The sequence below is a fragment of the Lissotriton helveticus genome, chromosome 6 (genome assembly GCF_964261635.1).
Source record: "Lissotriton helveticus chromosome 6, aLisHel1.1, whole genome shotgun sequence".
NCBI classification, from domain to species: Eukaryota; Metazoa; Chordata; class Amphibia; order Caudata; family Salamandridae; genus Lissotriton; species Lissotriton helveticus.
In genome coordinates, this window is record NC_136067.1 from 838,333,602 (window position 1) to 838,405,690 (window position 72,089).

Here is a 72,089-nt window from a genome sequence, read left to right on the forward strand (position 1 = left end):
AGTGAGGATGTACCAGAGGGTGGCATGGGTGTCCCAGAGGGTGGCAGTGGTGAAACAGAGGGTGCTGTGAACCTGTGATGATAAACCAGACGTAGAAACAACATAGTCGCGGCCGTTGCGTGCCGAAAAGTAAGTTCGCAATTGCGAAATTGTCCCAAAATCGGCGCGAACGCGCGCCAACACAAAAAACGGGAAAATCCGCAAATCCGCGAGAGTTCGCGTATCTTCGCGGATTGCGAATCCGTAAATCCGCAATTTCGCGTACGCGAGATCCGCTAGATCCGCCCATGCTTAAAGGTATGCCATATTTGGTTTTGCCTGTTTCTTTTAATGTATCTGTGTGGGCTTTTCAGACCATGTTTATCTATGTAAATGAGGTACGCCCTTACGTTCCCTTAAAGATAACTCCAGCAATAGTGCCTTGATAAGGGGAATAGTATCTATGATCCGAGATATTCATGCATATTATGCTATCCCTAAGGATGAGGTGCAGGTTTATGTTGGTTGGAACGTGACTGGATATAGTACCAGCTTGACAGAGAAGGAGAGACAAAAAAGGTCTCCCCCTATTTGGATTGTACCCCACCGAGGCCATTTTTGTCTGCAAGGTACTGGTTGCAATCCGAAAGCTCAGCTAGGTAAGAGTGTGTGTGCTCAAACCTATGTCTATTCATCCCGGGCTTCTCCACCGTTTGTGCCAGCTAAAGGTACATATTTTGTTTGTCATGACAGAGCCTACACATGGTTGCCACCTGATTTTTCAGGAACATGTTATGTGGCATTTTTGCTTCCCCCTACATACACTACTGCTTCAGACTATCATAGAACGAGATGTGGTAGAGGTGTCTTCAATCAGGAAGATACTGCAGCACATGAAGTAGGAGATTTCTTCAAGGGCTTCCTGCCCTTTTGGGGTCCTATGATCAATAGTAGGCATATTCGACAACTTGTCTGCGTTGTTGAAACTACTATTAATGAGGCAGCAGGTGCTCTTAGTAATGTTACAGCTGAGCTTCAAGCGGACCGCCTTATGACTTTGCAGAACCGTATGGTATTAGACATCATACTTGCAGATCGAGGAGGAGTATGTAAATTGATTGGATCCAGTTGCTGTGTTTACATACCAGATAATGCCCCTACAGTCTACCAAGCCATCTCTAGGTTGCATAAGATCTCTGAGTCTATCCATGTAGACGAAGGAGACTGGTCATTGACGGGATGGTTTTGGGGACTGCTGCCCAAATGGGGATGGAAGATTCTGACATTCCTTGGTATGGTTTTAGCCATCTTTTTCTCTTGTTGTCTTTGCATCCAGTGTGGTCCCGCCATTTGTAGTCTTTGTGCTACTATGTGTGATCGGAGACCTGTCCCGAGAGAAGTAGAGAATAATAAAATGATGCTACAGCAACACTTTGATGACCTAATGAATATCGATATAGACCTAGATTCAGATTAACATAAGTCTTAGGTTATTGCCTACGTAATGGCAAAAGGAGGGGCTGAGGTTCTGTAATTTTCGAGTCTGACTCCATTTTGTTCTGTGCCACCATTTTGTGTTGCCCTCACGTAGGCCTGTAAAGGTAACCTGGCGAACAAAGTGGCCTGGCCACCTTAGTTCATGTATACATCAACTAGGTTTCTTTTTTACTCTGAAATAAACTGTAAGAAACTGACCTCTTCACCTGAAACTGACCTCGCAAAGCCAATTTCCCTGATCGATCTTTGTCTGAGATTGCCAATCAATGTTCAGGACATCGTTACCTTTTTAGTTTCCTTGCACATGCCTTATCTTGTTCAGCATCTGTTACTGTTTCTTTTTTATGTTTCTTCATTACATGGGTTATGCTTTCAATTATAGATTTGTCCGGCTTGTGGAGATTGAATTTGGGACATTCCTAATAATTAACTTTTGGGTTAGGATACTGTAAATTGAGTTTTTGCTATGTGATACTTTGTTTGAAATTGTATCTTATTGGCTAGAATTTTGTGCAGTGGGTGTACATTTATAATGTGAATATTGGGTATAAAAGGAGACGTCTCGCTTTAGTAAAATGAGCAGTCTCCTGAGAATTAACACCGTGATGTATTTCTAGTATCACTGTTACTAATTGCAGCTAATAAACTTGGTCTCTGTCGCCATCCAGAAGTATTCTGTGTCTTTGAATACCAAGACAAGTGAACTCGAAGATCTTAGGCGTGCCCCTGACGCCGCTGGGTTAAACCCCGGTTCTTCACTGTGTTGCATGCAGAATTGTTTTTGTGCAGGAAGGAGAACCTTCCTGCACAAAAACAATCCTGAGAGGCATATTCCTCTTTCTATGTGTGCTGCAGACCAAGAAAGAGAAAGTAACGAGGAGAAATAAAGATATTTCTCCTTGTTACGCCTCCCCTGGGAAGGCGTATCTTTTTGGTGCATACCCAAGTCTACCACTTTTGTCAAATCTGGGAATGCATCAAAAACCATGGGAGTTGCGAGGAAACACCCACGCAATGCCCATGGAATACCTTTCCAGGGCAGAGTAACGCAACGCAGAGATTTGTGCTATGTTGCATTACTCTAGATTTATGAAGCCACTTAGGGCCTTGCATGCCTTTATAAGTCGCATTTTGGGTTTGCCTTGTGCTTGCACCATGATGCGAGCATCATGCAAACCCCTTCATAAATATGCCCTGTAGTATGATAGAGAAGCTGCAAGCATTAAGTTTCCAGTCCTAGTCTCAGAAAACTATATGTGTATGTTTTTATATATGTCGTATTTGTATAGCATGAACATTGCTGAAAGAGAGTGAAGCACTGTACAGGGTCAAAGCAGAGATACAGTGAATGAATGATTGGAGGGGTAGCTGAGTTCTGAGAATGGAAGTGGACTGTTGCTTTATCCTGATGTAGTGGTCTTTAAAGTGGTGTGTCTTCTACTCTTAAATTGGGGTGGTCCTGATGACAATGTTGTTTTCAGGTCCTCTTAGTCCCAAGTCTGGTGGCTGCAGATGTGCTGAGAGTCACCGGAGTTGGTGAGCTTGTCAGCCAGAAAGAGAAGGGTGCTTCAACCATGATGGTTTTGTATGTGATGCAGCTGGGTTTGAAGTTGGGGCGGGCCAGCAAGGGGAGCCAGTGATGTTACCTCATGGTGTAGATGATACTGTCATATTTCTTCATGTCCTTGATGAGGTGTGTTGGGGTGTGTAGAATGCCCTTAGGGAGAGTCAGTGTAGAGTCTGGCAGTCTTTTGAAGTGGGCAGGTAGAACCCATTTCCAAGTATACTGCAAGCCATGTTAGCATGCATGGCCTGCTAATAAGCTCAAAGCCTCTATTGCTCTCCTGTTCAATTGATCCTCGACCACAGATTCCCTACGCCCTCAAGTTGGTTGTTCTTCCTCCTACAAATGAACAGACTAAAATGTGTGCTGTCACCCTAGGCTCTGTCTAGGGTTCATCCCGTTATTGATGGCGCAGCAAATTACCATACTTGCCATACGATTTTGCACATTGACTATTGCAAAGAAATCTATGTGTGACTCCCTGACAACAAGTTGTGCAAATTCCTGAAAGTGCAGAACTCATTCCCAAAGTCTGAAGGGATAGTTTACCCTTAAACCGATTAACTCTGCAGACACCACTTTTTCCTGTGTCTACAATAGATATACAATACCACCTCCACATATGTAAGTCTGCAATGATACTACTTTTTATTTCCCATTGAAATTTTGAAAGGTACTACTGGTCACACAAGATTGTGGAAAGACAGTGCAGCAGATAATTATTTTTCTGATGTTCCCCATTGTTTTTGGCACCCAAACTTTGGAATGCCTTACCCCCGGATCTGCGCTCAATAGAGCGGGAACTTACCTTGCTCAAAGGCTTGAAGACCTGGCTCCTCGGTGATTGAACCCCGTCTCACTAGTTTACGGCGTCTGTAACAGCGCTGGAAGGACTCTGGGTAGCCATGCGCTATACAAAAACACTAGGCTAGGCTAGACGAGATGGTACTTAATAGTCTACCATATTTTGCTTGTTGCACTGATGATTGGATAACAAATGCTACTCAACTGCTGACAGACTGGCTGTCAATTCACTTGCTCTATGCTTGTCAATGATTGGTTGGGAAGATTGCGTCCCACTGATGTATATAAGGCATACAGGTCTCAGAATCAGGTCTATCCAGTATGGATTACTGGACTATCTGACTACAGGAAGACTGACGGAGGCGTGGCATAGTAGGGTTTAGATCTGTTGCCGAGGTAGTAAGTGTCCTACAGCGAAGAGGTCAGTTAGATGTGGGGCACATGGTGCTGATGTTTCCAAACATTCTTATTATATTGTCTAGAGATTGGTTTTGTGTCTACATGTGGTTTAGCACTGTACATTTGTGGCACAATATGTTGCATGACAGACATTGTAATGGAAATTGTCCTTCAGTGTTTCGTGGTTAAATTAAGTGCTATTTGTGTTGGTAATGAAAGGTGTGTTGTATTACATAAACATTAGGCATCACCACGTGCTGGTTACATATGGCTTAATGGATGGTCAAGTGTGCATGTCTTGCATTAGATGTGTCACCTGTACTCTGCGCCTGTAGGGATTGTTCTTTCTAACATCCTTGGGCACAGGGTGCTGATGTTTCCAGGCATTCTTCTTAAGTTATGTTAGGTGGCGAGGTCTATGGATTGGTGGTGTGTGTCTGCATGTGGCTTAGCCCTGTACAGTTGTGGCACAATGTGTTGCATGACGGACATTGTAATTTATTATGGTGCTTGGGGAGTGCACAGCAGTCAACAGTAGAATGTGTTCTTCAGTGTCTGATGGGTAAATCAAGTGCATCTAGCATGCGTGTTGGTAATGAAAGGTGTATTGTATTTCATGAACATTATGCATCACCACGTGCAGTTGACATATGGCATCATACATGATCAACTGTGCATATCTTGCTTTAGATGTGTCAACTTTACCCTGCACTTGTAGGGAGTGTTCTTTCTGACATTGTATAGTTTTTGGTAAAGTGGGAGCCTCAGAATAGTTTGTGGGTCTCTTCATTTATGACCACTAAGCAAACAAGTAACTGATTTGTACATGCCTCAGTCCCCCTATAATGTCATATGAGTGGACAGTCACATGACATACACTTCATTCTTTCTTGGCAGTTGGAATGAGTGCCTTGGGTCTTCATTCTTTATGCTATATCTTGTAGGTATTGAAGCCTTACATTTGATTGTACATCTTTCACTACTATCTCTCCAACCAATGGCTGCCATTATTAAGCTGTTTCCTCCTTTTCTCGCTGTTGCCACTTTGTCCTCATTAGCATCCTCTTTGAGTGGGCTTGAGATGGTCTCCTCAGTCACTGATGGGTTCAACAATGAAGGTAGAGACAATTAAGGTGGCACTGTGCAAAGCATAATGCTTACTTCTTTTTCTAACCTCAGGGATGTGCCTCTAACACCAATAACATTGCACATATAGCCATACAGTTCTGCATGTGAATGCAGGATCAGATGCCATTATTTACCTGTTGGCCTCACATTACTGTCTTGAAAGCATGATTGACTGCCAATGTTGGTGATATATTTTTCCATAGGCTCTCCCTTCAGCAGAGTAAATAACTTAGTTGGAAAATGTGACTTTTCTGAGTATCAATGATGGCTTTATTTCTTAGTACTTAAGGCTCTTTACGTCATCTGGCTTTCAACTCATTTGCCATTGTGGCTCAGGTGAAGCTGTCTGGCACCCTTCGAAGGGGTGGTGTCATCTTGACTGAGTGTATGTGTTTGCTTTGTACTGTTTTTATATTTTGTGATGCCTTGGTCCTCGGGGGGTACCGAGGGCCTAGTTCTCTCTGGCTTGCCCTTGGCTGCTCTCTCGTTTACTGGTGTTGCCTTTCCCTTCAGCTACTTTGAACCACTACTGGTCATCTATATGAACTTGTTGTAACTTGCAGGTAGCATTTGATAGCAGTGGCTGACTTCCTGCACAGGTGTTGACTGATTTGTACTGTCTAAACATAAAATGGGGCAACTCAGTAGCCCTAGCAACGTGGGTGAGTATATACTAACATACATAATGGTTCCCTCAAGGGACGTTAATAGCCTTTACTTCACAGGCTATTGTAATGAAGTGTTATGAAGCGAAACCAGAACTTGTAAAAGACCAGTTGTTTAATAGATACCCATATATATATAAAAATGCACAAGCCTGTACAAGAATTGGGTATATACATTACGTGCATACAAACAAGTTTTAAAAAACAACCAAAGTAACACTAGGTGTTCCTTGTGGATGGTGCGGTGTTGGTGAATTGTGAAAGATAGTGAACAGTAGTGCGCAGTGATAAATAAACCAAACAATTGTTGATGTAAGTTGCTAAAGTTTTAGTAATAGGGATCCTAAGTCCCAAATGACCGTATAGGTTCAGCTTTTAGCAAACATTCATTATATTCTACACATTTACATCAATGTTTCGACCCCTAAGTATCAAACTGTATCGGAATCTTCATCAGGAGCAAAGTAATAGACACCTACTATGCAAGGTTACTTTTATGTAGAACAAAATCCCCTGAGAGATCATTTTTTTAATGTTTTTATGATTTGTACGGTACACATAGATAAGAGGTTTATCAGTTGATTCAGTTCATACACTTTGGCAAGTATGCCTAGCGTTCTGTAGAATAATTCATGTTTGGAGATGGGTTCTTGGCATTGTTGGTTAGATGTGAGGGTGACAAGGACTACTGAGAGCAGGTGAAAGATATTGGATAGAAATGGGGTGTTCCTTGATGCTACTCTCCACGCTGCCCCATAGAGAGGTATTAATGTCTTTCGACCTCTTGTTGATTGGGCTGACGGTCTATTGAAACAACGGCCTCTGTTTCACAGTACAAGTCTATGTGTGCCATGCATAAGGGTGACAATAATTTGTCTTTTGAGTCCATTATTTCTTTTGTTATACTGATCCTTGTCTGTAGGTGAGCAGCAGTGCTTACTTTGTGAAAGAATAAGTGCCAGGGCTAAAGTTTTGCTTAGAAACCCGCAACCACCGATATCAAATGACAGGGTGCCGAATTCCAAGGCAGCGTAGTCCAGACTCCACCTCATACCTATTCATCCACCACCAGAAACTTTCTTCCGATTTATCCCACTATTCCAGCTTCTTTTTCATTCCTGACTTCTTTCTTTGTCTCAGTTTCTCTTTCTCTCTCCTTCTTTCTGTACTTTGTGTGTTCCTTTCTCTTGTTTTAAGTCAAATCCCAAAGAGCAAAAATATGTAACAGTCCATATATATAAGTGCCGGTGGGCCCCACCTGTAAAATCAAGCACTGGTGAGCAGTATGACTTATCTCTATAGAGTTACCTTATCTTTCTTATTACTTGGACACACAGATGTGCTTGCACCTGATGGCCAGGGGCTTATTGGCATATCAGAGGTGCAGTCTGCTGAACTTTGGGATATTTTACTTTCCACTGCATCCTAATACCCCTTGTTGCCATTCCAGGCAATCACTTGCTCCTTAAACTGGCATGGCTTGATAACCTGCCAATTTTTTTTATCAAAGTGAATGTGTTTATTTCTTTATTTGTGGTTTTGTATAGCATGGCGATGACCCAAGAGGGAAGTTGCATGGAAGGAAGGACTTTGTTAAGCTGTGGTCTTCATTAACAAAGGAATCCCTCAGTTGGATACCCTTTATAGAACTTGTCAGAATTATTGATTAAGTAATCAGTAAGATTGTAAATCATGTTGGGAATTGGGAGTTGATTGTGTGGAGGTCATAGACACTGAAAGGTTTGAGTGTCTTGTATTATGTTTATTCTTATTTGTCTGTTATAATTTTACCAGTTAGGGTGTGCTTTTTATTCTATATTTTCCATCTGTGTGCTTGCAGGGGTCGTTTCTTTGAGAGTCTTTTCCTCAACTAGCATAATTTCACTGAAGTGGCCTTAATGAATATTATCTATTTGTTCTTTTTTAAAAAGATGTATTTAATACACTATGAACTGTTTATGTGTGTAAACATTTTGTATTCCCTTTTCATGGGTACATTTTATCCAAATAAACAAATTAATGGTTGATTGAATCATCTCAATTGTATATTTAGTAAAATACAAGAATAGAAAATAGGATGGGAATGATTGCAATATTGCATTATTGAGACATCACTGGCAACACCTTAGACATGGTTGCCACACTTATTTTATTTGATCCTTTACAGAAATGAATCACCCATATTGCCTTTAGAAACAATCACAGTAAGCATTCTTCTATTCAGTGTTCTTTGTGTGTTTGCATCCCTCTTTCACTGTTTATGTTCTTATGTGTTGACATAGCATCTATTTGTGTGGTCTTTGTTCCTGGGAAACTATAATCTCTATTTAGGTCTCCTCAAAGTCTTAGCTAGAAAGCTCAAGTAAATGAATCAAAATATGCCATATTAATGGTAAAGAAAAAGAGAGAAATATGTTAACAATGAGCCCAGGGACACCTTAAGAATGTCTGGGGCCTTGGGCCCAACTTATTTTGGGGACCCCTGTTCAAAACAGCTTTGAATTTATGATTCTAGTTCAGCTCTTGCATTCTCTCTTTGGCTAGGTCTCTGACAGTGCACAGGCACACTTGTCCAAATTCTAAATGTGTTTACATCTAATATTCAGGTATAGTTATGTGTGTTTCAATATTGTGATGTTGTTCAAGAGAAAGAGATGCACTCCTCGTAATCCTTGTTTGCATTCCTTTCTTCCCCATTGTGCTTATGACGGCGTGCCAGACCTGCTTCGCGCTTCGTATCTTTACGCTGTGAACATTATGCCTCCGCAATTTGAATCAACATCCAGATTCCATCAGGCTGCACTGCCTTTGTAACACCTTTAGTTTGAATCCAATGAATCAATTTCTTATGCTTTTTCCTTCACTTTTATCTTAATTTAACCGTTCATTTTTATCCATGAACTCTTGCTTTGTATTCAATTCATTTTGTTTAAACGTAGGTATCTTACAGAAAGTTTCAATATTGTAACACAGCAGCAGCTCACCAATATTAGTGCAAACAATCTCTGTGGTCCCCTCCCATTTCTCATATGTGAGGTCCTGATTTTAATCTCAAAGAAACTTGTTTATGGATGCTGCATGAAATAAACACGAAATTTCTTTGAAAAATGTCTGTACTGGACTCTCACACATCACGTACATTAAAAATAAATTAAAGGAAAACGGTATTTAAAACAATCTGTTTAAGAAATATTTAAGGTCATTAGGACAAGACTCTGCAGAACAGAGATGACTCTGTCAGGGGGCTCCTTGAAAGGCTGGGGCCCTAGGGCAGAGCCCACTTTGCCCATGCATTAATATGTCTCTGAATGTTCCAAAAAGGAATCATTCACTAAATAACATAAAAGTTCATCTATGATATCTGGTGTTTTAAATATACATATATATTATTTAAGTAACTAACGGTTACAGGTACGTTATAGTTAGGCTCAGACTTTACATACATAAAACCATAAAAATTCCGCAGCTATAGCTAAAGTTACCTCAAGAAACTATATCTTGTGCCCTAAATTATTTATGTGTGTAACTAAAACGTCCTTGTAACTTTTGTTTTTTCCGTGAGTTTCTAAAGTGTTTTTAATTCTATTTCCTAACTATAACTTGGATGTAACCTTTGTTCTTTCTGTGAATGTCCATGTTTTTATTGCTGTTTCCTAACTATAACGTCCCAGTAACCTTTTTTTCAGTGAATTTCTACATTGTTTTTTAAATGTAAAGTAATATTAAATTACCATACATTAATTCAACACCGCCGTGCACAGCCAAAAGCTGTGCATGGTGGTATTAAGGCCAGGCCCTGTGACCAACCCCCTCAAGCAGCCAACGTAATGCTGCACACAGGCTTTAGCCATGCACATTGGGCCATTGGCCATAAGGCCTGGTCTGTGGCCAGGCCCAGCCCCTCAAAGTCAGCCAACCCATGCCCCCCTTCCCAGGATGCTATTGGCCCTGGGTATTCCATTCCCTGGGGACGACAACATATTTTATGGGGAGGGGGCACATGGACCTCCCACCACATTTTGTAAGGGTTAGGGGCATATGCATCTCTCCCTGGGCTAATTTTGGCCCAGGGACTCCATGCCCCAGGGCCCAGAGCATTGATTAGGGGAGGTGTACACCTGGTTCCCCTCCCTGACCAATTTTCATCCCGGGACCCTTCGACTGGGCCCCTGATATTCTGTGAAAAGGGAGAGTGGCATGCAGCCCCTCCAGGGACCCCATCACCCAGGGCCCAGTGCATTGATTAGGGGAGGGGTATCCGGTTCCCCTCCCTGGCCTATTTTCATCCTGGGACCCTTCACCTGGAACCCAGACATACTGATTTCAGACCGTTGGACCTCAGGTACGACCATCAAAGGGTGGGTGCCTTGGTGCCCACCCAAGGCACCCACCACACTATGGATCCCCACAGCCCCAACTGGCATCACACCCCCAGCAGCAGTCGACTTCTCTAGCCCACAGGGAGCAGCTATAAATGCTCATCCCTGTGGGCAGGAGCAATCTTTTCATCTGCTTCCCTGCCTGCTTCTGGGCGGCCAGGTAACAGATGAAAAGTCTGCTCCCAGTGGGCGGGAGCAGTTTCCATTCTCCCGCCCACTGGGAGCAAACTTGGTGCTTGCTCTCAATATTCAGGAGTTTTGAAATTACTCAACCAAGGGAGATTAAACACAGGTTTCCTTGACCCCGCCAGTGCCGGCAGGAAAACTGCTGTCCCCCAGGGCTGGCCTTCCCGGGACTTAGCCTGAGCCCGCCCTGGGGAATGGATTCCCAGGGCCATTTATGGCTCAGGGAGGGGGTGTTCATGGCCTCCCTCCCCTTTGTAGTTGAGGCCAGGTCTCTGGGGTTGGGATCCTTGGGGACCAAAACTTGCCTGAGGAGGGGAGCTGTGTGCCCCCCCCTTTTTTGAATATGGCGTGACCCTGGGGGTTGGGGTCCCTGGGGCTGAAATCGGCCCTGGGGAGGGAGCCTACATGGCCCCTTCTCAAACTCAGTAGGGCCCAGGGGGATGGGATCCCCAGGAAAGAAATCGGCCTGGGGAGAGAGACTATGCATCCCCTCCTACCCCCAATAGATCTATTGGTCCCTCCAGGACCTGGTCCAACCAGGAGCATAAAAAAACTAGAAAAGCACGGGAGGCCGCACTTGAGTTTTTTTCAAACTTTTGCCATGGATCCTCCACAAATTTGGGGCACCATTTTTAAAGAAATGTTTGGGACCCCACCACCAGGCCTAGGGGTTTAAGGTATTCCTAGCATGCCCGCTTGTGTTTTTGCTTGCCTTTTTTCTTGGGAATTGGGTGAGTCTGAATCCCAAGTTGGCTGTCACTACTTTCTGGTTGAAGTGGTGGCAGCCAAATACAAAATTGCTGTGGTCGATCCACATCTCTAAATATACATAAAAAATGTTTGAATGACTCCAAAACAACTGAACAGATTTACACCAAATTACAAAAATCACTCTTTCTGGACCAAGATCTAAGTTTCTGCCAAATTTGGTCTAATTCCGTTCAGCTGTTCGGGCTGTAGGGGAAATTGCATGAGGAAAACACTTTATGGGACACCCACTTTTTTCAGCCCCTGCTTGACAAAAGGCCCCCGAAACTTCCCAGACAACAGCTGAATTGACTGTTACACTATCTTGAAACTTTTGTGAAGATTCGTCAAAAGGCTTCAAAGTTATTAGCAAAACAAAAAAAGCTTTTCCTGTGGAAACTAGGTCCTAACTATAACTACCTACAGGCAGAAAGAGGCAGAATAAAGGTAAGAAACAAGCAGCCAGAGGCAAACTAAAGGTGACAAAAAAGCATAAGAAGCTAAATAATGGTGAGGAACCAGCATATAGAGGCAAAATAGAGGTCAAAAACCGCAGGAGGAGGCAAAATAAAGGTGACAAACGAACAGAAAGACACAAAATAAAGAGGGGAAACAAGCAGAAAGAGGCAACATAAAGGTCAGAAACTAGCAGAAAGAGGCAGAATAAAGGTCAGAAACTAGCAGAAAGAGGCTGAATAAAGTTCAGAAACTATCAGAAGGATGCAAAGTAGAAACGAGCAGCAAGAAGCAGAATGAAGGTCAGAAATTAGCAGAAGGAGGTAAAGTAAAAGGACAGAAATGGACATGAAGAAGGAAAATAAAGGTCAGAAACTAGCAGAAAGAGGCAAAATAGAGGCCAGCAACAAGCTGAAAGAGGCAAAATAGATGTCGGAAACGAGCAGAAATAGGCAATATAGAGGTCAGAAATGAGAAGAAAGAGGCAAAATAAAAGTCAGAACTGATCAGAAATAGGCAAAATAGAGGTCGGAAACGAGCAGAAAGAAGTCAAATAAAGGTCAGAAACGAGCTGCAAGAGGTAAAATAGAGGTCAGAGATGAGAGAAAAAGAGGCAAAATAGAGGGCCGCAACTAGCAGAAACAGGCAAAGTAAAAGCCAGCAACGTGCAGAAAATGGCAAAATAGAGGTAAAAAATTAGCAGAAAGAGGCAAAATAAAGGTCAGAAGTAAGGAGAAAAAAGTCAGAAATCGAGATGAAAATTAGCAGAATGCACTCAGTCACTCATGCACCTAGTCACAGAACCACTCAGACACTCCCACAGTCATTCACAGTCCCATTCAGACACTCATGCACCCATGCACAGATGAACTCAGACATATACACCCACTCACAGACCCAGTCAGATACTCATGCGCCCATGTAGAGATGAACTCACACATATACACCCACTCACAGACCCCCTGAGACACTCATGCACCCACTCACATACCCAGTGAGACATGTACTCACTCAAACACCCACTGAGCCACTCATGCACTCACTCACACTATCACTCTCAAAGATTACAGGTTACAGTTAGGAAATAAAATGTAAAAGCCTTAGAAATACACTGAAAAAAACAAAGATTACAAGGACTTTATAGTTAGGAACGTGAATTTAAAAAAATCTAAGAAATCATTGAAAAAATTAAAGGTTATATGGACGTTATAGTTAGGCTCAGAATTCACGCATACAAAACCAGTGAAATTCAGCACTTACAGTTACATGAGCTAACTATAACGTATGCCCCCGCAATGTACTGCTTATGATCTCACATATTACATCACTCATGACATGGTCATCACCGATGACACCTCAAATGACATCACTGATGACATCATCCACAGAGCCACTCACACACCTACTCACACCCCTATACAACCTCTCATAAACCCACTCACACACCTACACAACCACTCACATACCCATTCACAGACCCATACAAGTACTCACATAACCATTCACTCATCCATAGAGCCACTTACACACCCACTCACTCACTCATATAGCCACGAACACAACCGGTCACTCACCCACACAGCTACTCATAGAACCAGTCACTTATCCTTACAGCCACTCAGCACCCACTCACTCGCCCATACAGTCACTCACACACCCACTCATACAATACTACATTTGTTTTTTGTTTCATGTGGTATTAGAGAGATGGGGAGAGTCTAGGCATAGCTGGGCCTTTCTTCTCTCACTCCCCTGTCTTCGAAAATTCTGCGTCATTTTTGTAGTAATGCACTCTTGTGTAGATAGCCTCGCTCATGGGCCTGGTTCTTCTACCAGGTGTAGGGCATTGTGCTACACCCTTGCATAGCAAAACCATTGCATTTTTGCTTTGTTTGCCCTAAGTTGGCAGGGTATGTCCAGACGTGGGTCCCTTGCTCACTTTGCCACTGGATTCAAGCTAGCCTGGCTGATGATGACTGATTAGCCAGAAACCGGTCCCAGGATGCTTGTTTCCGGTCCAGGGAAGAAATGGCTTGGCAGTTCGGGCTGGACTGTTCCTCTGAGGCACAGGGTCAGACTGATTTGCATATGGCCATGTCTGATCTGGGGTGGCAGAGTGAGCTAAAGAATGATGATGGATTAAACCCAGATCAGTTGACTGGCGGTGAGTGCTTGCAATGTTCAACATTCCGTCAATCATCTCCTTTGGTTTTGCTTTGTTCGCCCTAAGTTGGCAGGGTATACCCAGACGTGGTTCCCTTGCTCACTTTGCCACTGGATTCAAGCTAGCCTGGCTGATGGCGGCTGATTAGCCAGAAACCGGTCCCAGGATGCTTGTTTGCGGTCCAAGGAAGACATGGCTTGGCAGTTCGGGCTGGACTGCTCCCATGAGGCACAGGGTCAGACTGATTTGCATATGGCCATGTCTGAACTGGGGTGGCGGAGTGAGCTAAAGAATGATAATGGATTAAACCTAGATCCGTTGACTGGGGGTGAGTGCTTGCAATGTTCAACACTCTGTCCATCATCCCCTTTGATTTGCTTTGTACACCCTTGCATGATGGCAGATTTCAGGACTACCTGATGTTGCTGTGTGAATAGCCAGCTTTTGAAGCTGACCTAAATTTGCATAATTTCTAACAATCAGTATGTTGCACATAATTTTTCACAGCCACAGTGCAGTCATCATCCTATTTTCAGAACTGACTTTCTACAATTCAATTCCTTGTAAATTTGCTTCTTGTTACAGAGGCACTAATTTAAATTGGAAGCCATCAAAGGTCTGCCAGGCAAGAACTGTCCAATTCTAACAGCATATATAATGTTTGCTCTCCAGTTATATCCTTCTTCAAAGCATGACCACTCCTCTGTCCTACACTTCTCTGAGGCCAGATTCTATTTTTACTCACAACAACCATTTATTAGTTCATTTTTTTTCATAAGGTATATACTAATTATATTTTGATTACATTTTATGTCTCAGTGTTGCAAAACAACTTGTGCACACAACATCAGTGTGAAATTACTGTAACACCCCTCTGAACCTCATGTGTAACACCCAAAGGTTCTTACACTGGCCTCACCATAAAAACTCACATTCGACTATGCAAGTGTAACTGATAGGGTAAGCTACTATTGACTATATTTGGGACCTCGACAGTGCTATGAAACACTATATAAAGGGTACAATAACATACAATACTCTACACAAAACTATTCTTAATTGGCTTTCCTTGTAGGGGGGGGGCTTCAAAACTGTATACACAGGACCAGAAGCTGAAAGCAGACCTAGCTAAATGATTCACTTTTCTGAAAAATGTAGAGGCCAGTAAAGCCATGGTTTTAGAGGCTGCCCTATCAAGAAACCTATGAAACATTTCAGTAGTATCGGTTTGAGACAGTATCAGGAGCATTATTTCTTTGTACCAGAACCTCATGTATGTGTTTATAATGCTTTATGCTGCTGCCTCATAGATGCTTACTGGATTGGATGTACTGAGAATGCCTCAGCCCATAAAATAGTAAAATAGTCCTCCATCCCCTGACCTACAGCTGCTTTTCTCTGTGTCCAATGGTCTATCAAGTCCTAGTTATGTAACTTCTACTCAGCACCCTGGAGATATAGGCCACAATACAATCAAGCAAGTGCAAAGGGGTGTCAACCAGTCAGCCACCTGGAATCAGAAAACAGTGCCATAGTGTCAGCTTCTGCAATAAAATAAACTTGGCTGATGAGCTCAAAGTAGAGTGAAACCGATCATGGGTTGCTTGTGTTCCGGTTCGGGGAAGACCTGGCTTGGCAGTTTGGGCTGGACTGTTCCCATTGAAGCAAGGTCAAGAGTGATTTGCAAATAGCTGAGTGTACAAACTGGGGTGGCATGTTGTTAGAAATTGGGTTCTGGTTGTCTAGGGTCTGCACCAAAGCCAGGCAGAACCCACTACTCTAGTCTGGGCAAGTAAGTTACACACCAAAGATAACCTGTGCTCGCCCTCTTGTAGCTAGGCACAGGGCAGTCAGACTTATCATCAGAGGCACTGTGTAAAGCATTTGCACAACACACCCACAAAGAAACACAAAGAATACACCACAAAAGAGACTCCTCGCCGTTATATGTTAAAATAGATTGTATTATACACAACACAAAACTAAAAACGACATAAATATGTTGTATCTTTACCTTTAATTGAGTACATTCCTTGTTTAGAATGTAACTAGGTCATGCTTTGGAATGCATTGTTATTTGAGAGTTGATCAGTTGTAACATGGTCTATGAGGAGAACGACTTGCCTCCCTGTTGGGCGTATTAAACTACTTACAACTCGATTTAAGGAGTGCTCATCTTTACATTACTGGCGACGATGAGATAGACCAGAACGACTTGCCTCCCTGTTGGGCGTATTAAATTACTTGCAACTCGATTTAAGGAGTGCTCATCTTTACATTAAAATCAAAAATAGCTTTGCCAAATAGGTAATTGTCAAGCATCACAATGAGTGCAATAAGTGAAAAGCCTATATGTGTCCTGCGTCATGAAAAACACCATTAATGTGCATACTATGCACTCACATTATATAGAACTCATTATCCTGAACAGTGCCAGGCAAAAATAACATACATCAATACAATAGCACATATAATGCAACAGGTAATGAAAAAAACACATCAATCACCATAAAAGTATAGGACACAGCTCTCCGGTGCTCCTATTACACATTATACGGTAATTACCACCAACCGTAGGTTATAGGAATTCCTGCACTCCTACTACATGAATTACAGTAATTCAGGCAGTTCTCTGCATGTGGCAAGTTTGTGAGCGGGGGCCTCTTTCGAGGACTCACCCTGTAATGCCACCAATCGAAGTAACAAGCGCCCCCAAGGTATGTGCTAACACAGGGGGGTACACTACCAAATTCCACGGGAGACCTCACTGGTTTCCCTACCAGCAGAATCAGCAAAGGCAGCTGCCTGTGAACTCGCGGTGCAACTGCTGAGAACAATCGAGTTAGCTCAGCTTCTTTTCATCCTCGCTGCCTGCGGAAGAATGTGACGCTGCCGTACCTTTCCCCCTGGGTGCTGTTGGCCCCATTGACACTGTGTGGGGGTGCTCTGACCTCTGGGGTCTCCATGGGGAAAGTGTGAACCCTCGGAAACGTAGCCCAAGCCTTTAGAATTTTTCCTCCTCTCTGATCTCGCCCAGTGCTGACGTCACGTCAACCCAGTGGGCCAGGTCCTCAAGACGCCCCTATGTCCTGCAGTTGCGGAGACGGCAATTGGGTGCTTGTGCTGGCCTTTACGCCTCGGAATGCTGAAGCCAGCCGGCACAGGAACACAACAAAAAGCGTGCTCCGTGTTGGACTCTCTGGGAATAAAAGCAATGCTGATCATTAGAGTGCAGCTGCATGAGGGAGATCTTTCATGTCCCTGAGATCTCCTAGCAACAAGGGGAAAGCCAACAAGCCCTTGGAGAACAGTGTTGGAAGTATGCACAGTCCACAAAGGTAGCAGGCAGCAGGCCAACACATGGAGCAGGTTTCAAAGTGGCAGTCTCTTCTGAAGCACAGCACACAGCAAGCAACAGGCCAGCACAGTAGAGCATTTAGCAAGTGATAGTCCCTCCTGCCAGCATAGCAGATCCGTCAGGCAATGCGCATAGTGTACAGCCAGCAATGTCTGGTTACAGGTCAACGCAGTGTCTAAAATTATGGGATCAGAGCCCCTGTAATTATACTAGAAAATGTCTTTGTTCAAGGGGGGGCTTCAAAGAAACCCTTTCAAGTGTACAACACCCCCTTTCAATCCAGCCCTGGCTCCCGACATCAGTAGAGGGTAAATCAGCCCTCTGTATGAGGACAGGACACAGTCTATACAAATGCACAGTGTGAACACCCTCCCTTTCCCAGCCCAGGAAGACCATCAATATGTGAATGTAATCCCTGTCGCAATCGACCCTTCCTGCATGGAGGCTGTCTTGAAAGTATGCACAAAGTGTTGCTGTCACCCAGGCCTAGACCTGTATTGAAGTCGGGCTGCAAAGCACAAAGAGTCATAAGCACAAAGAAATGTCCACTTTCTAAAAGTGAAAGTTCTAAAATAGTAATGGAAAATCCACCTACACCAGTAAGTAGGATTTATCACTATCATTCCAAACATAGCAACGCTACTCCTTTCAGATCAGGAATTACCACTTACATACATATAAGGGAATTCCCAATGCTAGCCTATGAGAGGAGCAGGCTTCACAGCAGTGAGAAACAAAATAGGTTGTTTGTCACTACCAGGACATGTCACACAATAAAGGCACATGTTCTACCTTTTACTCGCACAGCACCCTGCCCATAGGGCTACCTAGGGCTTACCTTAAGGGTGACCTATGTGTAATAAAAGGGGAGTTTAATACTTGGCAAGTAGTTTTAAATGGCAAGTCACAGTGGCAGTAAATTGCACACACAGGCCCTGCAGTGGCAGGCCTGAGACAAGTGTGAAAGGCTACTTCTGTTGGTGGCACAATCAGTGCTGCAGGCCCACATGTAGAATTTGACTTACAGGCCCTGGGTATATGGGATACCACTTTACAAGGGGCTTATAAGTAAATTACATATGCCAAACAGGTGTAAACCAAGCATACCATTTTTAAAGGAGAGCACATGCACTTAAGCACTGATCAGCAGTGGTAAAGTGTCCAGAGTCTTAACACCAATAAAAGTAAGGTCAGAAAAATAGGGAATAGAAGGCAAAATGTTTGGGGATAACCCTGGAAAAAGGGCAAGGTCCGACACACTGTGTTCAAAGTAACAGCGGATTGGGATGCGGCCCGAGTAGTTACTAGTGGCTGAGATTAATTCAAGCATCGCCTCAAGCACTTTTTTGTATACTTCAGAGTGTCTAAAATGAATACATCAAAATTCAAAGGGGCAAATACGTCTGTGATGGAGCCCAACTTTAACATTACTTGCCCCTGAATCTGCCACCTATCCAGATTACAGCTAATTTAAAAAATGTCAACCTTCTACCTAGGTAAATCTCTTGCTACTAACTCATAAGATACTCTGTCCTTTTCCTCTGAATAGGATTTGCTTTCCAATACAATGATCCATTCTCCATCCTTTCTTTGCCCATTACCCTCTTCACCTCCCCTTTCCTGCTGATTTTTCTATTTTTTCTTAGAAGTTGCATTTCAGCGACATTTAGTACTAGACAAATAACAAAATGCACACAAATTTCATAGCAGACAGGTTTGGAAGGCTTAAAAGTGCGAGAGATATTTTTGGTAACTAAATCATATTTGTTTAATGTCATAAATGGTTTACATTAAAAAGGAGCACACTGCACTTTATAGAACTATGTTTTCCTAAGATTGGCAGAACTAGGCCCAAACCAGGCTAGACTCCATCTTGAACTTCAAACGTGACTGTGTTTACATTTGTTCTCTCTCCACACACAGCAAAAAGTGCACTAATGAAATACATTTGTGGTGGCATGTTGATACTTGTGAGCTCTGGAGGAAGCCTTCCTACAAAATGTAACTGTTCAAGGTCCTTCCTGCCTGTAATGCTGTGGACCTATTCATTTCATATGTCTGTCATTGTTGTGTGTGTCATTAGATTTGTATTATCACGTCGATTACATTAGGTCAAACGGGGACTAATTGTTAATCATTTGGGTATGGTATTAGAATGGTGTTAGGTAATGTTGCATTTTATTCTGTATGATTATTCATTGAGCCCATGTAACATTTTGCTCACCTCATGAAGACTGTATGATTTTCACTGTGTATTTTCCCCTAAAAGAGGGCTCATTCTGGAGGTGAGACAGACTTAAGGAGCTTGACTGGTTGGACTAGATTTACTATGTGAGAATAAATCTTTTATTCATAAAGAGAGCAAACTATTTTCGGTCTGTCTCATGCTCAGGATTTATAATAATTTGTCAGAAGATGCTGTATTTAAATGAACTTTAAGCGAAATCTCTGTATTGATGGACTTACTATATTTTGCCTTCTGTAATTAACTTCATATTTTGTAACAAACCTTCATGTTTTCTAATTTATATCCGATTCAAGAAGGCTTGTTTAATTGACTGCAACCGGTTTATTTGGCATTGCTGATTCTGTTAGGAGCATAATACCTAATCTCCTCTTGAGGATAACACCACCCCCGAACCTGCAAAGGCATTTTATCTTACTATTTTATCACATTAACAAAATTAGTGTCAACAACAGTATCTGACAGATTTGAGGCCTTTTCGTTCTCTTTTCATTCTCTTTTGCAACTTCACGAATGTGGAAACATTTTGTTACCTTAGAAAGTCTTTGCCCCCGGACACACTTTGCTGCAAGAAAAGGTTTTGTGTGAGTCTTTCCCTGGAAAAACACTTTGTGAGTCAATTATTTTATATAATATATAATAGATTATGACATTTTATTTTCCTACACTACCCTACTTGTTGCAATGTTTTTTTAAAACTTCGCCAAGTTTTTTAAGAAGGCAAACTAATCAAGGTTAAAAATAAACCTCCACGAATTTGGCAAAACTTTGGTTGCACGACCATCATATTGCCGTGTGTGTGTGAATGTGTGTTCTACGAGCTACACTCTTCCAGCATATATTGTGGTTAGCACGGTTACTGCTTCTTCATTACACTTGGGTAGCCCTTCTTTGAACTGTCTTTAATTTTCATTTACAGAGTTTGGCTGGCGGCTTCTAGATCTGAACTCTGTGCTGCAACAACCCATCTAAACTGAACTGAATTTGCGAAAATTCCAAATGAATTAAAACCATAGCATTTACATCGACACCCTTCCACGTAAACATGCTAAATTACTCCAAAATACTGTTTTACAGGTTTGAAAAAAGATCCTCGGGATGGAGAACACAAACAGAGCAGGGTAAAGATGGCCAAGGAAAGATAAAGCGCCTAGCGTACTCAATCACCTGTAAACTGCTCTGCCTTTTTGTTCAGGTGTACATCCAAACAGACCCCTGCATCAGATAAGCTACATCCCATCAGCCTCAACAGAAGCAGCATTGTTCTTCCTGGGTGCTGTACCTCGATCCAATGGATAACAATCGCTGCATTTAAGCGCTAAGTGCCTGGATGTGAAAAGGAGGAGCAGCACAATGGGCGCATTCTAAGATTAATGTTTAGATTCGGTGCAGACCTGTAGGTGTGAGCGTCTTCCAAGGGTGCTTGTTTGAGTCTAGTTACAGGCTTTGATGTACACACTCTCCCACACCTACTACTGTACTTTCAGGTGCTGATATCTCTTCTGGCACTTCACTCGGCCACATGAAGAGAAAGTAGAAACACCCTGTTCATCAGAAAGCTGCCAAGGAGAACAGTCCATTATGACATAAAAAGAGAGAAAGAGAAACAATTTACATTAGACATAGAATAAACAGGGACACAGTAGGTTCCTTTGATTCCCCTGCACTTCACCCAAGCCCTTCGTGTGATGTGTCTTTTGTATCATTGTTTGCTTAAAAAGCACATCCAGGTGAGGCATCGAAAGTAAACACGCCCAAGGGTCCCTTGTGTCTACAGTTAACAAGGCCTGGTCTCTTTTTCAGGCTTCTGTCTAGTGCAAACCTACATGGGAAGCAATGAAGCATTGAACAGCAGCCGAGAGCCCAGGTATCGCATGGTATGTTAACAGTGAGGTATGTATTTAAGCCTTCTAGTGATGTAGCTGTATAGTTCTTACAGTTCACTTTATTATTACTTATAACTATGGCACTGTTTGGCAAAAAATGTCAAAATGTTTGGGTAATCAAACACATAGTTATTAGAACATTGGAATGCTGGGCGCGCCATTGAGAACAATGGAGTGATCCGGCCTTCTAATGGCTGGTAGAAGTCCGAAGCTCCAACATTCCAATGTTTGTTCACAGCTGATGCTGTGAACAAAAGGCCTCACGGAACCCGAGGGGATTTCAACTGCTTCAGGCTCTGTGAGGCCTTTGTTTTACAACTTAGAACATTCTGCCTTCTAGGGGTGGAATTTTCTAATAGCCTTATAGCCCTCCATAGCGTGCTCTACTGGCCATTAAGGGCTTGCTCACAAGTTAAAGGCACTCGGGGTCGAAGGCTGTATCAGAAAATTGGACAGTTGAGAGCTTGGTTGAAGACAATGAAGTAGTTCCGGGCTTGTAATAGCTGGTTCAAGCCTGGAGCTCCAACATTCCAATGTTTGTCTTCATGGTTACTCTCAGTGCTTGGAATGTTCTTATACGCTTATAGCCCTTCTGCCTTGGGCTATACCGATTGTTAAAGGCCTTCTCCTTCGTTATAAGCCCTCACCTGTGGCTCAGACTTATAACTCAGGTTCAGGGCCTTTAACAACTGATATAACACTCGGCAGCAGGCTATAGGGCTATATTAAAACACTGGCATTTTGAGAGCTCAGTTAAAGACAATGGAGTAGTTCCAGGCTTGTAATGGCTGGTATAAGCCTTCTGTCCAAACACTCCAATGTTTGCCTTCATGTTTCTCCCTTTTTAATTTAGCCATTCTACCCATAGTGGGTGGAGTATTCTAATAGTATTATAGCCCTCCTGCTTCAGGCTATACTGGTTAGTAAGGGCCCTCTCCCTTGTTATAGGCCAATAAATCTGGTTCAGGGCTTTTAACAAGTGGATCTCAGGAGTGGTCACATTGTTATCTCCCACCATGACTAGGATTGGGCAGATTTTATTTGATTCTTTACAGCCAGACCAACTGGGAGAAACAGAGTGATTACACACTAATGTGCATATAGGCCAAAGGGAGACAGACACGCGCCACACCTCAATCGTTATTGCAATGACGATTTCAAGATCTTCCAAAAGTATATAGGTAGAAAGTAACGTCCAACGCAGCATTTTTCCGGTCGAGGAAGGACCGCAACAACCAGCCTGCCCTTCTTGCTGGCGACGCTCACCATGTCAAGCCGCAGCGCCTGGAGGCGCTTGAAAACTGGGCGAAAGCTCCTGAAGCGCGGGTAACGTCCACTGCAGCATTTCCCGACCCAGGAAGGACCACAACACCCAGCCTGCCCTTCTTGCTGGCGCCACTCACTGCGTCACGCCGTAGTGCCTGAAGGCGCTTGAAAACTGGGCGTGAGCTCCCGCAGTGCGGGACACGTTTGGGTGTGCCCAGGCCGCGCCCGGGCAAAGCCCAGGTCAAGGGCAGGCCCGGCTGCGCCCGTCAGCGGCCGGCAACGGCAGGGCAGGGCTAGGTCTCTTCGGTCTTGGTTCTTGGGTACACATACTGACTCGCTCTCTGGAATACAACGGGGCATCAAGATCTTCATCTGTGACCTGGCAGCGCTCAAGTGAGCTTATATCTGTTTTTAAGCTAACCCTTTGGGATGGCGGCTAGTTTGAAATCAGGGGATGGGAAGATGGCCACTCCAAAAATCCTTGCAAACTCAACACTTGACTGTTTTCTTCTTCGGCTGCCAAAGCTATTGACAAGGAGATACAGGTTACGGAGCGTCGCCTGTCGGTGGGAGGTGGGCTGGCTAGTATTATTATTGATCCATTGACTGTGGCTGGAACTCAATTGAGCGACATTGAATGCAATAATTCTCCTGTGTTAAGAACTCCAAACATTGTACATATCACCCACAACCCCTGTTTACCATCACCAGCTCCCTCAGTGTGTGAAGTAGCTGCCAAAAGGAAAAAGAAGGTTAAACACCTAGACTCTATTTGCTGTGCACGGACTAGATCTAATAAAAAGGCTCATGATATAACTTCAGAAGTTATTACTGTTGTATTAGAAAGTCAATCCCCTATTACAGGCCCAACTGGCCCAAATTTAATTGTAAATCAAGATCCAGTTGTACTTTCCCCCGAGACTGGTGTGGCATTAACTGCCTGCTTTGAAGAAATTATAGCCAAAAACGTTCTTCCTATACTTACCAGACTTGAGAAATTGGAGTCAACAGTGGCCTTACTTTACAATCAAGTATCGGGAAATCCCTTAGGGGCAGGGACCATAATGAAAGAGAGGGGTGGAGACACATGCGAGGGGGGAGATGGAGGTAGGGACCCCCAGGGGGGCCTGAATACGGGGACTTTGACACCAGGTGCTGATCAACCTTCCTGTGCAGCAGGCAAAGGCCAACGAAGAAGTGCTACTAGTGCCACTAGAGCAGAGCAACAGAAACAACTAGGGCCCACGCATATAAATCCCATAAATTATGCAGGGAATCTAAGTCTGCCTCCTGGAATTGCAAGGCCAAGAATACCACATGTAACTTCTGTGGGGGGGTTGGTAGATTGCAATATCCCAATGCCCGCCACAACACAATTAAACTTGCGGCCCAAAAATAATTTACCTAGCCGAGATGATAGGATGACATTGCACCTTCCACTGGAGTGTTGCCCTTATGTGGCAATTCTCACTAGTGTTCCCCTGCTGCAAGATGGTCAAAGGGAATCACACACTGAGCTGAAAAACAACGTTTGTTATTGGCTAACTCAGAATACAAATTTTTCTAACATCCATTATCGGGATATTCTGTTCCGAAGGCGGGTAGGCTGGGTTGGTCCATCGTCAAAGTCCCTTGATGGAGACTATATTTTTATAAACTGCAGATCTCCATCCTTGGCAGCACATCTGGTTGGTAGGGAGACACAATCAGTAAACCAGAGGCTGAGTCTGGGAATTAAAATTCTACCACTTGGGTTCTTTTACAGACATCTTGACCACAGAGGAGTGGGTATCCTAGCTAACAGGCCTACCACACAGATGACTGCTGCACATAGGGAGGCTCCCTTTCTGGAACTCAGCAATAGATATTAAGCATTGTCTGATTTAGATTCCCAAGGTTGACTATTAGTAGCATCGATTACATCACCAATAACTTCTGCGGAGCCACATGCTACGCAGTTAGAGGTAACCCCAGAATATTTTAGTAATAATGCTGCTCCACCAGGGGACCCAATCAGAAAGAATAGACATCATCAACAACAAACTGAATCCAAGGAACAAATTAACAGGGGTCAAGCACAGGCACTCTTATTTACTTCTCAAGACATGAAAATCCTATCATGGAATGTGGCAGGTATAAAAACAAAGCTAATTGATCCTGACTGGTGCTATCTAGTAGATGACTTCCATATATGCCTACTGCAGGAGACTTGGGCTGTAGTGCAAGTGCACAGGGTGGGGTTTACCACATATGGGGGTCATTAGGATGGCGGACGGACTTAGTCCGCCCGCCATCCTATCGTGAAATGGGACCCCCCACCATAAGGGTTGGAACTTTCATTTGAAGTTCCCCGTCGAGCCCACGCTAGATGCTAGGCTCCAAGGGTAATAATTTTTCTCCTCACTGCACTTAATCCGCCACCCCGGCTTCACCTAGTGGGTCCTGATTTTTGCCTTTTGTTAAAACCCTTCTTTCAGGTCTGAACTAAACCGACCCGACCGGGTTTAGATCCGCACAATCCCTGATGCCGCTCGACCACGAACTGGACACGGCATCAGCGACACCGGAAGCTATTGCGCATTCCAAGTGTCTCCAGCCACTCCAGGCCAACCTTGCCCCGCTTGTGGCTCACTCGACTAATCAGGCAAAGTCAATTATAGTCCTGAAGATGATCCCACTATACCTTAGGAGATAGGGATCGAAACGTTCGTCGACTGTTTAGCAGTACTGCTTATTTTATGAATTTTATATTTTTTACGGCAGTTACTGTGGGTTTGTGCTTATCCAAAAATTGTTTGTACTATATTATAAGCCACCCTGTTCTCCTTGTTTGCCTGTAAACTCCTCCTTCTTTTCCCCCTGTATTGTCTTCTTCTGACTAGGTAGAGGCTTGTGCCCAGTTATCAATGTGCGACCTGTTTTCGCCTTATTCTGCTTATACTAAAATTGTTTTCATAATAAATGCTTCTCGGTCCGGCTGGACATTGAAGAAGATAAACGCAGCCTTCATCACGAGTCTGTGTAAATTATCTTTCCAAGTATTATTCATAAAACCTAGGACCTCTGTTAAACAAAAATAACCAGTTCCACCCGTGGTCCTTGGCCAATTTTACGGGTTCCCTTGTATACCGATACCTACAGATGAAATACTTGGGCTTGAACTGTGCACGCTGAAAGGGAACACTCAAATTAGGTTATTTAATATATATAACCGCTTTGGTAGTGCCCATAAGCTTTCCGGGACTATAACTACACTCACTAATTAGCTTGACACCCTCAAGGGGAACCACCGACTGATAGTTGCCGGTGATTTTAATACAACATACGAACCTGTTGACTATATACAGGACTTACTAGCAGAAGGAGATGAAGCCACAGGGATCGCCAAGCTCCAGATACCACCAGTCAAGAAACATACCAGGGTTGGAGAACAGATTCTTTCATTTACTAGTGGCTATGAGGTACGTGCCTGCAATGGCAGGACACGCTCTGATAAAGAAGCACGTCATACCTTCAAGAGGGGTGTCAGAAAAAGCAGAATTGATTATATGCTTGTTGTTCTCCAATTATGGGCAAATGTCAATGACATGGTCATTCTAAACCGGGAAGACAGCGACCATAACGCTATGGTACTTACACTGTCTGGCTTATCACTACTACATGGTCAGCCACAATACAAGAGCACTCCAGTTATTACTATTAATAATGATAAAAGGGTCAACTGATCAAAACAACTAGAGAGCGAGGAAAATAGCACTCTTAGTCCACCAAGCTAAATCTGCAAAAAAACAACGAAAGAGTGGCTACTTAAAGCAGCTGATATTAAAAGGGTCAAATGGCCAATGATACTCGCCAATCAAACCGCTCTGTCAAAAATGTATTCAGAAGTAGAGAAGGTCCTCCCTAGCTTGAGTAATAGTGATAATAGCAAAGATGACATTCTGGCCATATTCCTACAACTAAACGCCACACTCAGACCCTTCTTTTATAGACAGTGTAGTAAAGCCCAACCAGCTCCGAGAACTGCCACATGGTTCAACGAGGCTTGTAAAACAGCAAGGGATGATCTATTCACAGCAGTGAAGTTAAGACTCCATTTAGACATTAGTGATTGTAGGAAGCTCTATAAAATTGCTCAAAACAAGGCCAAAAGAGACTGGAATATGAAAATTGGCGAATGCTTGTGGAGGCATCAAGACAAAAGAGTAGCCAATTGTTCTGGCATCTCCTGTCAAAGAGGTCACCTAGATTAGAAGCAGCAAATGATTTCCACATACAGGCCCATGTGTGGGAAGAGTACTTTGAACACTTATATGCAGGACAGGGTGAGGCCTCTGATCTGGGTCTACAACATAGATCATTAAACCCGTTATCAAATGAGGAGACCGCCATTACTCTAGAGATAATGATAACAGCAATAAAGTCACAACAGAAAGGGAAAGCCCTGGGATTGTACAAGCTTCCGGGAGACTTGTAAAGGGCTGAGCCGCAAATATGGGAACCTCTACTACAAGTGATTTTTAATACCATTTTGAGTGGAGGAGAGATACCGGCGTCCTGGAGAGGCGCCAAAATCATCCCCATTTATAAAAAAGGGGACAAATGTTCTCCTGAAAACTATAGGCCAATCAGCCTTATAGATGTCTCCCAAAAGCTTTTCTGTAAAATCGCCCTGAATAGGATCAAAAATTGGATTGAGGACAACAATGTCCTGTCAGATTTACAGGCAGGCTTTAGGGCATCCAGCAGCACAATTGATCAAGTCTTCAGATTTCTTATGCTCATATGGAAGGAAGTGACTGTGGGCAGAGGTCATCTGTACGTTGTGTTTGTGGATTTAAAAACAGCTTTCGATTGGATCGATCGCACCCAATTGTGGGCCACTTTGAAAGATATTGGCATCCCACCGTACCTACTTAATATTCTTATCCGATTGCCTCATAATACCTTTGCAAAGGTTAGGTGGAATTTGGATGGAAGTCTCTCCAAGGAAATAAGGATAAATAAAAGTGTACGTCAAGGCTGTGTTCTGGTCCCAACATTGTTCACTCTTTTTATTAATGGGTTAATAGGGGAGCTGTTTAATTGGGGTGGCGATCCCCCAAAATTAGAAGGCAGTGTATTGCCCTGTCTGCTTTTTGCAAATGATACCCTACTTATAGCCAGGAAACCCATTGGGATTCAGAACCTCCTGAACAAATTTGATATAGCCTGCAAAGACAGGGGGTTAGTCATGAATTGTTCAAAGACCAAATATATGACATTTAATCAATATAATTCACACAAAGGTAAAATAATGCTACAAAGTCAGTCCCTGGAGCAGGTTAGGGCATTTGACTACCTAGGTGTATATATCAGTGATAACTTGGCTTGAGCACCACATATTGAAAAAAGCACCTTGACCCTCCAACATGCTATAGTGCGAAGGGCTAGAGCTTCTCCGTTCCGGCCACTCTCTCCCATTCTAGAACTCCACAGGGTAAAAGGCTTAGGTGCAGCCCTTTATGGGGCGGAGCTATGGGGTCTAGAAAATCTGAAAGACATGGTTCTTGCCGAAAATAAATTCATTAGGGCAACACTGAACCTGCCTGTAAACACTCCCCTCCTGCCACTTAGACTCGATTTTCGCTTTAGACCTATCAGCCATTTTGCTATTCTTAGGGCACTTCTGTTCTGGGTTAGGATCTGGACTAGTGACACTCAGGTCCCGCTTAGGAAGGCCCTGGGAGATCTAATTGTTCTCCGAAGACAATCAGGTTGCATTAAATGGCTCAATATGATTAAGGATTGGTTTTTAAGGCTTGGACTGGGGCCCCTATGGGAGTAACCAGGGTCCATTAGAACATCAATGGTTCCCCTACTTAAAAAAAGGTTCTGAAAGTTTACAGATTGTCAAAGTATAGAAAGTCACATGCATGGTACTCTAACCTCTAGTTTTCTAGATTTTAAAGGATGTGTTGGTTTTGAGCCATTTATGGATGTCATCGAACCACCCCAGGCAAGAGCCTTATACATCCAATTGAGGTATGGTTCTTTGCCTCTAAATTCAAGAAGAAGTACCTGGGAAAATGCATCCATATTGCCAGTATGCTCCACCTGTCAAGCTTCCCCTGAGACCCTTATACATTTTCTATTTTTTTGTCCGTCCTATGTTGATCATCGGAAAAAATGGATTTCACCTGTATGCTGCTCTTTAAGTTTCACACGCCCAAATGATGCACTAAGAATTTTTTTGTCTGATACTACTAGTTGGTTGGCTTTTGCTATCTCAAGATACTTATTGTTTGCTTGGTGGAAGAGATCCAAACTATCCAAAAATGCATCCGTGATCAACTTACAATTATGAGTAACAAACGATCTCTATTGAATTGTCCTATGCATTTTTTTTAATATGACAAAATATTGATTGTTTTTAAAATCCTATAATGCTGCTATTTATGTTACGGGATGTTTTAAAGTAATTCTATTTTAAAATGATGTATTGTACTGCAATGTTAACTGTTTTACTCATATGATGTGTTTTGATATTTATGATGTAAATGATCATACATTTGATCGAAATAAAATATATATATAGATAGAAAGAGACCATTGGCTAAGTTCTCACCAGAAATGTGCTTATGGAGACCTACCCGAGTACACTCATGAGAAACTAGAATTCCATGTTTCCTTCTGAGAATCCTTGTCAGCCACAGATTCCCATGTGTGCTCACATGCATGATAATATTCCCACCTGAACATGTACATGTGTACATTTCCGCATGCAGCCAAGGCATGCAAAAATATGTTCACACTGTATATTTTTGGTATCTAACAGGGACAATATTTTCCTTCATGAATAACCCACTCCTCTTAAATTCCTGCCAATTTTCAGGATGTTTCCCCTTCCCTTTCCCACCTCTAAAACTAAATCACTCCTACACTTATCACAGTAAATCTTAAAGAAACTGAGCATAAAATCCCTGCATGCAGCAATGGGAACTTTTTACATTGGCATATGCTGGAGTGCTTATGCATTTAAGTGCTCCTTTTCTTTTGCAAATTTTCACAACTACTCCGGGAAATCTCTGTAAAATTCAAAAATATCAAAGATTTGCTTCAAAGGTAGATGTAAATTGACAGGAGTTAATTTTATGAGTTTCTCAGCGACCTCATGTGAATTGTGCATTTACTGACCCTACGGTCGTCACTGAGAAGTAGCTCAGTCACTTAATATCTGAACTCCTGGAATTTCTTTCTTTGACTGATACTGTAGCTCATGCAGATTTCAGTTGAACAGATTAAACATTCTGTACGTCATTGAGAGTATAAATGCCAACTTTGTGAACATTTTGTGGAAATATTCTAAACTCCATTTTAATTGAAGTGCCCATATATTCTTTTGGGTGTGCCCAGATATGTATTTTTATTTTGATGGTTTCAGTTACAGTTCTAAGGTTCTTTTTTATATGCAGATGAGAAATAAACTAAGGCAGTTACTCGACAAAATAATGGGAAATTCTTATGTTCAGTCTACCTACTTTAACATACTGGGGACCCCAATTCCTATCCAAACCCACACATCTGGCGTACCCACATTCATGACACATATGGAGTCCTAATGAAATGGGCATGTCGAATTTCAAACTATACCAATTGCTGTTTCCTACCTTTAACGTGGTCAAGCAGTACCAGTTGTTTTCTGGAGAACTGCACCTGAAACCAAAACCCACTTCTAGTTTATCACAGGAGTTGGTCACACATTCTTTGAAAACCTAAATGCAATGCTTATTTTGTTAAACAATAAGTGCCAGAGCCCAAGTTTTGCTCAGAGGACTTTGGTCGGTGCTGGCAAAGGTCGGGGTGCCAAATACCAAGGACTTGTAGTCCTAATTCCACTTCCCACCTCTTTTATTATCACAGACATTCCTTTCCTTTTCATCTCTCTCTTTCAGGTTCTTTTTCATCACTACCTTCTCTCTATGTAACTGTTTATTTTTGTAGTTGTATGTAGCGCAAACTCGGCCCAAGGGTATTATTGCGCTTTACAGGAGTACAACTTACTTTACATAAGGCCAGAATCATTTTTATTTTATGCTTGGAGAGGTTAAGTGATTTGCCCAGAATCACAGTGTGTTGAGTCAACGTCAGCATTCAAACCTGGTTCCCTAGTTCCAAAGTCGGCAGCTATGGTTTTTCTGTCTTTCGCTTCCTCCTTCTTCCCCATTTTGGATTTTTTTCCCCTTTGCTTTGGATCAAAGCTTGTTGAGGATAAATAAGTGCTGATCCCCCAAAATGAGTGCTGGTGGGCCCAACCTTCAATTCCCAGCTCAAATTAATCCTGCCTAAATGGTGATAATATGCCTCAATAAGGATAGATGAGTGGATTCTCCTACCCTACTGAAATAGCAACAATTGTAGCTTTTTGTGCTTTTTTCAAAATCTCCACAATTTTGTAGGCCCCTTGGATAGTTAGCCTTTGTGATGTGTAAGTGTGGTAGATGACAGCTCCTCCTCCTCATTAATTCAGACTGCTCCATCCTGCCAACACCTAGCTTCTCTTTGTCTCACAGTTTGGGAGCAATACACAAAGACAAACTGCCAGCTATGCCTAGTCATGTGACCCAGGAACAGGCTGCAGGCACCAAATAGTTAGGACAAGAAAATGACAACTTTCTAAAAGTGAAATCATGATTAAAATCCAACACCATAAAAGAGGGATTTTAATTTCAATTCCTTAGACACCAAGCTCAACTTGTCTACTAGTGCCCAATTGAAAGTTTCAGCTTAATAAATGTAATAAAGTAACTCCGATGTTAATGTTATCCTACGGGAGAGGTAGGCCTTGCAGTAGTGAAAAATTAACGTTAGAGTTTTTCACCACCAGGACATGTAAAACTTAAAAGTAAATGTCCTGTGTTTTAAATACCTTGTACCCTGCCTTCTGGGCTGTTCAGGGCCCACCCTAGAGGTGACTTATATGTATTAAAAAGGAAGGTTTTGGCCTGACAAAAGGTTTATTTTGTTGGATTGAAATGGAAGTTTAAAAACTGCACACACAGGCTGCAATGGCAGGTCTGACGCATGTTTAATGGGCTACTTAAGTGGGTGGCACAATCACCCCTAGTAACATTTGATTTACAGGCCCAGGGCATGTGTAGTACTATTTTACTAGGGACTTAAAAGTAAATTAAATAGGTTAATTGGGTGTAAGCCAATCTTACCATGTTTAAAGGAGAGAGCACAAGCACTGTGACACTGGTTAGCAATGGTAAAGTAAGCAGAGTCCTAAGGCCAACAAAAATGGGTTCATAAAACAGGAGGACAAAGGCAAAGAGTTTGGGGATGACCCTGCAGAAAAGGCCATTTCCTCAGGACACCCGCCAGCCTAAAGCCAGGGGTGACTAATCAATACCTTGATGGACCTCCCTGCTTAGGCGATAGAACATGGACAATGGCCCTCCACTGCAATACTCACCAATATATCAGAGTAGGCATGTAATACCACCATGGCCAACATAGTGATGTGGCCTATTCCAGCCCTTGAACCAGTCTTCTGTTCCTAATCCAAGAAAAACTCAGTCCACAAGGACAGTAACCAACAGAGGCCACTGACAGCTTCCAGTGTCAGAAGCCAGGCCCCAGGCCAGGCGAAGATCCTACGAGGAACGGTTGAGTAGACCTCTCTTCCAGCCTTGGGGCTATTAAGGAATTCCCTATGGTTTCGTGAGGTATTTTTGACCTCTAAGGTGTCTCAGAGAGGGGGCTCTTGCCCCAGGTGCTTTGTACCCTGCTTTCATTTTACCTCACACCAGTTATGGGGTAGTATCCTGACACTGGTAAATCAACCCAGGGTCTATACACTGATGATGAACAGGAGACAGGAGTGAGTCCTACCTCACCCTCATCTAGGCTCACCGTACCCTCCGCTTGGGAGTGGTACCCCCAGAAAACTGAATTCTCAGGGTGCCCTTGGTAGCTGCCCCTCTCATTTCTCCTGACACCGGGGCAGCTTATTTCCCAGAATGCAGTCTATGGGCATCTGGGGACTAACTATGACCCTCCTCTGGGTCACCTCCCCACCCCGCTCCAGGGGTACCAGGGCCATAGGGCATAAGAAGTCCTGCCCATGGGCCTGAGTTACCGTACACATCTAGCCAGTGCACTGCTCTGGGGTAACTAGCCTTTCCACTACAATGGTCTAGCTAGCCCCGGTGTCCTTCAGAGCAGTGACTGGGCCCCCATTCACTTTCACCTGGTGTGATGACCTCCACCCTCTGGGATCATCAGCTCACTCTTTGAGTCTATTTCCTTACTAAGGGAGATTGTGTCAAGGTCTATGACCTGCCCCCTGGGGACTACTTACCCCTAAGGCGATATTGACCACCCCTGTAGTGGTCCCACCAGTAGGGTGGTTTCAGTGGACAGACAGAATCCCCCTGATTGTGTCTTAACTAGGAGCACTCAAAGCAGCAGGTTTGGAAATGGGGCGCCCTAGGCCACCACCATCCAGACCCTCCTCCCTGTTTCTCAGAAGCGCCATGGGGACCCTTTCCTCCCCCCTTACTCTGGGACCTGTCTTTCTCTTCTTTGACCGCCCCCTCATTAGTCAGCTTGTTGTCAACTAGGTGCTGGCTCAACTCTGTAAAACAGATACTGAGCATGTGCCCCCTCATGATTAAATTGTACATCCCAACATAATCATTAACTTTGCTGCCCTGCACTCAACCATTCCGTACCTTGTTGGAGTAGTCCACAAAATCTACCCAGGATTGTTTGGGGAGCTACTGGCTGTCCCTGAATTGTTGACGATACTTCTCATGAGACAGCCCAAATCTAGCAATTAAATGGCCTTCATGGGTGTGTACTTGGTTTGATCCCCAACCTCTAATGTCAGAAGTATGTCCCTCCCCATAGTAGGAACATGTTTCCACAGACCACCCCCACTTGCACTGGCACTGGCTCATCAGGTACCTTGTGAACACTTAGTGCAACTTCATAGACAGAAAACCATTTGTCAAAGTCATCTCCCACCACATAACTGGGCACAAAAACCTTAGCTATGCAAACTCTTTTATCTCCTTCAGGTACTGCATGTTTGCTGCCACCATCAATGATAGAATCTGCCAGTCTGGCCTTGATGTCGACCTCCTTGAGACTCAGTTCATGAGCCAGTAAGATTTTCTTTTCTGCTAATGCTCTCTCTGCCTCAGCCTTCTTTGCCTCCGAGGCACTTTCAGCCGTTGCTCCTCTATGGCCCATCTGCAGTTTGAATACTCTCTCCCCCCTTCTCCCTTAGTTCCTCTGGGGATAGGCCGTCGGAAAATACACTGCTCCCTGCTCTGACAGAAAGCTCAAATTCAAGGTTTTCACCTTCAGCCACTGCAGGTGGTTCCTCGGAAGAGCCATTCCTGGACTCCTCCAATCTATCATCCTCAGCTGTGTGGTCCTCCTCCATGGAGCAAGCTTCTGCCCAGGCTCCCAGAACCTTTTGTAACTCCACCCTCTTGGTGCCACTCTTGGCAGGAAGCCCAATCTTTTTGCAAAAGTCTTGGAGCTGTGCCACTGTATAGGTTTCCAGATTGGACAGCTCAAATTCCATGTGTCTAGTTGTAGAACCAGCAGTCACAGACATGATTTCGGAGAGCAATAAAAAATGCCAATCAGGGAGAATTTGACATTTGGATTGGTCTTAGATGGGGATCAGTAGTGTAGACCAAGTTACTGTTTGGCATCGCACAAATGCAAGTCCTATCCTCATTACTAATCATTAATGTTATAAATTTGGTTGTTGGTTGACAAGGGTATGAGCCCAAGTCAGGCAAAACCCACAATCCTAGTCAGGGTAAGGAGGAGGCAAATCCTAAATGAACCTGTGCTCACCCTCTGGTAGCTTGGCACAGAGCAGTCAGGCTTAACTTAGAGGCAATGTGTAATGTATTTGTGCACCACTTCAAACTGTAAAGCAGTGAAACACCACACACAGAGACATGGTTAAGGGGCTACTTAAATGAGTGGCTCAATCAGTGCTGCAAACCCATTAGTAGTATTTAATTTACAGGCCCTAGGCCCATGCTGTGCACTTTATTAGGGACGTATAAGTAAATTAAATTTGCCAGCTGGGTATGAGCATTGTTACTATGTTTAGGAGGAGAGAGAGCACATTCACTTTAGCACTGGTTAGCAGTGGTAAAGTGCTCAGAGTCCTAAGGCCAACAAAAACGAATTCAGAAAAAAGTGGAGGGTAAAGGCAAAATGTTTGGGGGTGACCTTGCAGAAAGGGTCATATCCAACACATTGCTTCTAAATTAAGCCTGACTGTTCTGTGTCAAGCTACCAGAGGGTTGAGCATAGGTTAATATGGGGGTTGCTTGTGCCCCACACTGACAAGGGTTGTGGTTCCTGTTTGAGCAGGGCTTCACCTCTCGCGACCAGTAACTCAATGTCCTACACTCTCTCTCATGTGAAGTTACTGTGTTGGTTAAATCTAGTATTTTTATTAGGGCTGAACAGATTAAGACCTGGAGACCTCAAGCAATATGGAAATGTAGGGGGGGCTGCTGTGAAGAAGAGATTTTAAGATTCTGCGATGAATAAACATTTCACGGGGAGGCCCAAAACGATTCTATTCTGATCAAATGTGAAAATGAGACTCTGCAAGAGACCACAGGCCACAAAAGAGTTGGTGAGAACCGTGTCTGACTGTGAAATCATAACCACCCTGTTGAATCCGACTTCTCCATTATCCAAATCGCCAAGCTTTCCACAGACCCGAACTGTGGTTGTGAAAACAGATGTCTTCAGCACAAAAGGCACAGCAAACGACAAGATTCGTTTTTACTCTTCACTTTGTATTTTTTTTTTATATTTCCTAATTTACTTTCCATATGCCTTTTCTGCAGTGTACTTACTCTCTTTTTTGAGACATTTTGCCTGCTTTTTCTTTGGTCATACTCAGTCTTTCATGGATAATTTTTTATCTGTTGCAGGAAAGGATCAGGTAGCCAAAAGTGTTAATAAACTTGAACTTATGTGAAGTAGGAGAATAAACAAATCGATAGTTCAATAAGGTGCTTAGAAGCAAGCATCATTATTCAATGGAGCATCCTTTCCACTTAATTAAGAGAGCTTGGATGATTTTTTTACAGCAATATACAAATGTCTCAGTCTACACGGATCACATTATATTTCAGGGGCCTTTCACAAAGCTTTTCACTGCCATAAAGCAAATGCTAGCAATGCAAAAATGCTTAAAGCTAAAATAGTACACACATGAAAATAGCAGTGCAATTAATATATGCATTAAGCGCACATAATAATTTGTCTGAAAATATTATATGAGTCACATGTCATGCAAATTTGTGTAATACACACGAATAACACATATTTAGGGTATTAACAAATGTTTAACCTTATCTGTACACCAATCAGACAAAATCGACAGGAAGCTCTGCAGAATGTAGTGTTAGGAGAACTAGTTAGCAGACTGTTTAGAACATGTGCTCAGAAAGGAGTGCTATGCATGCGAAACATATTTTCAAAGGAGGCATGCTTTTAAATATTGCAGAACTTTCGAAATACTACTGTGTAGTGTAGGTATAATAGCTTGGGAAAATCGGTGTGAGCCTAAATTCTATGGGGCAGATTTATGAAGGCCTTGCGCCGCCGGTGCGTCATTTTTAACATGGGAAAAAGTGACGCACCGGCGGCGTAAGGCCTTCATAAATCTGCCCCTATGTGTATACCATACATATGCTTTCCAGCTTAGGTCGTGAACTCTTTATAGCTGAGTCTCATAGACATGTTTGTGAACTGACAATAAATCATAAACTATGCACATGATTAAACAACCTATATACTATGGGACCAATTCACAAAACCATTTATGAGTACGGGAAGTAGTACTACATGAGTAATTTTTAAGGTACTCTTTCATGCTGTTGTGAATTGGTCCTGAGATGTCCAACTCCCGATAAGCAAAATGGCAAACAGGACACAGTGCTTTCTAACAGTAGTTGAATATTCCCTGAAAATTCCTATTGTGTCCCACATTAGATACTTTTGGGCCCCCATGCACAGAGGCAGGTATGATTGCATAAGGGAGGGCCGCTTTAAATGCTCCAAGATGCCTTTGTGATTAGGCCCTTTGATGCTTTGTATAATCAGTGGCAGCTCACACAGGTAAGAGCAGTGAGGCGGGGCAGAGTGGAGCAGGGTGGGGGGTTGTGGAAGTCAATAGACGATGGGTTAGGTAATATTAAATAAATTAAACCACTTACCTTGCGCTCGCCGCATCGCCGAGTGATTTATTTATTTATTTAATATTACTTTAACCGTGGTCTGTTGACCTTCACCACCCCCCACCCCGCCCAGTCCCTGCCCCGCCCCGCCATCACACTGCTCTTACCTGTGCGAGCCGCAATTGTGAATAATATACAGGAATTACCATACCTTTTTAGTTGACCCGCAGCTGTCCTATCTGTGGATATCTCTCTGTATCTATTTTACTAAGCCTAAGAGAGGGGAATGATTCCACAATGTTCTCAGTATTTTCTGGAACTCACAATGTTAAATTAATGTTTATAGGTTGTACCTGCAAAACTTTAAATAGTGGTGTTTCAAGAACTCACTGACAAGCAGAGCCATGGGTTTCCCTGACAATGGGAAACACAATAAATATAACTGCAGTTGTGTAAAGAAATGTAAATACTATTCTCACCCCCCAATTCCAGCTTGGTTGTGCACCAAAACAATGTAGTGATTGTGTTAGCTCTGCCAAAATAAAATGATGCATATAATTTGGGAGGCCAATTTAAGAGACCCAAGGGCTTATATATGTCACTTTGCTGTGCTGTGCTGCACTGCGTGACAGGGAAAGAGCAGGAATGCGCCGTATTTAATAACATATGTCAGATTCTTGTCCTTTCTGATGCATTGGTGCAGCCTTGCCCCATTGCGCAAGGGTGCCTGTGTTGCATGTAGGATTGTTTTTGTGCAGGAAAAGACACCTTCCTGCACAACAACATTCCTTGACGGCAGATTCCTGCAGAATGCAGCACACATAGAAAGAAGAAGAAACAAGGAGAAGATACAAGGAGAAAGAGAGATATTTGTTCTCGTCACACCTGCCCTGGGAATGTGTTAGATTTTGGCACATCCCAGGTTTACAAGTTCTTGTAAATCTGGGGATACGTCAAAATCCAAAGAAGTTGTGTTGGAATGCCCACGCCATTCCTACGGAACGTCTTCTCAGGGCAGCGTAATGAAATGCAGCGATTTGCACTGCGTTACTCCAGATTTTGGGGCCACTCAGCCATGCAAAGTGGCTTTGCACAGCTTAAAAAATCTGTCTTAAGGTTTGAGTTACTCTTTCACCACGTTGAGGCAAGCCACCTCATAACTAGGCCTCCAAGAGGCTCAATGTTTCTGAGTACAGATGTGGTCCGTGCAGGTAACAGTGGTAGGGCGGCGGGCCGGGTAAGGGGGGATTTTGAGGGTTGATGCAGAGGGAAAATTAAATAAATAATTCATTTTCCCTCTACATCGTCCCTCGAAATCCCCCCTTCCCTGGCCCCACCGCTGTTACCTGCACGGACAACGGCTGAACAATATCCCTCCAGTGGTGTAAATGCATCTTTGGTATTGCGAGAGCATTCACACAAAAAACTTTCGTCAAAACAACTTAATAGCATATATTTGTTTCATTAAATAAAAATAATGTTAAATATTATCATAGCAATCCATTGGACACAATTTCTTGAGGAACTGTGGCGGATAGGTGTGCAGAGATGCATGAAAATGCACAAAGAGCAAAGGTTCTCCGCCATCAATGTATGTATTTTAGTGTTTTTTCTGTGTTAGAGATGTTCTCCATAAACAAGAGGCAGGCCTTTTGTTTGTACAAATGCACATTCACACCTCTATAACATTTTTTTAAATATGGACAGTTTTTTTCAGCAGATTAACCAAGTGTTTGCAATTTTCAGCTGCCAGGTTTAGAAAATAGAAAGATTCTAATGGGTGGTATGGCGGTAAACCCATTTTTAAGATTGTTAAAGCATGTTTTGGAGATTTAAACAAATTTTAGGAGTTTGTTAAATTGTTTTGAAACGTATTTCGGGTTTTAGAAAGGGATAGCTTTTTTAAAAGATTCTGAATCACATTTAGAAATTTGAACAATATTGAATTTTATGTACAAATGTTGAAGCTGCTATTCATGGGTTTTAAAACTGCTAATATATTTGTCAAATGTTCGAAAAGATCATTGAGAATGTTTTATCAAGTTGTAACAGTTTGGTAAAATGTTCCAGAGGCTACAATCGGGTATATAATATAATGGAATGTATTTAAAAGCTCTTAATCTATTTTTAAACAAGTTAAACTTGTTCACACTCTCGTGATTAAAATTCCTATATATGTTTAGCCCTTTGTATCAAACACTTTAAACATTGTTAAGAGTTCAAAATAATCCACATAGCCTATCACAGAACACTACCATTTTAAAAACTCTTAAATAGTTTTAATTTGCGGTATGTTCCCTGTCTAAGCAGGAACCACGGCTCTAGTAAGTGTAAGATAGATACACAGTAAAATATAACCTGTGCTAACCCTCTGTTAGCTTGGCACAGAGCAGTCAGGCTTATCCAAAGAGGCAATGTGTAAAGTATCTCTGCAACATACACACACACAGTAACACAATGAAAACACCACAATGTTCCACAAAGGGTTAGAAACAGCAATTATATTTCTCTGAGTAAAACAAGACCAAAACGACAAAAATCCAATAAGTAGAACCAGAGTAATGATCTTTTAAAAGATTAAATAACATTATAGTGATTAGAGTCATAAAGCACCAACTGAGGATATTTGGTTGTGCTAGACTGGGGTAAATCCAAAGTATAGGCTGACCACAATGGAGGGCAGGCTGGCAACAGGACTCACACAGATGCCACTGAAAAAGTATCTTGAATGCAGGAAGCGTCGAGGTCGAAGACTTGATGCGAGGAGCCGACGAGGCAAAATGTTTTTGTCGATCTGTAGATTGTACATTGTAGATTGAGGCAATGTGTTGGTTCTGATCTGCACAGTCAGCAAGACTTCGGCAACAAACCCCTTGGCGATGAAGGTGATGAGTAATCGTTGAGCCGCGCAGTCCGATGAAGTGATGTCGTTGGGCAGCAGCTGCATCGGCATTGAAGGGAAATTTGTTGGTTCCGATTGGTGCAAAGTGATCAATTCTGCTGGATCAGCACAGAAAAACGCACTTCCAGGGGCACATGACTGAATTTTTTAATTTTATTTTTGGAGTTATATACACTGCTAACTAGACCCGAAACATTGGGTATCAGAGCGCTTTACATGAGCACCAATTTTGTTGCAGATGGACACATACATTTTTGTTAGGCTAGGGGAAATTAAGTGATTTGCTCAGAATCAGAGGATGTTGAGCATCGTTGCTGAGACTCAAACCCAGTTCCCCAGCTTCGAGGTCCACCGCTCTAGCCATAAGGCTAGATCCTCGCCCCTAGGCATCGCTTGGCAAGGCAAGATTCATAATGGCAGAGTCCAAGGGCTTTTGCTGGGTTGAAGTCAATCTTTGATGGCCCTGAGACTTCAGAACAGGGGGAAAGCTAGCAAGCCCTTGGAGTCACTCTGAGTCCAAGTGAGATGGGTCCAGTCTTTTTCCTCAGCAGGGCAGAGGACAGCAGCAGGCAAAAGGCAGCACAGCGGAGCAGAAAAGCAGTTCTTCCAGAGCAGCATTCCACACAGTGGCAGTCCTTGTAGCTGCACAGAGGTCCTTCTTCTTGGCAGAGTTCTTTACAGGTCCAGTAGTATACTGTCTGGGAAACATCCTTTACAACGGAACCGCTACAACGCGGTACCGTTACGACGCAGTTTTAACAACGAAAGTCGTTACAACGACTTTCGCTGGAGGGCGCTCTAGGATAGGGGATAGTTTAATTTACTATCCAACACCTTCCCTACTATCCACGGGGACTGGTGTTGGAATAGTAAATTAAACTATTCACTATCAGCACCCCCCCAACGCAAGTCGTTGTAACGACTTGCGTTGTTAAAACTGCGTCGTAAAGGGACGCGTTGCAACGGTACGCGTTGTACCGTCATACATCCATGCTGTCTTGGTAGGGTCCGAGACCCAGTACTTACACCCAGTTGTGCCTATGAAGTGGGAGAGGCTGTAAAAACACGGGTTAACCCAATAAGTCGCTGGGACCTGGGTGATTTAGTAATACAAACAAAGTGGTCCCAGATACTAAAAGGAATGAAACATGACTGAGAAATTTTTAGAAAATATACACAACATTGTTTTTATTCACAACGTGTAACATAAAAAATTATTCATAAGTTTCATCCATAAATAAACACATTTAATGCCCCTAAAGAGAAGGACAAGGAAGGGTAGTGTTGGGTAGTGAGGGTACTGAAATGGATACAAAAGTGGTCACTATGACCTCAATGAAACAGAAATAATAATTGATTAACACACTTGAGAAATCACGGTTCCTAAATTCATTAAAAAAATATCATGCCTAATAAAATCACAAATGATACATCAGAAAAAAGGCTGAAAATGCAAAGAAGTGTCGACGTTTCGACCCAAAACAGTGCAGGTGTGGAATAAGACCTTGCTAGAGGGTCTTCATCAGGACAAGGGCACGGAAAGGGGCAATGAATCTGTATACAAAGTTAATAAATCAGTGTTAGTAAAGGTCAAAATGATCCATCTTACTCATAAAAATAGTTATAAATGGTCGGGTGAGAGAGAACATGGCATATAGTGGAATATACTCAGAGGGTAACAAGATTACCAAAATAACTTTGTGGAACATAAAAGGGTGATAGCATGACCCAGTTTAAAGTGGCCCAGTTTAAAGTGGGCAAAGCCCACTGTCATATAGGGTTTCATCTTTCAAATGCATCGTGCATTGAGTATGGTAAAACCTAACCCAAGAAAAGATTACTTCCGAGTTCTTTTGTTAGTTAGACTCACAGTCAAAGTTATAGATATCCACTGATTCATGTCGTATACTGTCTTAATCTAGAGTCAAAAAGCCGAGATTGCCTGAACCCCCAACATTAAGACACCATTTTTGAATATGACAGACTGATTACCTTATTGTGGAGAAATGTAATCAGAGATGAAGAGTTATCTGACACGTGAATCAGGATCCTATACAAAATAGATTTATCATAATCATTAGCACATCAGTACAACCGTTCCCTTAAAATGTTTAATAAAGGTCCATTGGCGTACCTGGAAATTTTGGTAGGGTTGTAAGACCGAAAGAGTTCTTATATGCTTGGTCTCACCAATTACAACACTTAATCTTGTTCTGGAAAAATATATATAGAGGCTTATTGATAACAACACGAAAAAAAGGGGGTGCCCCATTCATGAGTTTTATGCAAATGCGTAATATTGAATGTGTCACATACCTGACACAGTACAGAACGCTGTGCTCTAATGTGGGGGTCTTGATTGATAAGTAATCGCGGTTGGTGGTATCCGGCTTCTGCAAATTATAGAAGCGATTGCACTGTAATACTAGCACATACAGAGCCTGTTGTCTACAACATCGCGTATTATGGGTAGCCTACCTTAAAAAGGTTCACCACCTATCTCGTGGATACCTCGTGTATAAAATCACGGAAGTCTCAGCCGTTGTTAAAAGGATCTGTAACAACACAGAGTCGGCACGTAAATATAGCGCATCCAGAGCCAGACCAACGCATGGTAATGCTGTTCAAAACGAATTACAAAAAAGCATACCTTCAGAAGATAGACGTGCGTTCTAACAGGGGTTCTGTTACTCCAACTCAGTCGGCGTTCACCGTTCGAGTGGAAGGCAGAGATTTTAATTTCCTGGTTGTGGGTCCGATCACGTGACAATAAAAATAGAGGACAGACTCCGGAATTCTGCTGTGAGTCGATAACACTGAGTATAATAATTAAACAATCCCCTTAACAGATTGTTTCTACCACACATAGATCTTAATTACACTATACGTGACAGAGCCAAAGGCTTGGATTTAACAGGCTGGGATCGGTCTGATCAAAAATACTCGAGCAATATGGCATCGTAATTCCTAAACCAGTTCGAAATTGTCAATTTTACAAGCAAACATGTCCATAACAATTGTAAATTAAAAAATGCAAAATAATACCTGAGTCAGTGATTATTACCAATGAGCCATGGAAGGAACGGCGTACCTATCATACAAGATGGTAAAAGCCGTTCCATCGTCACAAAAGATCGAGGTAGATGTTCGCAACTTGTAATGTCATATATAATGCAACAAAAATGTTTAGATGACCATAATGGGCGTACCTAACTGGCACGATGGTAAAAGCCATATGGTTACCAAAAAACACAATTGACAATTAGCTGAAAATTCCAAAGTCACAATGTACATAATCATAGATCCTAAAAATTCACAGTCATCAAAATGTACATAATGATAGATTTTATAAATTGGCCATTTGGGCAAAGGTACTTTCTGTTTCGTTCAGGCCCGACTTAACCGAGTCCAACAAAAACATCCATTTAGCCTCTCGAGTGTTGAGAATATTAGAAATATTCCCACCCCTAGAGCCCACTGTGATTTTCTCCAAGATAACCCACTTAAAATTATCTGGTGAATGTTTTTCGATTGTGAAGTGGTCTACAAGGGGAGCACCTACCACCCCACACCTGATCCGACTTGCATGTTGTAAAATTCTCACTTTTGCTTTCGGTTGGGTCTGGCCCACATAGATCAGACCACATTCACAGATGATGGCATCAATCACATTAGAGGTATTGCAATTCGTGTGTGATTTTAAAGGGATCTTGTGATCCTTGTACTCAAAAACCTTAGTCTGAATTGAATTACTGCACGCTTTGCACTTGGTGCATCTGTGGTGGCCTGTCACTGGTGGAGGATTCCAAAGCGTTAACACAGTGTTGGGCTCAGCACGGGGGAGAAAGGATCGGACAACATGATCCCTAATGTTCTTACCCCTTTTAAAAGCATGTAGTGGTAGGGCTGAATAGCCAATATCATCCGATATCAGTGGCCAATGCTTGTTTATGATTTTCTTTACCCTATTGTTTTCAGTAGAAAAGGTAGTTACACAGACCATCCGGTTGTTGTGTAGGTCAGAGGCCTGTTTTGGTTGTAACAGGCACTCCCTCGGATTATACCAGGCACGGTTTTTGGCCTTTTTAATGAGACGTCGAGGGTACCCCCTCTGTATTAATCTGGTCATAAGATCTTCGGCTTGCTCCATATAATCTGCCTTCTCAGAGCAATTTCTGCGGAGTCGCAAAAACTGGCCAATGGGTAAATTATCCCTAAGGGACCTCGGATGATGACTCCCATATTGAAGAAGTGAATTCCGCTCAGATGGCTTGCGAAATAGAGTTGTTTGTAGGGTGCCATCCTTGTTGTAAATGGTAAGGTCCAGGAAATCAACTTGTGCTGCATCTGATTTGAAAGTGAATTTAATATCACTAGATTGCAGATCAAGCCAGGCTTGGAAAGCAAGTAGCTGAGTTTCATCGCCATTCCAAATGAAGAGGATGTCGTCAATGTACCATACCCATAACCCAAGATGGTCACGGAATGGGTTCCGTTCATTAAGAATGACATCCTCCTCAAAGGCAGCCATGAAAAGAATCGCCAAATCTGGGGCAAATGTAGCCCCCATTGCCACCCCTTTAGTTTGTAAATAGAAGTGGTCTTCAAACATGAAAAAATTGTGCATCATTGCCAATCTTAGCAGACCTATTATGAATTCAGTAGGTACCGGTGTTGGAGCAGCCCTCAAGTTGAGGTAGCGTGTCATGACCGTCAAAGCCTCCTGCTGCGGGATACTTGTGTATAAGGAGGTAATATCACAAGTAACCAAAATCTGTTTCTCCACATCAAAAGGCAAACCATCCACGATGTTTATAGTGTGCATTGTGTAGCGGAGGTAGGTGGGAGTTGCCTCGGCTAGTGGCTTCAAAAAGAAATCGATATACCGACCAAGGGGTTCCAGCATCGACCCACAACCCGAAACAATGGGCCTCCCAGGTGGTTCATTCAAGTTCTTATGAATTTTTGGGAGGGTATATATAGTCGGTAGTCTGGGTGTCTGCTGGTTGAGATAGTTAAATTCCCCTTCTGTGAGAAACCCTTCATCAAGACCCGTTCTAGTCAGGGTTAAGATGTCGGAAGCTAATGCCAGAGATGGATCAGTGTTGAGTTTTTTGTAACTGAGGCCATCCTCAAGTTGTTTATAGATTTCTTTTTTGTAATTTGTGGTATCCTGGACCACAATGGCACCGCCTTTGTCCGCGGGTTTAATAATGATCTCCCTATTCTTCCCAAGAGTTTGGAGAGCGATTTTTTCTTTTTTACTGATGTTGAAAGGATGGTAACGGCGTTTCTCCAAAGATTGATTAATGTCCCGCAGTACCACCGCCTCATAGGCTAGAATTTTATGTGACATACTGCTAGACGGAGGGACAAAAGTGGAGGGATTTCTCAACCCAGTATATGACTGGCAGTGGAGTGGGGCTTTATTCCGGAAGAAATACCTAAGGCGAACCTTTCTAAAAAATTTAAAAAGTTCGGTCCTAATGGTGAATTGGTCAGGGAGGTTAGTAGGTACATAGGAAAGTCCTTTCCCTAGTACACTGAGCTCATCATCCGAGAGTTGATAATTGGAAATGTTTACTACCGGATTGGATGGTGGAGTCACCAACGGTACATATTGCGGCGCGTGGATATCTCGCCGTGCTGTTCCGACTGGAAACGCACCTGTTTCGGAGGTCTGCCCCGGCCTCCTTCCCAACTCTGGTTGCCCGACTGCTGACCACGTTGGTAACCTCTGGACCAATTCCCTCGATTCCTGGGAGGTTGCCATTGTCCCTGTCCCTGTTCTAAAAAAGACGGTTGGCGAGGTTGATAGTTGTATTCCTGTCCAGTATGGGAATGGCTAGGTCCTGGCTGCTCAAATTCTCCTTCTGAGCTATAGGAGGAGTCAAAGAAGGTTTTGTAATTACGCCGACCACGTGATTGGCCCGGGCCCCTGTTGACAAATCGGCCCTGGGAATCCTGACGGTAGTAGTCCTCCTGCAAATAGGGGTAGGTCTTCTTTTTGTCATATAATCGCAAGTCACGAGCCAGATTCTCAAGTTTCTTGTTTTGTGTCGTGATCTCAAAATCTTTAAGAGTAGCCTCTAGTGTAGTTAGGGCCTCTTTAGCATTCATTAATGTTTTATCACCATTGATCTCAGCTTTAAGGGCTGCGATCTCCTTTGTTATAGACTGTACTTGTTCACCTGCAGTCTCAACCCCCAGCACCATCCAGTGCCGGGAGCAGTTATTGGCCACGTAACTAAACCCTTCTTTAAACTTCGGAACCTTGACAAAAATGGCAGGTTCGATTTTGATCTGAAGGCCCACTGGGATTATGTTTTCTTGGAGATAGCGTGTCAACAGGTGGCCATGCCACCTGGTTCGAATAAGTTTCTTCTCCAACCTTTCTAAGCGGGAAATTTTGTCCTTAAGTGTAAAATCGATCGTTGGCACATTGGAGGAAAGGAAGGTGTTAGCAGGGTCACCTATCAATTGAGTAATATATTCCTCAGAGTATGACAGCAATTCCCTCTCGACCATAATAAAAAGAGAATTAATCTCAAGAAAGAAACCTCACAGGAAAAACCTGTACAGGAAATGCTGTAAAAACACGGGTTAACCCAATAAGTCGCTGGGACCTGGGTGATTTAGTAATACAAACAAAGTGGTCCCAGATACTAAAATGAATGAAACATGACTGAGAAATTTTTAGAAAATATACACAACATTGTTTTTATTCACAACGTGTAACATAAAAAATTATTCATAAATTTCATCCATAAATAAACACATTTAATGTCCCTAAAGAGAAGGACAAGGAAGGGTAGTGTTGGGTAGTGAGGGTACTGAAATGGATACAAAAGTGGTCACTATGACCTCAATGAAACAGAAATAATAATTGATTAACACACTTGAGAAATCACGGTTCCTAAATTCATTCAAAAAATATCATGCCTAATAAAATCACAAATGATACATCAGAAAAAAGGCTGAAAATGCAAAGAAGTGTCGACGTTTCGACCCAAAACAGTGCAGGTGTAGAATAAGAGCTTGCTAGAGGGTCTTCAACAGGACAAGGGCACGGAAAGGGGCAATGAATCTGTATACAAAGTTAATAAATCAGTGTTAGTAAAGGTCAAAATGATCCATCTTACTCATAAAAATAGTTATAAATGGTCGGGAGAGAGAGAACATGGAATATAGTGGAATATACTCAGAGGGTAACAAGATTACCAAAATAACTTCGTGGAACATAAAAGGGTGATAGCATGACCCAGTTTAAAGTGGCCCAATTTAAAGTGGGCAAAGCCCACTGTCATATAGGGTTTCATCTTTCAAATGCATCGTGCATTGAGTATGGTAAAACCTAACCCAAGAAAAGATTACTTCCGAGTTCTTTTGTTAGTTAGACTCACAGTCAAAGTTATAGATATCCACTGATTCATGTCGTATACTGTCTTATTCTAGAGTCAAAAAGCCGAGATTGCCTGAACCTCCAACATTAAGACACCATTTTTGAATATGACAGACTGATTACCTTATTGTGGAGCAATGTAATCAGAGATGAAGAGTTATCTGACACGTGAATCAGGATCCTATACAAAATAGATTTATCATAATCATTAGCACATCAGTACAACAGTTCCCTTAAAATGTATAATAAAGGTCCATTGGCGTACCTGGAAATTTTGGTAGGGTTGTAAGACCGAAAGAGTTCTTATATGCTTGGTCTCACCAATTACAACACTCAATCTTGTTCTGGAAAAATATATATAGAGGCTTATTGATAACAACACGAAAAAAGGGGGTGCCCCATTCATGATTTTAATGCAAATGCGTAATATTGAATGTGTCACATACCTGACACAGTACAGAACGCTGTGCTCTAATGTGGGGGTCTTGATAGATAAGTAATCGTGGTTGGTGGTATCCGGCTTCTGCAAATTATAGAAGCGATTGCACTGTAATACTAGTACATATAGAGCCTGTTGTCTACAACATCGCGTATTATGGGTAGCCTACCTTAAAAAGGTTCACCACCTATCTCGCGGATACCTTGTGTATAAAATCACGGAAGTCACAGCCGTTGTTAAAAGGATCTGTAACAACACAGAGTCGGCACGTAAATATAGCGCATCCAGAGCCAGACCAGCATGGTATTGCTGTTCAAAACGAATTACAAAAAAGCATACCTTTAGAAGATAGACGTGCGTTCTAACAGGGGTTCTGTTACTCCAACTCAGTCGGCGTTCACCGTTCGAGTGGAATCAATCAATCAATCAATAAATTTATAGAGCTCACTACTCACCCGTAGGGTCTCAAGGCGCTAGGAGGGGGGGGGGTGCCTTTACTGCTCGAACAGCCAGGTCTTGAGCTTCTTCCTGAAGGAGAGGTGGTCTTGGGTCAGGCGCAGGTCGGTCGGAAGGGAGTTCCAGGTCTTGGCGGCCAGGTAGGAGAAGGACCTTCCTCCTGTTGTCGCTCTTCGGATGCGGGGGACGGCGGCGAGGGCGTGGCTGGTTGATCTGAAGTGGCGCTTGGGAGCGTAGAAGTTGATCCGGTTGTTGAGGTAGCTCGGGCCTTGGTCGTGTAGGGCTTTGTGTGCGTGGGTGAGGAGGCGGAAGGTGATTCTTTTGTTGACGGGGAGCCAGTGCAGGTCTCTCAGGTGGAAGGCAGAAATGTTAATTTCCTGGTTGTGGGTCCGATCACGTGACAATAAAAATAGAGGACAGACTCCGGAATTCTGCTGTGAGTCGATAACACTGAGTATAATAATTAAACAATCCCCTTAACAGATTGTTTCTACCACACATAGATCTTAATTACACTATACGTGACAGAGCCAAAGGCTTGGATTTAACAGGCTGGGATCGGTCTGATCAAAAATACTCGAGCAATATGGCATCGTAATTCCTAAACCAGTTCGAAATTGTCAATTTTACAAGAAAACATGTCCATAACAATTGTAAATTAAAAAATGCAAAATAATACCTGAGTCAGTGATTATTACCAATGAGCCATGGAAGGAACGGCGTACCTATCATACAAGATGGTAAAAGCCGTTCCATCGTCACAAAAGATCGAGGTAGATGTTCGCAACTTGTAATGTCATATACAATGCAACAAAAATGTTTAGATGACCATAATGGGCGTACCTAACTGGCACGATGGTAAAAGCCATATGGTTACTGTTGGAATTAGGTAGCCTGGCCTAGGGCAAGACTAACATCTAGAGGCACAGTGTAAAGGTTGCAGACCACCCAAAAGTAACTTCACGCAATAGCACTCAAAAAGAAAAACACTACACCAAAATTATATGAAAATACGTGCTGCTTTATGTAAAAATAATATTCTCTTTGTTGTCAATTATTAGTAGCTCACATATAAATAGTTCAAAGCAGTTTAGATCACTTTCAGGGTCAACAATTACACTTTGTACGTTACTAGCAGATTGTCACTTTTTCAATTACTAACAGTCACTATATTTCTGAAATCTTATCACACTTTTGCATTTGGAGAACCTGTACCTTAGAATCAATAATTACTTTAGAAGCTACTAAACAATTTATCAATAGAGTTTCTAAGGTGCATTACACTTTCCAATTAATCAATAATGACCCTTTCAATTATAACACATCCACATTCAGCAGGATTAACAGTTTACCTCATCAAACACTGTGCTTATTTAATCTGTTAAATTATAGCTTCCTATGACTCCTCAACGAGATAATACCAGCACTTTACTTTAGAACAGGCTCTAGTATTCCAGATTTGTAGGTACACTCCCATTCTGCCACAGTTGAACCTCAACTCACTAAGAGGACATGCACCCTTTCCCTCTCCAGCAGGCACTTTCAGAGATATTAGGTTAATTTAACATTGATAGTGCAGTTAACTAATCTCCAGAGTCAAGGAGGGTTTCCTCAGGCTTCCCACCACTTTATAAATTGCAGTAGCTGAGAGGAGCAACAACCATTAACGGATTACCAGATGATCACAGGCTCTAGCGCCACCTTCCCCCTCCAGATGACCTCCTTACTGTCAGTTACGGCTCCTTCGAGGTCCCACCGGCCTCACTTCAAACCCTCCTGCCGAGCCAGCTGCCTTTTTAATGCTGGGGCGGGGGGGGGATAATGAAGCGCACTCGCCTCCTCGACACTGGGGCAGAGAATCAGTGAAGCGCACACAGGAAGGCCCCCTTTCCGCTCGCGCTGGCTCCTTTCTGAAGCGCCTGAGCGAAGGGGGAAAACGAAGCCTCAAACTCCCTCGTCGGAGACGCGCTGATCACGGGGGGCATGCGCAGTTGCTCCCGCCTTCCTCGATCCGGCTCCACCTCACGGAGCCCGGCGGCGCCACAGAGCATGCGCGAAAGATCAGCGTCTTGCCGCTGAAGGCCGCGCTGCGCTTCCGATGCTGTTCTCTCCTCCCGGCTCACTCCTCACGCCGCCGAAGACTTCCCTGGCTCCGCTCCTCACCTCAGCCCTTGACACAGCTCCACAAGCGCGTCGCTCACTCGCACAGATGAAAAGACAGCACGGCCAACTGAACAACCGGTCCGGCTCCCTCAGCGTTTCCACACCGACCCAGGTGTAGAGCGACTCGTGGTCCTGCGGTCCCCGCTTCTCCAGCCCTGGTGGTCGCAGGTAGGGGTTTGGCACCAGGGGGGGCGCGATCTCAGCAGATAGGCAGCACTGGGGTACAAGCAGAACAAGGGGAGGGCACCAGGATCAGCCCTTCTCCGTAGGAAAGTCCTTCTTTTCAATCTTCTCCAGGGGTTTACAAAGTAGGGGTCAGTCTAGAACCATTTACCAGTCTCTGGACTCCCTATGCTGGGCAGAGGACTGCACACCGCAGCGCTGCAGTCTCCTTCTCCTGAAGCTGTCCCTGTATAATTTTAGACAAGGGGCTAGCTAGGCGCCCAGGGTCTCCAGTAACTTCCCACAGCGGGGCCAGGACAAGTAACCAACAGGGGAGTTGTGGGCTGGGCCAAATAGACAGCTTCCAAGTCCAGGAGGTCAATCCAAAGTCCAACCTTCTCCCACCCTTAGCCACCACCTGTCCTCCAGCTGACTTCCACAGGTAGACAAAATGGCTGCCCCGCATTCCGCCTTATATAGGCTGCCCTTCAGTGGTCCAGAATGGACCAGAAGGTTCTGGAATGCCCTATGTTGGTCTATAGCCAGGTTCTGTTGGTGACAGTTGGGGCAGTTGGTGGCCACCATTTTAGGTGGTGCCAACTTTCCTGTCAGAACAGGCCTCTGGACCTGAGGTAAAAAACTATGAGGGGGAGAGGGAACACCTATCCCCCTGGCCAACACCTATAAAAATCCAGTAGACACAAAAATTAATAAGGGTATGAGGGGCAAAAAGGGGACAAAATAAATAAAAATTAGGAGGGACTTCGCCAAAAAGTCAGACAGGTCTAACACGCGTCCCCCCCAGCTGAAAGTGGGGAGAACTACCCAACCCCTTGGGAGTCCTCATCACTAAGGCGGAAATACCTGGAGAGACCGTCTGCATTGGCGTGGTCCACTCCAGGCCGATGTTCCACCCGGAAGTCCATTCCCTGTAGGGAGATGGACCACCTCAACAACTTGGGATTTTCCCCCTTCATTTGCATCAGCCAACGAAGGGGTCGGTGGTCGGTCTGAACCAGGAAGTGCGAGCCAAAGAGGTATGGCCGCAGCTTCTTCAGAGCCCACACCACCGCAAAAGCTTCCCTCTCAATGGCACTCCACTTCTGTTCCCGGGGAAGCAGTCTCCTGGATAAGAAGACTATAGGTTGATCCAGGCCCTCTTCATTGAGTTGCGATAACACTGCCCCAATGCCATGTTCGGATGCATCTGTTTGCACAATAAACTCCTTGGAGAAATTGGGAGCCTTCAGGACCGGTGCTTCGCACATTGCCTGCTTCAACTTTTCAAAGGCTTGCTGACAAGCCTTTGTCCAAACTACCCGTCGAGGTTGTTTCTTGGAGGTGAGCTCTGTGAGGGGCGCTACAATAGTGCCATACCCCTTCACAAAGCGTCGGTAGTAACCTGTGAGGCCCAGGAAAGCTCGGACCTCAGTCTGTGTCTTGGGGGGTTCCCAGGCCATGATTGCCTCAATCTTCGCCTGTAGGGGTTGCACGGACCCCCTACCCACCAAGTGTCCAAGGTACACAACCGACCCCTGCCCAATCTGGCATTTGCTGGCTTTGATGGTCAATCCAGCTTGTTTCAGCGCCTGGAGAACTGCTTGCAAATGTTGCAAGTGGTCCTCCCAACTGCTACTGAAGACAGCAATGTCATCCAGGTAAGCAGCCGAGAAACCCTCCATTCCAGAGAGGACCTGGTTCACCAGTCGCTGAAATGTGGCAGGGGGGTTCTTGAGCCCAAAGGGCATCACACAGAACTGGAAGTGTCCCTCAGGCGTGGAGAAGGCTGACCTTTCCCTTGCTCCATCTGTCAAGGAGATCTGCCAGTACCCTGAAGTGAGGTCAAAGGTACTTAGGTATTGGGCAGCTCCTAGCCGGTCAATTAACTCATCCGCCCTGGGGATGGGATGAGCATCAGTTTTGGTAACTGAGTTCAGTCCTCGGTAATCCACACAGAACCTCAGTTCTGGTGTGGTGCCCGGTGGGGCAGCTTTTGGGACTAGCACCACCGGACTGGACCAAGGGCTGCTGGACGGTTCTATCACTCCTAGCTCCAACATCTTGGCAACTTCGCCATGGATGCTAGCCTTCACCTTGTCCGACAGCCTATAGGTCTTGGATTTCACTGGGGGGCTGTCTCCTGTGTCCACATCATGGGTACACAGGTGGGTTCTGCCTGGGACAAGGGAAAACAGGGAAGAGTACTGCCCCAATACCTGTCGGCAGTCCTCTCGTTGCTCAGGAGTGAGAGACGGGGAGAGAATCACTCCCTCCACCGACCCATCCTTCTCTTGACATGAAAAGAGGTCTGGGAGAGGCTCGCTTTCTGCTTCCTCAGCACCATCAGTCACCAACATCAGGATGACCTCTGGCCTCTCATGGTGGGGTTTGAGGCGATTGGCATGCAGCACCCGTAGGGGCTGCCTCGGGGTCTTAAGATCCACCAAGTAAGTGGCCTTACCCTTTTTCTCCAACACCTCAAAGGGGCCTGTCCAACGATCCTGAAGGGCACTTAGCTCTCCAGGTTCCATCACCCAGACTTTCTGGCCAGGCTCCAACTCCACCGGGTGAGCATTCTGATCGTACCATTCCTTCATGACTGCCTGACTGGCCTCCAAGTTGTCAGCAGCCTGCTTCCACAACTTGGCCATCTGGCTTCTGAAGGCCAACATGTAGCTCACCACATCCTGGGGAGGTTTTCTGGGAGACTTCTCCCATCCTTCCTTCACCAGGCTGAGAGGCCCACGCACTGGATGCCCATACAACAATTCAAATGGGCTGAAGCCCACTCCTTTCTGTGGCACCTCTCTGTAGGAGAACAGTAAGCAAGGTAGGAGGATGTCCCACTTCCTCCGTAAACTCTCTGGCAGACTTCTTATCATGCCCTTCAGGGTCTTATTGAACCTCTCAACCAGTCCATTGGACTGGGGGTGATAAGGAGTGGTGAACCGGTAGGTCACCCCACACTCCTTCCACATAGTCCGCATGTAAGCAGACAGGAAGTTAGTCCCCCTGTCAGACACAACCTCCTTTGGGAATCCTACCCTAGTAAAGATTCCCATCAGGGCCCTAGCCACCACAGGTGCAGTAACAGTCCTCAGAGGGATGGCCTCTGGGTACCGTGTGGCATGATCCACCAGAACCAGGATGAACCTGTGACCAGCTGTTGTTGGTGGATCCAATGGCCCTACAATGTCGATGCCCACCCTTTCAAAGGGGGTGCTAACGACAGGAAGTGGTTCCAGGGGAGCCTTTAGCTTCACCCCTGTCTTCCCACTGGCCTGGCAGGATACACATGTCCTACAGTATGTGTTGGACGCCGCTTTCATCTGAGGCCAGTAAAAGTGGAGAACAAGCCGTGCAAAGGTCTTGTCCTGGCCTAAGTGTCCTGCCAGTGGTATCGCATGAGCCAATTCCAGCAGAAAGGCTCGGTATTGCTGCGGGACCACCAAGGCCCTTGATGAGCCAGGTAGAGGAACCTTAGGTTCACTGTAGAGGAGGCCATCCTCCCAGTAAATATGGTGGTGTCCCGTAGCATCACCTGCTGCCTGGGCTTCAGCCTGACGCCTCAGTCCCTCAAGGGTAGGGCACTCCCTCTGCCCCCTACAGAATTCCTCTCTGGTAGGGCCTCCCTCCACATGCCATTCAGCAGGGATGGGCAAATCCTCCAGAGAGTCTACTTCCCCCTCCACGGACTCCTGGCCTACCACTGCAGGTGGCCGATCTGTCACATGGGGCGTGGAAGCAGGAGCAGGCTGTCCCTGTCTCCGTTTCTGACCCTTTTTAGCAGCGGGTTGGGCCATTGTTCCAGGCTCCAACCCAGGCGAACTCCCTCTCCGGGCAGTCGCAGACCTTGTGCTGACACAGGCCCAGTTAGGTGTACCCAGCATCGCAGAATGCGTCCGGTATTCCACCTCTCTCCAAGTGTTGTGTTCCATGTCATTCCCCAACAGACAATCGACTGGCACGGCAGGGCTTACGGCAACTCGAAGTGAACCTGCAACCCCCTCCCACTCAAAGGGAACCTCAGCCACTGGATAGTGGCCCATTCTGCCGTCAGCCATCGCGGCGGGGTGGAGTACATTAGGAACAACCTGCTCTGGGGACACCAGCTGACTTCTCACCATAGTCATGCTGGCTCCTGTATCCCTCAGAGCCTCCCCTCTCTGGCCATTGATGGTAACCCATTGCCCATACTTTGTAGTATTTGGGGGCACCTGGATCTTTGGCACCATCTCCCGCTCTCCCAGGGACACTAAGGTGACACCCGCCCACTCACCCCCCTTATCTAAGGGCAACTCCTCCCCGAGCGCTACACTAGCTACTCCCGGTGACTTTCCTCCGGTGGGAGGGGGTGGTCTCTTTGGGCATCTGACATCTCCCTTATAATGTCCAACGCCACCGCATTCAAAACAGTGGGGAACCCTGGGCTGCTGGCTTTGGCCAGGATAAGGGTTCCGGGGCGGGTTTGCCCTAGGGGTGAAACCTGCTCCCTTCCCTTGGAAGTTATTTTGGGGACCTTTAGAGAACTCTTTCTTTTTCTCCCCCCCCCCTTCCTTCTTCTGGGGGGCGCCCTGTCCGGCTTTTTGAGATTCCCCTCCAGTCCCCTTGGAGGACACCCGAGTACTTGTCCAGATGTCCGCCTCCTCTGCAAGCTTCCGGGGATTGGTCAGCTTGCTGTCTACCAGGTGTTGGCGCAGCTCGGGAAAACATTTCTCGAGGAGGTGTTCTTTCAAAAATAGATTGTACAGCCCCTCATAATCCTTTACCTCACTGCCCTTGACCCAACCCTCTAAGGCCTTTCTGGCATAATCAAGGAAGTCCACCCAGTTCTGAGTGCCCATCTTGTGACTCCCCCTAAACTTCTGTCGGTACCTCTCTGGGGTGAGCCCGAACTTCCTCAATAACGCCAACTTCATGGTGGGGTAGTTTGTCTGTTCCTCTGGATCCAGGGCCAGCAAGGTGTCCCGACCAGCAGGAGGCATGTACTTGTACAAACTACCCCCCCAGTGCTTCTCCTGCACTCCATGAACCTTCAAAGAAACCTCATAAGCGGCCAGCCACTTAGCTACATCATCCCCCTGACTGAAACTCGCTATCAGGTCCTTTGGGATATAGGGTTTGGTCTCCCTGGCTGACTCTTTTGGTTCGCTGCCACCATTCCTAACAGGAGAGGACCCCCGTCGCAGACTTTGGAGCTCCAGTTCCTTCAGTCTAAACTCGTGGACCATCCTCCTCTCCTCTTTCTCCTGCTCCAACTTAGCCAACTCCCACTTTAGCTGTCTTTTCTCTCTCCTATCGGTGAGCTCGGCTTCTGTTAGGCTTCTCCCAGAGATGCTACTGCCCTTACTGGAACAGGACATTGGTTTGGTGAGTAAGTTTTCCCCCTTATCGCGGAATAACTCTTCTACCTCCCCCAGCATGTCCTGGTCAACCTCTTCATCCTCCTCCTTTGTCTCTTGGTGTGCCTCCACCCAGGCCCTAAGGCTAGTCTGGAGCTCCCCCTTCCTGGCACCCTGTTTGAAAAAGACCCCCATTTGTTGGCAGAACATTCTCAATTGGGGCACGGAATAGACTTCCAGGTTTTCCACTGCAAACTCCATTGTGAGTCTGGCAAACCTGGATACACACCAGAAATTTCAGAGGGGTAAGGGTAACCTAAAACCAACTCCACCCACCACCAGGAATAAATTTAGAAAAAACAAAAGGACTAATTGGGAGGGCCGCAAGGAGAAAACTCCTGGTGTAGGTTAGGTGTATTACGTCAAATTACTAGTAAGTAGCTGCAACCAAGTCCGCAATCCCACCGCTAGGCACCAATATGTTGGAATTAGGTAGCCTGGCCTAGGGCAAGACTAACATCTAGAGGCACAGTGTAAAGGTTGCAGACCACCCAAAAGTAACTTCACGCAATAGCACTCAAAAAGAAAAACACTACACCAAAATTATATGAAAATACGTGCTGCTTTATGTAAAAATAATATTCTCTTTGTTGTCAATTATTAGTAGCTCACATATAAATAGTTCAAAGCAGTTTAGATCACTTTCAGGGTCAACAATTACACTTTGTACGTTACTAGCAGATTGTCACTTTTTCAATTACTAACAGTCACTATATTTCTGAAATCTTATCACACTTTTGCATTTGGAGAACCTGTACCTTAGAATCAATAATTACTTTAGAAGCTACTAAACAATTTATCAATAGAGTTTCTAAGGTGCATTACACTTTCCAATTAATCAATAATGACCCTTTCAATTATAACACATCCACATTCAGCAGGATTAACAGTTTACCTCATCAAACACTGTGCTTATTTAATCTGTTAAATTATAGCTTCCTATGACTCCTCAACGAGATAATACCAGCACTTTACTTTAGAACAGGCTCTAGTATTCCAGATTTGTAGGTACACTCCCCTCTGCCACAGTTGAACCTCAACTCACTAAGAGGACATGCACCCTTTCCCTCTCCAGCAGGCACTTTCAGAGATATTAGGTTAATTTAACATTGATAGTGCAGTTAACTAATCTCCAGAGTCAAGGAGGGTTTCCTCAGGCTTCCCACCACTTTATAAATTGCAGTAGCTGAGAGGAGCAACAACCATTAACGGATTACCAGATGATCACAGGCTCTAGCGCCACCTTCCCCCTCCAGATGACCTCCTTACTGTCAGTTACGGCTCCTTCGAGGTCCCACCGGCCTCACTTCAAACCCTCCTGCCGAGCCAGCTGCCTTTTTAATGCTGGGGCGGGGGGGGGATAATGAAGCGCACTCGCCTCCTCGACACTGGGGCAGAGAATCAGTGAAGCGCACACAGGAAGGCCCCCTTTCCGCTCGCGCTGGCTCCTTTCTGAAGCGCCTGAGCGAAGGGGGAAAACGAAGCCTCAAACTCCCTCGTCGGAGACGCGCTGATCACGGGGGGCATGCGCAGTTGCTCCCGCCTTCCTCGATCCGGCTCCACCTCACGGAGCCCGGCGGCGCCACAGAGCATGCGCGAAAGATCAGCGTCTTGCCGCTGAAGGCCGCGCTGCGCTTCCGATGCTGTTCTCTCCTCCCGGCTCACTCCTCACGCCGCCGAAGACTTCCCTGGCTCCGCTCCTCACCTCAGCCCTTGACACAGCTCCACAAGCGCGTCGCTCACTCGCACAGATGAAAAGACAGCACGGCCAACTGAACAACCGGTCCGGCTCCCTCAGCGTTTCCACACCGACCCAGGTGTAGAGCGACTCGTGGTCCTGCGGTCCCCGCTTCTCCAGCCCTGGTGGTCGCAGGTAGGGGTTTGGCACCAGGGGGGGCGCGATCTCAGCAGATAGGCAGCACTGGGGTACAAGCAGAACAAGGGGAGGGCACCAGGATCAGCCCTTCTCCGTAGGAAAGTCCTTCTTTTCAATCTTCTCCAGGGGTTTACAAAGTAGGGGTCAGTCTAGAACCATTTACCAGTCTCTGGACTCCCTATGCTGGGCAGAGGACTGCACACCGCAGCGCTGCAGTCTCCTTCTCCTGAAGCTGTCCCTGTATAATTTTAGACAAGGGGCTAGCTAGGCGCCCAGGGTCTCCAGTAACTTCCCACAGCGGGGCCAGGACAAGTAACCAACAGGGGAGTTGTGGGCTGGGCCAAATAGACAGCTTCCAAGTCCAGGAGGTCAATCCAAAGTCCAACCTTCTCCCACCCTTAGCCACCACCTGTCCTCCAGCTGACTTCCACAGGTAGACAAAATGGCTGCCCCGCATTCCGCCTTATATAGGCTGCCCTTCAGTGGTCCAGAATGGACCAGAAGGTTCTGGAATGCCCTATGTTGGTCTATAGCCAGGTTCTGTTGGTGACAGTTGGGGCAGTTGGTGGCCACCATTTTAGGTGGTGCCAACTTTCCTGTCAGAACAGGCCTCTGGACCTGAGGTAAAAAACTATGAGGGGGAGAGGGAACACCTATCCCCCTGGCCAACACCTATAAAAATCCAGTAGACACAAAAATTAATAAGGGTATGAGGGGCAAAAAGGGGACAAAATAAATAAAAATTAGGAGGGACTTCGCCAAAAAGTCAGACAGGTCTAACAGTTACCAAAAAACACAATTGACAATTAGCTGACAATTCCAAAGTCACAATGTACATAATCATAGATCCTAAAAATTCACAGTCATCAAAATGTACATAATGATAGATTTTATAAATTGGCCATTTGGGCAAAGGTACTTTCTCTTTCGTTCAGGCCCGACTTAATCGAGTCCAACAAAAACATCCATTTAGCCTCTCGAGTGTTGAGAATATTAGAAATATTCCCACCCCTAGGGCCCACTGTGATTTTCTCCAAGATAACCCACTTAAAATCATCTGGTGAATGTTTTTCGATTGTGAAGTGGTCTACAAGGGGAGCACCTACCACCCCACACCTGATCCGACTTGCATGTTGTAAAATTCTCACTTTTGCTTTCTGTTGGGTCTGGCCCACATAGATCAGACCACATTCACAGATGATGGCATAAATCACATTAGAAGTATTGCAATTCGTGTGTGATTTTAAAGGGATCTTGTGATCCTTGTACTCAAAAACCTTAGTCTGAATTGAATTACTGCACGCTTTGCACTTGGTGCATCTGTGGTGGCCTGTCACTGGTGGAAGATTCCAAAGCGTTAACACAGTGTTGGGTTCAGCACGGGGGAGAAAGGATCGGACAACATGATCCCTAATGTTCTTACCCCTTTTAAAAGCATGTAGTGGTAGGGCTGAATAGCCAATATCATCCGATATCAGTGGCCAATGCTTGTTTATGATTTTCTTTACCCTATTGCTTTCAGTAGAAAAGGTAGTTACACAGACCATCCGGTTGTTGTGTAGGTCAGAGGCCTGTTTTGGTTGTAACAGGCACTCCCTCGGATTATACCAGGCACGGTTTTTGGCCTTTTTAATGAGACGTCGAGGGTACCCCCTCTGTGTTAGTCTGGTCATAAGATCTTCGGCTTGCTCCATATAATCTGCCTTCTCAGAGCAATTTCTGAGGAGTAGCAAAAACTGGCCAATGGGTAAATTATCCCTAAGGGACCTCGGATGATGACTCCCATATTGAAGAGGTGAATTCCGCTCAGATGGCTTGCGAAATAGAGTTGTTTGTAGGGTGCCATCCTTGTTGTAAATGGTAAGGTCCAGGAAATCAACTTGTGCTGCATCTGATTTGAAAGTGAATTTAATATCACTAGATTGCAGATCAAGCCAGGCTTGGAAAGCAAGTAGCTGAGTTTCATCGCCATTCCAAATGAAGAGGATGTCGTCAATGTACCGGACCCATAACCCAAGATGGTCACGGAATGGGTTCCGGTCATTAAGAATGACATCCTCCTCAAAGGCAGCCATGAAAAGAATCGCCAAATCTGGGGCAAATGTAGCCCCCATTGCCACCCCTTTAGTTTGTAAATAGAAGTGGTCTTCAAACATGAAAAAATTGTGCATCATTGCCAATCTTAGCAGACTTATTATGAATTCAGTAGGTACCGGTGTTGGAGCAGCCCTCAAGTTGAGGTAGCGTGTCATGACCGTCAAAGCCTCCTGCTGCGGGATACTTGTGTATAAGGAGGTAATATCACAAGTAACCAAAATCTGTTTCTCCACATCAAAAGGCAAACCATCCACGATGTTTATAGTGTGCATTGTGTCGCGGAGGTAGGTGGGAGTTGCCTCGGCTAGTGGCTTCAAAAAGAAATCGATATACCGACCAAGGGGTTCCAGCATCGACCCACAACCCGAAACAATGGGCCTCCCAGGTGGTTCATTCAAGTTTTTGTGAATTTTTGGGAGGGTATATATAGTCGGTAGTCTGGGTGTCTGCTGGTTGAGATAGTTAAATTCCCCTTCTGTGAGAAACCCTTTATCAAGACCCGTTCTAGTCAGGGTTAAGATGTCGGAAGCTAATGCCAGAGATGGATCAGCATTGAGTTTTTTGTAACTGAGGCCATCCTCAAGTTGTTTATAGATTTCTTTTTTGTAATTTGTGGTATCCTGGATCACGTGTCAGATAACTCTTCATCTCTGATTACATTTCTCCACAATAAGGTAATCAGTCTGTCATATTCAAAAATGGTGTCTTAATGTTGGGGGTTCAGGCAATCTCGTCTTTTTGACTCTAGATTAAGACAGTATACAACATGAATCAGTGGATATCTATAACTTTGACTGTGAGTCTAACTAACAAAAGAACTCGGAAGTAATCTTTTCTTGGGTTAGGTTTTACCATACTCAATGCATGATGCATTTGAAAGATGAAACCCTATATGACAGTGGGCTTTGCCCACTTTAAACTGGGCCACTTTAAACTGGGTCATGCTATCACCCTTTTATGTTCCACGAAGTTATTTTGGTAATCTTGTTACCCTCTGAGTATATTCCACTATATGCCATGTTCTCTCTCTCCCGACCATTTATAACTATTTTTATGAGTAAGATGGATCATTTTGACCTTTACTAACACTGATTTATTAACTTTGTATACAGATTCATTGCCCCTTTCCATGCCCTTGTCCTGATGAAGACCCTCTAGCAAGGTCTTATTCTACACCTGCACTGTTTTGGGTCAAAACGTCGACACTTCTTTGCATTTTCAGCCTTTTTTCTGATGTATCATTTGTGATTTTATTAGGCATGATATTTTTTGAATGAATTTAGGAACCGTGATTTCTCAAGTGTGTTAATCAATTATTATTTATGTTTCATTGAGGTCATAGTGACCACTTTTGTATCCATTTCAGTACCCTCACTACCCAACACTACCCTTCCTTGTCCTTCTCTTTAGGGGCATTAAATGTGTTTATTTATGGATGAAATTTATGAATAATTTTTTATGTTACACGTTGTGAATAAAAACAATGTTGTGTATATTTTCTAAAAATTTCTCAGTCATGTTTTATTCATTTTAGTATCTGGGACCACTTTGTTTGTATTATGAAGTGGGAGAGACTTCAAAGAAGGGTCTGTGAAGTGCACACAGACCCTTTCTTCCCAGCCCTGGCTCCAGACTATCAATAAAGGACAAGCAGACCATTGTGAGGGGGCAGGACACTACCTATTCAGTTGCAAGTGTCAGCTCTTCCCTTCCTCCTGCTCAGGAAGAGTCATCAGAATGCAGATGTGTGCTCACAAAACCTATTCTTCCTGTGTTTGTGGCTATCTAGAAGGAATGCACAAAGTGAAGCTGTCACCCACTCCAGATGTATGAGACAGTCTGCAGGCACAGAGCAATAAGAGCAGAGACATTCCCACGTTCTAAAAGTGGCATTTCTAAACAAGGAATGTTAAATTCAACTTTACCAATAAAGAGGATTTATCATTACGATTCCAAAGATATGAAACATGGCGCAGCCATTCCTTTCTCATCGGGAATTACAGCGTAAGAGGATATTAAGGAATTCCTAATTTGAACCTATGAGAGGTGTTGACCTCACAGTAGTGAAAACCAAATTTGGGTTTTTGGCACTACTAGGATATGCAAAACATTTTAGTTACACAGCAACCTGCCCTATGGGCTACCTAGCACCTACCTTAGGGGTGATTTATGTGTAATAAAAAGGGAGTTTAAGGCTTGGCAAAGGTTTTTAAATGCCAAGTCAAAGTGGCAATAAACTGCACACACATGCCTTGCATTGGAGGTCTGAGACAGGTTTGAAAGGCTACTTGTGTGAGTGGCACAATCAGTGCTGCAGTATCACTAGCAGCATTTATTTACAGGCACTGCATATGTGGTATACCACTTTACAAGGGACGTACAAGTAAATTAACTATTCCAATTGCGTATACACCAAATTCTACCTGTTTAGGAGAGAAGCACAGGCACTTTAGAACTGGTCAGCAGTGGTAAAGTGCCTAGAGTCCAAAGGCCAACAAAAAGAATCAGCAAATACAGGAGGTGAGCAGGCAAAACTTTTGGGGGAAGACTACTCTAAGGATGACAGGTCTAACATGTATCTATAACCAACAATAGCTTAATCCTTCTGTGTTTTTCTTAGATTTTCTAACAGGTGGAGTGAAATAATGCTTCACATTTGTTACACTGGTGTGTATGCACAATTGTCATTTGCTAGTTAATTACAGAATGATGTCATTCAGAATTAGGAGAAATTAGGCATATTTGCACTACACAGTACAAATGTATTTTAAGATGTTTACCCCAGTAACACTTCACAATACTAATCAATGAAAACCAAACATCCGTACATTGACCTCAGTCTTCTGGTTATGAAGAAACTTGATTAACATAGGATTTTACTAGGAAAAATGTATTCTATTTAGACTTCACATTTGAAAGAAACATAATTTTCATTTTCATTTTTATAACCATCCTATGATTTGCATAGGAAAATGTAAATACATAGCTGTGGCATTAATGAAAGTAAACTTAAGCATAAGTTCAGATATTGTTTTTTTGCATACCTTCCAAATGTAAGAATATAAATATGAGAATACCAGTAGAGCCACTGATAAAACAGGCCTTGAAATAATTGTTTGGTCCACATTCTTATAAAATGTGCCTAAAAAAACACATACACATCACTTACACATACAAATGGTATGCTCTCTCTTTGTGTAGTTACAAATGCCACAGAAGACAGAGAGGGTAAAACTGTAGCCAGGTCAAGTGTTTCTTTTGTAAAAAATAAATGCGATGTGAATTCCAGATACACATCTATGTCAAATGTTTATGACATTTAAGGCACTGTGAACCATCCACATGGCCAATGAGAACAAAGGTCCAACTTACTTACTTATGCCTAGTACCCCTACTGGGGTATAGGCCATAAAACCAGGACTCCCCAGCCATCTCTGTCTTGGCTTTTCTTTCAATCTGACTCAAGCTCTAACCCATCGCCTTGCATTCAGCCTCTAGGCAATCACGCCCATTGTTTCTAGCCCATCATTGCCTTGGTGGTGTTTGATGCAGGCTTGCAGAGGGTGTGACCTATCCAGCCCGGGGTATTTTCATGATTTTATCATGAGCAGGGAGTTAGAAAGTCTGCTGCCATAGGTTGTTGTTGCTGATGGTGTTTCCCCAGCGTATTTGGAGGATTTTCCTCAGACAGTTGTTGGTGAAGGTTTTGAGTTGATTATGTTGGTGGTGGTCAATGTTGTCCTCCAATTTTCTGCTCCATACAGAAGGACCAATTTTACATTGGTGTTAAAAAACCTGATCTTGGTTTGCAGTATTCGGTACTTGGAATGCCAGATCTTCTTTAGCTTAATGAAGACAGCCCTTGCTTTGCCAAGTCTAGCCTTAATTTTGGTGTCTGTGCCGCCCTGCTAGTCTATGACACTGCCCAGGTAAGTGAAGGCCTCAACTTCTTCCAGTGCATCGCCTGAAAGAGTGACTGCAGTTGTGCCGGTCATTTTAGCCTTCAGGACCTTGGTTTCTTCCCTGTGGATGTTGAGACTACTTTGTGCTGATGTGGCTGCCACATTATTGGTCTTCTGTTGCATCTGCAGATGGGTATGGGAGAGTAGGGTGAGGTTGTCTGCTAAGTCTGGGTCGTCAAGCTGTGTAAAAGCTTTTCACTAGAGCCTGTTTCTTCTCCTTGCTACTGCTTTCTTCATGATCCAGTCTATGCCAGCAGGAAGAGAAAAGGCGAGAGCAAACAACCCTGATGGACTCCTGTCCTCCCTTGGAAGGCTTCCTTGAGTTGTCCTTCAGGGACTATAGTGCAGGTCATTCCTTCGTAATACTTCCTGATGATTCTTATAAGTTTATCTGGCACACCATAGTAACGGAGGGGTTTCCAAAGGGTCTCTTTGTCAACACTGTTAAATACCTTCTCATGGTGGACGGAGTTGACATAGAGGGGACAGTTCCATTCCATTGACTGCTAAATTATGATGCACAGTTTGCAATCTGGTTTGTGCAAGATCTATCTTTGCGGAAGCCAACTTGCTGGTCTTGCAATGAAGCATTGACTTGTTCCTTCATTCTGTTCAAGATGACTCTGTTCAACAATTTACCTGGGGTTTGGGTCGGTACTCAGGTCACCTTTCTTGGGGATCTTGATGAGATATCCATTCTTCCAGTCGGATGGCCCCTTCACCTCTGTCCAGATCCTTTCAAACATAGGGTAGAGCATGCCTACTCATGTTTCAATGTCTGCCGTCAGTGCCTCTGCAAGAATGTTGTCTGGCCCTGCTGCCATCCAATTCCTCAAATATTTGATGGTTTTATGTATTTTGTTGCAGTCGATTGGCAAGTCTTTATCAGCTGGCTAAATGTCAGGTGGAGACTGCAGCATGGGCTGGTTCAGCAGTTCTTCATAGTGCCCCACCCATCTTCGTTGTTGGCCTTCGTTATCCATGGTTGTTTTTCCAGCTTCGTCTTTAGCAGGCCTTTCTGGCTTACTGTATCTGCCGGAGAGTTTCCTTGTTATGTCATAGAGTTCTTTCTAAGGTCCAACATATTAGCAAAAATTGACTCAATATTTCATTCAGTCTAGGAACGTAAAATCAGCGCCCACAAATGTGATTCCTCATTACCTTCTTCAACTTCAGAGATACTGTATGTGATCCCTGGGTGTTAAGGGTCAAAAACTGTGCAACTCTCTGTACCCCAAACTTAGAGCGGCATATAACTACCTCAGTTTAGAAAACTGTTCAAACTGAGCTTTTCAAGATAGCCTTTGCCTAAATAAGCCAGCACAGCTAATGAAGACAGTTGGAAGTGCCATCTCATCATTCACGTTGCATTTGTTCTCATTTCTTTTTACGCAGCAGTGTATTAAAGCTATTTTTTGATGCTGACTGGCACTTTATAAAACACCCATAAATAAATATCCCTAACAGGGCAAGCCTTGCAGACAAAGCATAGCAAACATAGCAAACAATCCACGCCAACGCCAGCAACGCCAAAGAATCCTTCAACATTATCCAGGAATTCACCAAGCCCCCCAGCGAAGCCACAAACATCACACCCTCCCAGGACCTCTGCAACAAACTTGGCTCCTACTTCTACCTAAAAATAAGATCCCTATACGACAACTTCAATAAACAGACTACGGACACCAAATCAACCCCCCGACACACCCCCCCAGCAACGGCAGCCAGCCCACAATCTCCTCCTAGGCCCCAGTCACCACAATAAGACAACGAATCGACCATGAAGGGTATTCACTCAGGAGCCCCCACGGACCCCTGCCCTCCTCACATTTTCCACAGAGCCGTTGCTGCCATTGCACCTGAGCTACGATGCACCATCAACGCAACCTTCGAAGCCAGCACATTCCCTGATGATTGGAAACGTGTAGAAGTCAAGCCCCTCCTCAAGAAGCCCTCAGCAGATCTGACGGACCTCAAGAACTACCAACCCATCTCTCTCCTTCCTTTTACTGCCAAAGTCACCGGGAAGATCCATCCTCGACCCCTCCCAATCCGGATTCTGCAGCAACCACAGCAACATGACTGCCCTACTCACCACTACAGACGACATACGCATTGTGCTCCACCAAGGCCACATTGCAGCTCTGATCCTACTAACCTTTCTGCAGCCTTCGACACCGTCTCCCACCGTACTCCACGACACCGGCATACAGGGAACCGCACTCGACTGGATCCGCTCCTTCCTCACCTGCAGAGCCCAAAGAGTCAGACTTTCCCCCTTCCTCTCCAACACCAAAGCGATCAACCGGGGAGTACCCCAAGGATCGTCGCTCAGCCCCACGCTCTTTAAGATCTACATGGCCCCCCTCACAGCCATTGTCAGACAGCATGGACTCAGCATAGGATCCTACGCCAACAACACCCAGCTGATCCTCTCACTCACTAAAAACCCCCTCACCACCACACTCAGTTTCCAAGAAGGAACGAAGGACGTTGCATCCTGGATGAGCAGCAGCTGCCTGAAGCTCAACTTGGAGAAGACATAAGTCCTCATCCTCTGCGCCTCCCCCTCTGCATGGGACAAAAGCTGGTGGCTCACCGCCCTCTGCAGTCCCCCGACCCCCATGGACAATGCCGGAACTTCGGCATCATACTCAACTTCCCCCTGACCATGAACCGACAGATCAACGCCGTCGCCTCCACTTGCTTCAACAGCCTTCACATCCGTTGCAAGACCTTCAAATTGATTCCCACCGAATCAAGAAAGACCGTCAACCAAGCACTCATAACCAGCAGACTGGACTACAGAAATGCCCTGTACGCTGGGATCAACAAATCTCTGCTCCGCAAGCCCCAGACCATGCAGAACAGCGCAGCCAGACTCGTCCTCAGCATCCCTTGACACGTACACATCACCCAACACCTAAGAGACCTCCACAGGCTCGCTGTCAAGAAGAGAGTAACCTTCAAGATACTCACCCACGGCTTCAAATGCCTCCATAACACCGGACCCCAATATCCCAAGGAAAGAATATCCTTCCTCGTACCCAAGAGAAACTTCAGATCCATTGACCTCGCCCTTGCCAAAACCCCGCAAATCCGCAGAGCCAGAACTGGTGGAAGAGCCTTCTCCTACATCGCAGCAAAGACCTGGAACAAGCTCCTAATCAACATCAGACGTGCCCCTACTCTGCACACCTTCAAGAGGACCCTCAAGACTTGGCTCTTCGACCGACAGGAGCTGCACTTCCCCCAGCGCCTTTAGACCCTAACGGGTGAGTAGCGCGCTTCATAATTCCCTGATTGATTGATTGATTGACTTAACATGCATTTTTTGAAGTAGGAATCTAATCTGCGGGGTATTAAATAGAAACAACTGTATTTTGATATTTAAATCTGAAAATACACAAAAACACACTTACACCAACTACTCTCTTCAAATCCTCAACCCTAGTAACTCAATACACTTACCCCACTATGAGTGTTAACAATACTTGTTACTTGTGTGAGTTAACACATGTCATGGCATTAAAGAAAGTCAGAACTGCAACCTGCCCAGCTATAACCAAGTTGTGTATGCTTTCATTACACATTTCTGATTAAAGATTCGTAAGGCTCAGTGGCACAAGGCAAAATCAAGCCCAACCCTAGAAAAAGTGATCAGTGCCCCATAAAATATTAATTAATTAGGGTGACTGTCTCATAGTCCTCGCCATGGGGAAATAGAACACTCACAGCAGCTTCTGATGGCATGGATTTTATCTGATAATTGGATGCAAAATATACTGCATAGTGAACTCTAATTGAATCGGAATACTTACTTTTACCGTAATTTGAGAAGAATAGCAAAAAAATAGACTTGCTTATATTTCTTTTTCCTTTATGGCAGTGCTTAATTTATGCCAGTGGTTGCTGGTGGTGGCCACGAGCACTCATGCATTAGGATGGCACTTATTTTCCTCATCAGACCCTGGCCCAAGCCAAGAGAGAAAAAGGCAGCAGGTGGAGAATGAGGGGAAAGAGAACTATAGAAAACAGTGAAAACGGGAGACAGCAGGGATGAAAAAAGAACCGGCAAGAGGATGATAAACAGACAGGAAGTGTTGGTTGGAAAGGGGGATGTTAGAAGGGGCGATCTCAGAGGGCCAAGTTGTGCTCACCTGACCACCCGGGACCCACCTCTCCCACAGATATTGCCGAGTCTTATCGTGAGGTCCCCAACGGGGAGGACTTCGAGTCTAGGATCGTACACACTGAGCACACACCACACTTATGAACGGACACCACACCGTAGGTATTCAGTATTAGGTTCTTTATCAAACAGTAAGAAGAATCAGCACTCTTATGTACAAGCGATCAAGGGATCGTAAAGTCTCTAGGAATTCGGGAAGAGGAAAGCGGGACAGTCTTAGCCTTTCGCCCAGTACGAAGCGTACCCTACGCACAGCTCTCAATCCTCGAGCCGGGGGATACGGAAGATGATGGTCGTACTGGCTGCTTCACTCACGTCGAGTCGGCTCCGGTCGTGATGGTAGCGTCGATGGTTCAGCCGGACCAGGGTACTCTTCGAGTCGCGACGAGGTCAGCAGGGCTCAGATGGTTTCGAGTTCAAGCTCGAGCCGCGACAGCGTCAGCAGGGCTCCGAGGTCTTTGAGAGGACGAGCCGCGACAGCGTCAGCAGGGCTCAGATGGTTCAGTTCAAGCTCGAGAAACGACAGCGTCAGCAGGGCTCCGAGGTCTTTGAGAGGACGAGCCGCACAGCGTCAGCAGGGCTCAGATGGTTCAGTTCAAGCTCGAGCCGCGACAGCGTCAGCAGGGAGCCGAGGTCTTTGAGAGGACGAGCCGCGAAAGCGTCAGCAGGGCTCCGATGGTCAGGTTCCGTAGTACGAAAAGGAGCCGCGACAGCGTCAGCAGGGCTCAGCGATTCAAAAGGTTCAGCTCTCCTTACGGTCAGCCGCGATCAGATCAGCAGGGCTTTCTTGTCCAGGATACAACTGCCCGCTAGTTGTGGTGCGGGCCTTGATATAGTCCAGGGGCCCTTTGATGTCCGGACCCTCGCAGGCGGAGGCCTCATGCCTTGGGGGCTGGCCGTTGGAGAGGTCCGGCGGTTGGCTCTTTGATCCTTTGAGGAGGTGTCCGGGGTTTCCCAGACGCCCAGCAGGTCTGGAGCCAGCACTCGGGGAGGCCAGAGGTGCGATCGAAACTGGTCCACCGGGGAAGGCCAGAGGTGTGATCTCCCTGGCTTATCTCACTTGGGGAGCCCTTTACCCCCCCAGCCGGGACTGGCGCGCCTTGGAGTCTGAGTTTCGCTGGGGGCCGGGGTCACGCTAGTCCCAGGGAGTCAGGGATCTCGGGAAGGGAAAATGGCTGCCGGGGCTTGTGGGGCATGCAGGTTCTAGGCGCTCGGAGCCGGGAGTGGGACGGGATAAGCGGGGCTGGTTGTCGGTTGCGGGTCTGGTCGTACAGGGAGCCAGACAACCCGGGGACTCGGGGTGCAGGCTGCGCTAGAGAGGGGCTGCGCAGGGAAGTCTGGGTGCATGGCTACGCTAACGGGGTGCTGAGGAACGGGGGGGGGAACCCACGCCACGAGGCCAGGTCCAACACTCGTCCCCCCCAACTGAAAGGCGGAGAGAACTACCCATCCTCTTGGGGGTTCTCTTCACTGAGGCGGAAGAATCGGGACAGGCCGTCTGCGTTGGCGTGGTTAGCACCAGGCCGGTGCTCAACAGTGAAATCCATCCCCTGGAGAAAGATGGACCAGCACAACAGTTTGGGGTTCTCCCCTCTCATTTGCATTAGCCACCGGAGGGGTCGGTGGTCGGTCTGGACCCGGAAGTGAGTACCGAACAGGTAAGGCCTCAGCTTCTTAAGGGCCCAAACCACCGCAAAGGCCTCCAGTTCGATGGTGCTCCACCTTTGCTCTCGAGGGAGTAACCTCCGGCTAATGAATGCCACTGGCTGGTCTAGGCCTTTCTCATTCATCTGAGACAGGACTGCGCCGATGCCATGCTCGGACGCGTTCGTCTGGACCACGAATTCTCAGGAGTAGTCGGGGGCCTGGAGTACAGGAGCAGTGCACATGGCATCTTTTAATGTTTCGAACGCCTCTTGGCAGGCGGGGGTCCAGTTGACTTTCTTCGGCTGGTTTTTAGAGGTTAACTCCGTGAGGGGGACTACGATGCTGCCGTACCCCTTTATGAATCTTCGGTAGTACCCCATGAGTCCTAGGAATGCCCGCACTTCTGTGTGGGTGGTGGGGGCCTCCCAGGCCCGAATCGCATCGATTTTGGGCTGGAGGGGAGCTACGAGGCCACTTCCGACCTGGTGCCCCAGGTAGACTACGGACCCTTGTCCGATCTGGCACTTGCTTGCCTTAATGGTGAGCCCGGCCCTCTGCAGGGCTGACAGCACCTCCCAGAGGTGTTGGAGGTGCTCGGACCAGTGGGAGCTGAACACCGCGATATCGTCCAGATACGCGGCGCTGAACTCTTCCAACCCAGCCAGGACCTGGTTAACCAGCCTCTGGAAGGTGGTGGGGGCGTTTTTCATCCCGAAGGGCATCACCCGAAAATGGTAGTGACCGTCCGGAGTGGAGAAGGCGGATCTCTCTCTGGCCCCCTCGGTGAGGGTGATCTGCCAGTATCCGCTGGTCAGGTCGAACGTGCTGAGGAAGCGAGCAGCCCCTAGGCGGTCAATAAGCTCGTCTGCTCGGGGAATGGGATGCGCATCGATTCTGGTGACTGCGTTAAGCCTGCGGTAGTCGACGCAGAACCTCAGCTCGGGAACAGCACCAGGGGCGGCCGCCTTCGGAACCAGGACCACAGGGCTGGCCCATGGGCTGTCAGAGGCTTCGACCACCCCCAGGGCTAGCATCTTGGAGACTTCGGCCTTGATGCAGGCCCGGACTCGGTCCGGGACGCGGTAGGCTCTGTGCCGTACTGGAGGGCTGTCCCCGGTGTCCACGTCGTGGACGCACCAGCTGGTGACGCCGGGGATGAGGGAGAAAAGGCTGGCGAATTGTCCCAGTAACTGGCGACAGTCCTCACGCTGCTCAGGGGTGAGGGAGGAGGAGAGACTCACTCCCTCTACGGAGCTATCTTTTTCCTTCGCACACAGGAGATCAGGGAGAGGCACTGTTTCCTCTTCCTCTCCATCGTCAGTGGCGAGGAGCAAACTCAACTCGGACCGTGCGAAGTGGGGTTTGAGGCGGTTCACATGGAGGACCCTCAAGGGGTTCCTGGGGGACTGCACATCGACGAGGTAGGTCACCTGGCTCTTGCGCTCCACCACCTTCAAGGGTCCTGTCCACTTGTCTTGCAGGGCACAGGGCTCCACGGGGGCCATCACCCAAACCTGCTGTCCGGGCTGAAACTCGACCAGAGTGGCATTCTGATCATACCACCGTTTCATCTCTTCTTGACTGGCTTCTAGGTTTGCCTCGGCCAGTTCTCGGAACTTCCTAGTCTGGTTCCTGAGGGCCAGGATGTATCGAAACACATCTGGGGGGGCGCTGGGGCCGCCGTTTCCCACCCTTCTTTGGCCAGGCTGAGGGGGCCCCTGACGGGGTGCCCCTAGAGCAGTTCGAAGGGGCTAAACCCCAAGGATTTCTGGGGGACTTCGCGGTACGCGAAGAGGAGACAGGGAAGGAGGAAGTCCCACTTGCGCCTCAGGGGCTCTTCGAGACCCATGATCATTCCCTTGAGGGTCCGGTTGAATCGCTCAACCAGACCGTTACCTTGGGGGTGATATGGGGTGGTGAACTTGTACGTCACCCCACATTGTTGCCAGAGGGACTTCATGTACTTTGAGATGAAGTTTGTTCCTCGGTCGCTCACTACTTCTTGGGGGAATCCCACCCGGGAGAAGATCCCCATGAGGGCCTGCCCCACTACGGGGGCCGTCACCGTTCGGAGGGGAATGGCTTCGGGGTATCGGGTGGCATGGTCCACCAGGACGAGGATAAATCGGCGGCCTAAGGAGGTCCGGGGGTGGAGAGGCCCCACGATATCTATTGCCACCCGCTCAAAGTGGGTTCTGACCACGGGGAAGGGTTGGAGGGGGGCATTGCGCCTTCCGCCTCTCTTCCCGCTGGACTGACACATGGGGCAGGACTTACAGTGGGCCTCCACGTCGGAGCGCATGCCAGGCCAGTAAAAGTGCGTGACCAGGCGGTTATACGTTTTGTCTTGTCCCAAGTGTCCCGCCAGGGGTACATCATGGGCCAGGTTCAGGAGGAAGCCGCGGAAGCGTAGGGGTACCACCAGCACTTGGGCTGACCCTAGCTGT